Source organism: Lynx rufus, unplaced genomic scaffold (assembly GCF_022079265.1).
Source record: "Lynx rufus isolate CCGP_SWC_20201006 ecotype Redwood Valley unplaced genomic scaffold, mLynRuf1.p SCAF_17, whole genome shotgun sequence".
In the NCBI taxonomy this organism is placed as follows: domain Eukaryota; kingdom Metazoa; phylum Chordata; class Mammalia; order Carnivora; family Felidae; genus Lynx; species Lynx rufus.
The window spans coordinates 4,868,861-4,940,949 of record NW_025814831.1 but is presented as its reverse complement, the minus strand read 5'-3'; the positions used below and the strand labels follow the sequence as shown (position 1 = coordinate 4,940,949).

General features: G+C 49.4%; 1 non-coding gene across 1 annotated transcript; it reads right to left on the bottom strand.

The window, feature by feature from the left end:
• Window positions 1–39,111: 39,111 nt before the first annotated feature.
• TRNAP-UGG (transfer RNA proline (anticodon UGG)) lies at window positions 39,112–39,196 on the bottom strand. Its single transcript has one exon. It is a non-coding gene; the product is annotated as a tRNA-Pro (tRNA).
• Window positions 39,197–72,089: the final 32,893 nt, after the last annotated feature.

Below are 72,089 nucleotides of genomic sequence, written 5' to 3'. Positions count from 1 at the left end.
GCGATGTCATTTTTAAATGGGTAAGCAATTTGAAACTCTGCCATAAAGTGTGGCTTCTTAGGTATTTATGGTTACTCTTAATAAGTAATTCATGTACACTGAATAGAGAGCTGCACGATATCAAGAAGAGGCATGCCGTCCGTGACATTAGCACCTCCGCCTTCCCGGGGCAAAGAGCCAACAAGTGCACCCTCGGTACCAGTTCATAAACGCAGAAGCCAGTCCCCATCCCCGTAGTATGGGACACAAAACAGAGTTGTTGTCAAGAACATCACCCGGTAGCCTTTAAGGATCTGATTGTGTGGCGCTTGTTGAAAACTAAGTTGTTGACTTACCTTGAATTTTTGCCTAAGGACACGGCCGAAAACAAGTCAGAGCCAAGTATAACCCTTTTAAGGGAGGCTAGCTTGAGACAGAAAGGCTGGGATTTTTCTCCAAGTGGAAATGGAGATTTATTGTTTAAGAAATTGCCTTGGGGGCGTCTGGGTGGCTCATGCGGCTAAGCATCTGACTTCGGCTCAGGTCATGATCTCGCGGTTTGTGAGTTTGAGCCCCGCCGTCGGGCTCTGTGCTGACAGCTGGGAGCCTCGAGCCTGCTTCGGATCCTGTGTCTCCCTCTTTCTCTAACCCTCCCCTGCTCATGCTCTGTGTCTCTCTGTCTCAAAAATAAATTAAAAAAAAAATTGGCTTAATGTTGCCATTGAGGCTTTATAAAGTCTCACGGGGTGGGGGGGGAGGGGGAAAGAAAGCTGGTCCACGGACTCTGCACCAATTATTATGTTTATCCTGGGTAAATTACCAATCTATGAGTCATATCTGTCTACACCGCCCTGCCCAGGGTCAAGAGAAACATCACAAATTAAGCAGGATCTGGAAAAAGCTTTTAGTGTGCTCATGATGGGGGGGGGGGGGCGGGTAGGGGGATTTCAGCCATCACCTCAGAGGGAAATTCGCCTCTTCCTACAACCAAATCCCTTCTGTTACTTCTAAAATGAAAACTCTGATTTTGTCAAAATGTCACAGAGCCCGGCTAACAAGATCAACCCAAGACAGAAATAATTGGGTAGCTGGTCTTCTCGACGGAAAGCAAGAATGTAAACAAACAATGGTGTTATTGGTAGCAGGTATGTATTTCCAAGCTCGGGGCAGTGGGGGTGGGGGGGATTAATATACAATTTTGACCTATAAATGTCCTTTAAGAATGTGATTGTCAGTTTTCAATGACGGTACTTCCTAATTGTTATCAAGTTTTCGTGATGGAAAAAGAAAGGAAATATTTGAATAAAATAATGGTCTCAGGACAAAACTCCAAAGTCTCGTTGCTTTGGTCCATAACATGTCATGAACATTTGAAACGGCGGTGGCTAGCTCTTTGGTACCTTACAGAGTGCTGTAAATTTCTTCTGTCAGCTTACAGTAGAAGGAAGATCCTGCTGGGAACAACCTTTTCTAGAAATTTTTGTGCATATTCACCCACAACTGGACAAACAGCTGTAGACTTCTGACGTCCCTATATTCCTAAACATGCTATGTGGACCCAGGAGCAGAAAGGGTGTCAGCCTATACAGATCTTTCTATAATTCAGTGACACACCTACTGGGTGCTTTTTGGAGGGGGGGTGGGGGAAGGGGAGGTATTTAAGACATTTAAAAATGTTTTTAAAAAATTAAATTTCAGACAGTAAAAAATATCCTTAAAAAAACTTCGATCCAAAAGCCACAGAATTTCATTTGCCATCCTAGAGACACATTTTCTTACGAATGTGATGCTGGTTCATTTTCTGTGGGCACTGGGTTGAATCGTGTCCCGTCCCACCAAATTCATGTCCATCTGGGGCCTCAGGACGTGACCTGACTTGGAAGTAGCGTCTTTGCAGATGCGATTATTTAAGATGAGGTCCTACGGACTCGAGTGGGTCCTAGTAAGTGGAGAAGTGAGTTGGGAAAGCTCACTTTGAGCCCTCAGAGTACTACCACCCTTGTAACACTCCTGACACCGGGCGTGGGTGGTTGTTCCCACACCAGGCAATTCTCTGAGGCACCAGCTAGGTGTCCCAGATTCAGTTCAATCCTGACACTAGCCAGAGAGAGAGCAGACCCCACTTACAGGCACAGTCCCACGCGAGTGTCCCCCACTCCAGATGCCAGTCAAAAGTAACGATTCTCGGGGCGCCTGGGTGGCGCAGTCGGTTAAGCGTCTGACTTCAGCCAGGTCACGATCTCACAGTCCGTGAGTTCGAGCCCCGCGTCGGGCTCTGGGCTGATGGCTCGGAGCCTAGAGCCTGTTTCCGATTCTGTGTCTCCCTCTCTCTCTGCCCCTCCCCCGTTCACGCTCTGTCTCTCTCTGTCCCAAAAATAAATAAACGTTGAAAAAAAAAAAATTTAAAAAAAAAAAAAAAGTAACGATTCTCCAGGTCACCCACAACTTCTAGCTAACTTGGCTACAAATCAGAGGTTCCACGGACCCTCTCCTTGGATTCGATAGTTGGCCAGAACGGCTCTCGGAACTCAGGGAGATGGCTGTTTACCGATCGATTAATAATAAGGTACGTGATGAAGAACGCAGGCGAACGTCCAGATGTGGAGTCACTTAGGGCAAAAGGTCTGGGAGGGGCCTGAGTGCAGGTGCTTCTATTCCCATGGACTTGGGGTGCGTCATCTTCCCAGTACGTGTGTGTGTGTTCGTGCCTACGTGAGAGAGCCTCCATAAAGATCCCAACAGTATGGGCTTTGGAGAACTTCCAGGTTGGTGAACCAGGGCCCATACAGACCCGCCTCACTAGAACAAAACACATGCCTTCCTATCACTCAGGAAATTCCAAGGGTTTTAGGAGCCCTAGGTCAGGGATGGGTCAAAGACCAAATACTAGAACAAAAGATGCTCCTAGGGCCCTTATCACTTAGGAAATTCCAAGGGTTTTAGAAGCTCTGTGCCGGGAACCAGGAGCAGAGACCAACGTACGTATTTTCTATTATTTCACAAGAAGACAGATGCAGAAACACAGATACACAGAGGGGAGAAGCCATGTGACCGCGGAGGGAAGGAGGCCGAGGTCGGAGAGACGTGTCTCCAAACCAAGGAGGCAAGGAATGGCAGGGGTCACTGCTACCAGCAGAAGCTGGAAGAGGCAGGGAAGGCTGCTTCCCCGGAGCCCTCAGAGCGAGAACAGCCCTGCTGACCCTTTAACTTCAGACTTCTGGCCTCCAGAACCATAAGAGAATAAGTTCTTCTCGTTGTAAGTCACCCGCTTTGTGGTCATTTGTCACGGCAGCCCCAGGAAACTAACGCGCTGTTGAAACATGTCTTTTAGTGATGTGATTTATCCCTACTCCCATATTTGGACACAGAAATGAAATCGTGTGGTATGACCAGGACCATCTGAATCTTCTGCGGTGTGTGGCCTACCTCGGTTGCATATTAGAATCCCTCGCCATCTCCTACAAATCCCCCTACCCAAGCTGTCCCCCAACCCAATTAAATCAGAAATTCTGGATGTGGGACCAACACATCAGGGTTTTCTGATGCTCCCTGGGTAATTCCAAGGTGCAGCTAAGGTCACAGGAATCACTGACCTATATGGTACTTAAGCCGCATGGTTGTCTAACAAAACCACGGGCTACAGGGGCAGTGAAGTCTTGGTTTGATTTCCGGCTTTGCTACCTACTAGCTGTGTCCTTAGGCATGTCATGTAATGTACCCGCTATTTACTTTTTCAAACTGAAAACGGAATGGTAGAAGATTGGTCTTTTTAAGTATGTAAGATATCTAAATATGCCCGGCTGGGGGCAGACATCTGGTGAACCCCACTTTCCTCCCATTCTCTTGACCTGTAGAGAGGCAATTTAGCAAGATGCACAGAAGCCCAGGCCCCGGAACAAGACTATAGGCAATCGAATTCGGACTCCGCCAGTTACGAGCTGTCAAACCCCGGGCCCTGCTCTGTGCTCAGTTTCCTTATCTATAAAATGGGGCCTCGGAGAGTCACTGCGAAGTTACATGGGATAATAAGATGGTTTGATCCCACTGAAGCACTTGAGCCAGCATCTGGCACTGTGAGCATTCAGTAAAGGTTAGCTCGTATTGCTGACATAATCTGGTGACACTCCGCACGCCTCGCCCTTGACAATGTGGAATTCTGCATGGCAGAGTTCTACACCAGTTCCCTCCCCAGTCAGAAGCCAAGTGATGCGTGTTGAGAGAGCCGATTAGACCTGGAGTCCAGAGACCGGAGCTCCGAACTCAGCGAAGACAGCACTGAGCTTCAGTCACTTTCTCTGTTGCCTGTTCCAGGGCCCAATTTGTCAAAGGAAGGGTTTAATAAGCCGATCCTTGTGAACCTTCTAGTATCAGAAAGAAGGAAATTGTGATTGTCTGAACATTCTAAAGCGATAGATGGAATTTTGGGTGTGTTTGGCACACGATCCCAATGCTTTTATGGCATTTTGAGGTTAGGAGTCACAAAAATCTGGTATTAATAAGGAATCACAGTCTGTTTTCTTATAGGAAAGGACAATCATGGGACATTTTTTGAGGCGTTTCAGGCCACAGGCACTCAAGTCCACCATGTGACTGCTGACCATTGCTGGAGAAAAGACATCAGCTTCACTGTACTGAAGTCTCAACCCTAGGACACTGCCCTGTATGGGAACACATACCCCTACAATCTCTCTAAAGGACAATTAGGTAATATGTACAGATGAACTAAAAAATACCCAGTAATTACAGTTCTAAAAATCTATCCTGAGGAAATACAACTAAAGTCTGCTTTTCTCAGCAGTTAGGCAATCTGGTCAGTTCATTAAAAAATCAGTTAAACAGGGGACTCATAAACAATGGCAAAAATACACAAAGAGATCTTATAGTAAGTTATATTACTATATTACTATATTACTATATTATTACTATATTATAATAAGTTATAATACTATGTGGATTCATTCATCAATCTTATAATGAAGGACCAAGGCCATTCTCAGAGTTCGGATCCCTGATGAGAATCCTGTGATATTGTTCTTGCACAAACCCATACAATTCATGTTCTTAATTGTGAGGTGGGGCATCGATTGAAAGATATTTGGGTATTGGCGTGAAAACAGACTCCTTCAATAGTTCACTTTTTTTTTTTTTTTGATTGATTACAGGGCCTTGCCCATAACCTTATTTGGTAGCAATCTCCTTATTTCACCTCGTTGAGTCTCCCCAAAGCACCCAAGTTCATTTGGAGAGTTTTTGTAGAAGCAACCACTCTCTTTCTTTTCTTGCACTCGTGTTTCTTAGGTTAGTCTTCCAATCAGCTAAATCACAATAATGGGCATTGAATGGGCATGGGAACAAATGCTATTAGCTGGTGGTACGCACAGACCCCCAACAGTAGGAGCGGGAGAAAAAAGTTCCTGCGCAGTCAGCATCATAGACACGTGGAAAACGCCAATTAATCCAGCCAATCAATTAAGTGGAGAGGTGGTTAAGAGATTTCTTCTATAGTCAGATATGTCAGCAAGCATTTATTTAGGTACAAAGAGGTTTACCAGAATAGTAACTCAGGCAAAACCACAGAAACACAAAATATATCCACATGATGAGTGTCTGTGCATAGGTGTACAGATACATGCTACATATACATGTTTACATACCATATATATGATCTAACGGTATGTAGATATTAAAAGTGATAGTTTAAAAATGACTCTGTGGTATATAAAATGCTCATAACATAATCATAACGTTGATTCGTTCAATATTTACTCAACAATAGAGCATTTTATAAGCTTTGAAATAAAATTTGTACTCAGGACCTTTTTTATAAATTTGAAAGCGGGTCAGGGATTAGACAAATGGGACCAATGTCATCTTGAGCTCATCTTCCATTCTGACTTTGATTTCTTTGAAGCTTAGGCATTGTCCTGAAGAAAAGCACGTACGTCAGGTAGGTTGTCTAAAAATAAAATGTATTTGGGCGCCTGGGTGGCTCAGTCAGTTAAGGGTCCGACTTCAGATCAGGTCACGATCTCATGGCTCGTGAGTTCAAGCCCAGCATTGGGCTCTGTGCTGACACCTCAGAGCCTGGAACCTGCTTTGGATTCTGTGTCTCCCTCTCTCTCTGCCCCTCCCCCACTCTCTCTCTGTCTCTCAAAAAATGAATAAATATTTTTAAAAAATTTTTTAGTAAAATGTATTTAACTTCAATAAAAGGAGGGGGGCATTTTTTCCTCTTAGCATGGCCAAGTAAGCTTCTCCTAGACCCCACTGTCCTGCAGATAACAACTATCAGTTCTGAATAAGAATCTAAAACAAGACTTTTATTTACTGGAGGATGAACAAAAGGTAGGCAGACTCTAGGGAGAGTCAACATTTGGAAGGAGAAAAATGGCATCAGATGACGTTTTTAAAAATAGCTTTCAGTCTATTTCAGTTGCCTGGTTGAGGGCAACTCAAACGAGTCATCACAGAAGTGGCTAAATGCCTGAAGGAAAACCAACTGCTTCTCTGGCCTCAAGAACAAAAGGACAGAGTTCAGGACAACTAGGGTCACTGGAGAGTAAGGGGGTAATTCTGAGAGAAGGGGGACCCAGCGAACAGGGGCTCCAGATTCTCTAAGTGACACCTGAACCATCTATGTGACAGGTGGATTCAAAGCAGCTAAGCTAAGGATAAAGAACTGAACTAAGATTTTAGCTCTTCCAAGAGAAAGACTTTGCAGGTTGAGTCCAATCAAGTTAATAGTCTGCTTTAAAAAAATAAAATCAACATTCTTCAGAGAAATATAACAGACTCCAGATGGTATTCACAATGTCCATTATTATCCCAAAATTATGCAACACAGAAGAAACAAAAAAAATGTGGCCCATTCTCAAAACATAATACATGGAGACCAATTCCAAAATGATCTAAATGTCAAAATTATAAGACAATGATTTAAAAACAAAGGCAGATGGGGCGCCTGGGTGGCGCAGTCGGTTAAGCGTCCGACTTCAGCCAGGTCACGATCTCGCGGTCCGTGAGTTCGAGCCCCGCGTCAGGCTCTGGGCTGATGGCTCAGAGCCTGGAGCCTGTTTCCGATTCTGCGTCTCCCTCTCTCTCTGCCCCTCCCCCATTCATGCTCTGTCTCTCTCTGTCCCAAAAATAAATAAACGTTGAAAAAAAAAATTAAAAAAAAAAAATTAAAAAAAAAAATAAAAACAAAGGCAGAAATGAAAATGTGTTCTCTAAGCATGTAAATATAGGAAATGCCAGCAGATAAACAGAAACTGTAAAAAAATAATAGGGGTGCCTGGGTGGCTCAGTTGGTTAAACATCCAATTTCCACTCAGGTCATGATTTCACAGTTCATGAGTTCGAGCCCCGTGTTGAGCTCTGTGCTGACAGCTCAGAGCCTGAAGCCTGCTTCAGATTCTGTGTCTCCTTCTCTCTCTGTCCCTCCCCTGATCATGCTCTGTCTCACTCTCTCTCTCTCTCTCTCTCTCTCAAGAATAAAAAACATTTTTTTTAAAAAGAAACTATAAAATATAATAAAATGGTGGGGTGCCTGGGTGGCTCAGTCGGTTAAGTATCCGACTATAGCTCAGGTTACAATCTCACAGTTCATGAGTTCCAGCCCCATGCTGGGCTCTGTGCTGACAGCTCAGAGCCTGGAGCCTGCTTCAGATTCTGTATCTCACCCTCTTTCTGCCGCTCCCTCACTCATATTCTCTCTCACTCTCTCTCTCTCTCTCTCTCTGTCCCTCTCTCTCAAAAATAAACATTAAACAAATTTTAAAAATAATAATCAAATGGAAATTCTAAAGCACCAAAATACAATATATGAAATAAGATTTTCATTGTATCTGTTCAACAGCACAATGGGCATGAGAGAGGAATGTCAGTGGGCTTGGAGACATGCCAACAGAAATTATCCAACCTGAGAAATTTAAAGAAAAACATTAGAAAATATTAATAGAGTCCAAGAATCTGTGGGACAATGCCAACAAGTCTATCATAATTGGTGGAATGAAGAGTGAGAGAATAGGATGAAAAACATTTGGAAAAAATGGTCAAAAATGTCCCATATTTGATAAAAGATGTACACTTACAGATAAGAAGATCAGAGACCCTCAGGGAGAAAAACTACACAGAATACCACACCTGGGTACCCAGAGACTACAGTTCCAAATCGAAGACAGAAAAATTATGAAAGCAATCAGAGAAAAGTTAGACATGACATACAGAAGAACAACAATTCAAATGACCTCCAGTTTATTGTTACAGGCCAGAATACACTAGAAAAACATCTTTAAAATCCTAAATTAAAAAAAAAAAACAAATTAAAAATCTGTTCACTCAAAATTCTATGTTCAGTGAATATATCTTTTGTATGGAAACAAATTTGACAATAAATTTCATATAAAAAATTAAGAGGGCCAAGCAAATGGGGGAAAAAGAAAGAATCAAGACAAAATAAAAACAATTTCAGATAAAAGATAACTGAGAACTCACTGACAACAGACCTGCACTAAGAAATGCTAAAGGAAGCTCTTTTTTCTGAAGGGAAATGATACCATATAGAAATTCAGATCTTCTGAGGAAAATGACAACAATATGAACTTCTGGATAGCTATAAAAAAAACTATGTTCTCAGTGTGTTTAAAAATACTTATAACTACTTCAGTGAAAAATTATAGCATTGTCTGGATAGATTTATAATGCAAGTGTAATACATATAATAACTATAATATAGAAGAAAAGGAGGTGTAAATGAACTTGTGCAATTGTAAAGTTTATATGTATTACATGATGAGCTACAATTTTAATACTAAGTAGACTGTGATAAGTTAAGGATGCATATTGCAATGTTTAGAGCAACCGCTAAAAAAATGCAAAGATGTGGAAATGCAAGCTGGTGCAGTCACTCTGGAAAACAGTATGGAGGTTCCTCAAAAAACTAAAAACAGAACTACCCTACGACCCAGCAGTTGCACTACTAAGCATTTATCCAAGGGATACAGATGTGCTGTTTCGAGGGGACACATGCACCCCCATGTTTATAGCAGCCCTATCGACAATAGCCAAAGTATGGCAAGAGCCCAAATGTCCATCGATGGATGAATGGATAAAGAAGATGTGGTGTGTGTGTATACATACACACACACACACACACACACACACACACACACACACACACACAATGGAGTATTACTCGGCAATCAAAAAGAATGAAATCTGGCCATTTGCAACTACGTGGATGGAACTGGAGGGTATTAAGTGAAGTGAAATTAGTCAGTCAGAGAAAGACAAATATATGACTTCACTCATACGAGGACTTTAAGAGACAAAACAGATGAACATAAGGGAAGGGAAACAAAAATAATATAAAAACAGGGAGGGGGACAAAACAGAAGAGACTCATAAATATGGAGAACAAACTGAGGGTTATGGGAGGGGTTGTGGGAGGGGTTGTGAGGGGGGGATAGGCTAAACGGGTAAGGGACACTAAGGAATCTAATCCTGAAATCATTGTTGCACTATATGCTAACTAATTTGGATGTAAATTAAAAAAAAATTAAATTAAAGAAAAATTTTTTAAACAAATTAAAAAAATTGATAGCCATTATCATACCTAAAAAAATGCAAAGACGAACAAAAAACGTGGGACAAATAGAAAGCAAATAATAAAATGGTCGAGAGTCCTGCCAGCCTTCTTATGCTCACTCTTTTCATGATACATATTTTTACACTCATTTACTTTCAATATATCTGTATCTTCATATCTTAAAATGTCTCTCTCCTGTAGACAGCAAATAGTTGGGTACACCTATTTGTTTTTGTTTTCATTTTAAACTCATCCTTAGGAATCAGATAAAATAGACTTCAAGAGTGGCATATTAACAGAGGTGAAGGAGGAATAGTTCATAATGATAAAAGTATAATTCATCATAAGAGCATAACAACCCATAAACGTGTATGCATCTAATAGCAGGTCCTCAAGTGTGTAAAACAAATATTGACTGACACAATTAAAAAGAAGTAGACAACTCCAAAATCATAGTTGGAGATTTTAACACCCCTCACTCAACTATTAATAAAGCAACTAAACAAACAAACGAAATCAGTGAAGATACAGATGATTTGAACAATACTATCAACTACCTTGACCTTTTTGATATTTATAAAATGCTACACCCAAAACCTATGGAATATACTTTCTTTTCAAATGCACAGGATACATTCATCAAGACATACAACAAGTCACACTAGAATCATACAAAGTATGATCTCTGACCACAACGGAATTAGAAAAAAAATATCTAGAAAAGCCCAAATATTTGAAAGTTAAATGACACACTGCTAAGTAATGACATGAGCCAAATAATAAGTCACAAAGGAAATTAGAAAATATTTTGGAGGCGCCTGGGTGGCTCAGTCGGTTAACCTTCTGACTTCAGCTCAGGACATGATCTCACAGTTCCTGAGTTTGAGCCTCACGTGGGCTCTCTGCTGTCAGCGCAGAGCCCGCTTTGGATCCTCTGTCTCCCTTTCTCTCTGCACCTCTCTTGTGCTCTCATTCTCTCCCAAAATTAAATTAACATTTGAAAAAATAAAATATTTTAACCAAATGATAATGGAAATATACCAAATTAGTGGAAGTGATCTAGAGCGGTGCTTGGAGGGCAATCAAAGCTTAAAATATTTGTATTTGAAAGTAAGGAAAATCTAAAACCAATAACCCAAGGTTCCAACTTATGACACTAGGAAAAGAGGAGCAAAGAAATCCCAGACTAAGTACACAGAGGGAAATAGTAAACATAAGAGCAGAAATCATCGCAATATAAGACCAAAAAAAGGCAAGGAAAAATCAATGGAACCAAAAGCTTGTTCTTGGAAAAATTAATATGATTGATACACTTCTAGATATTCTGGTCAGGAAAATAAAGAGAGAAGGAACAAATAACAACATAAAGAATGACATAAGGACATCACCACAGATCCTACAGATGTTACAGACTATGTCAGCTTTAACAAATATGACAATTTAGATGAAATGGACAAATTCTTTATAAGAGAGTATCTCAATTGTCATATATCTACAAAAACAATTAGTTTTTCTATCAAACACAGGCGTGCGCGCGCACACACACACACACACAAAACTGCATACATAGATATCTTCTTCACTAGTTCACAGCATTTAAGGAAATAAAAGCACCAACAACATACAAACTCTTTCTAAAAATAGAGGAGGAAACACTTCCCAACTTATTTTGTGAGGCTACTGAAACCTTAAAATCAAAGCCTGACAGACATTACAAAATAAAAATATGAACAATATCTCTCATGAACATAAATGCAAAAGTCCTTAACAAAATATTAGTAAGTAGAATACAGCAAAATAGGAAAAGAATAATACATCATGACCAAGTAGAAGTTATCCCGGAAATTTAGTTTTCTTAACATTTAAAAATAATTTAATTCATAGTATTAACAGACTAAAGGAGATAAACCATATGACCATTTCAACAAATGCAAAAAAAAAAAAAAAAGAAAGCATTTGGCAAGACTCAAAACTCACTAATGATAAAAACTAGAAATAACATCGTATATACAACTAATATCATATTTAAAGATGAAAGAGTGAAACTTTTCCCACTAAGTTGGGAACAAGGCAAGAATGTCTATTCTCACCATTCTTATTCAGCATTGTGGAGGCTCTAGCCAATACAATAAGCCAATAAAAATAAATAAAGAATTAAACAAATAAATGTCATCCAGATTGGAAAGAAAGAACTGTCTCTATTTTAGATAACCTGATTGTTTACCCAGAAAATCCAAAAGAATCAACAAAACTGCTACTAGAATGCATTAGTGAATTTAGCAATGTCAAAGGATAGAAGGTAAATATACAAAAGTTAATGGCAGCAAACAATTGAAAAAAAAGTTTTAAAAACAGTTCTACTTAGAATACCACCAAAAAAACATAAAATACTTCATTTGTTTAATTTAACAAGTTAATTTAATTTAATGTTTTACAAAATATCTGCTAGACCAGTACACTGAAAACTACAAAACATATTGAGAGAACTTAAAGAAGGCTAAGGATAAATGGAAAAATATACCATGATAATAGATAAAAAGACTAACCATTGCTAAGATGTCAGTTCTACCCAAATTGATCTCTAAAGTCAATGTGATCCCAATTATAATGCTAATGCCTTTTGGGGGCAGTAGAAATGGACAGGTTTATTCTAAAGTGTATATGGAGGGGCACCTGGGTGGCTCAGTCAGTTGGGCATCCGACTTCGGCTCAGGTCATGATCTCACAGTTGGTGGGTTCAAGCCCCACGTCGGGCTCTGTGCTGACACCTCAGTGCCTGGAGCCTGTTTCAAATTCTGTGTCTCCTCCTCTCTCTGCCCCTCCCATGCTCATGCTCTGTCTCGCTCTGTCTCTCAATAATAAATAAACATTAAAAAATTTGTTTAATAAATATAAAAATTAAAAATAAATAAAATAATAAGGTGTATATGGAAATTCAAAAAGCCAATAATGTCACTGGATATTATAGTAATCACTAGCCACATGTGGCTACTTAAATTCATTTTAAATTAATTAAAATTAAATTAAAATTAAATACAATTAGAAATTCTGTTCCTTAATTGCACTAATCACATTTCAAATGCAAAATATTCACATGTAGCTGTTCCTTTTTTTTTTTTTTTAATTTTTTTTTTTCAACGTTTATTTATTTTTGGGACAGAGAGAGACAGAGCATGAACGGGGGAGGGGCAGAGAGAGAGGGAGACACAGAATCAGAAACAGGCTCCAGGCTCTGAGCCATCAGCCCAGAGCCCGACGCGGGGCTCGAACTCACGGGCCGCGAGATCGTGACCTGGCTGAAGTCGGACGCTCAACCGACTGCGCCACCCAGGCGCCCCACATGTAGCTGTTCCTTAACCCGTGCAGGTATATAATATTTTTATCACTGCAGAAAGTTCTTTTGGACAGCAATGGTCTTAATATATGAAGCAACCTTGAAAAAAATAACAAAACTAGAGGACTTACACTACCTGACTTCAAAACTAACTGTATAGTTATAGTAATTTGGAAATTGTGGTATTTGCGTTAAAAAAAACATAGGATGGGGTGCCTGGGTGGCTCAGTCAGTTGGGCGTCTGACTTCAGCTCAGGTCATGATCTCACAGTCCATGAGTTGGAGCCCCGCACCAGGCTCTGTGCTGACAGCTCAGAGCCTGGAGCCTGCTTGGGATTCTATGTCTCCCTCTTTCTCTGCCCCTCCCCTGCTCATGCTCTGTCTCTGTCTAAAAAATAAATAAAAACATTTTTAAATTTTTTTTAAAAAAATAAAAGAAGAAAACATAGGAGAATATATTCATGGCTTAAGGACAGGCAAAGTTTTCTTTAACAAGTCACATAAAGCAATACCATAAAAGAAAGCACTGAAAAATCAGAATTAATGAAAAATGAATGTTTCTGTCAATCAAAAGACATCATCAGGAAAATTAATAGGCAAGCCACCATAGGAGAGAAATGATTTTCAAAACATGTGACCCAGGACTGGTATCCGGGATACATAAAGAGCCCCTATAACTCAACAATAATAGTAAAGCAAAAACAACACCTCTCCTCAAAAAGGGAGCAGGAGGTAAAGGTTTTAAAAAAAGATTTTCCAGGGGCACCTGGGTGGCTCAGTCAGCTAAGCGTCTGTCTCTTGGTTTTGGTTCAGGTCATGATTTCATGGTTCGTGAGATTGAGCCCCTTGTTGGGGTGTCAGCACAGAGCCTGCTTGGGATTCTGTGTCTATCTCTCCACCCGTATCCCACTCATGCACTCATTCTCTCTCTCTCTCTCTCAAATAAATAAACATTTTAAAAATCACAATGATACAGTACTACACATCTATTAGAACAGCTACAATTTTAAAAGATGGAAACACCAAAGCTGGTGAGAAGGCAATGCAGCTGGAACGTTCACACGTTGTTGGGAAGAATGTATAATGATGTAGCCACTCTGGAAAAGTTCCTGTAAGTTTCCTATAAATTAATCATATACCTATCCTATGGCTTAGCAATTCCACAAGTGGATGTTTACCTAAGGAAATAAAAATACATATTCATTCACAAAAAGACTTCTGCAAAACAAACCAAAAAAATGCTTACAGCAGGTTTATTCATAATGGCCTAAAACCAGAAACTGCCCCTATGCTCATCAACAACAACAACAACAACAAAAAGGACAACTTGTGATATATTCACATCACAGGATAATATTCCACGGCAACAACAAACCACTGATACACACAACATAGATAAGCTGCAAACGTTACTATGCGAAGTGTGATTAGAGAAACAACATAAGCATACACGCATCGTGGTTCTATTTATATGAAACTGTAGAACAGGTGAAATTAATCCGTAGGGTAGAAACACGTCAGAAGGGTTTCCGCCTCTCGGGGTTTGAGGGTGGGGAGTAACCCAAAAGTGGCAGCAGGAAACTTTCTAGGGTGATGGTAATATTCTCTATCTGGGCAGAAATTTGGGTTGCAGGGTACAGATTTGTCAAAACCCAGTGTATTCGGTTTGTAATGCTGCATAACAAATTACCACAAACCACACAGAGGCTTAAAACCACACACATGTATGACCTCGTAGCTTTGGCTGGCCGGAAGTCCACCCACAACTTCACTGGGTTTTCTTCTCGGGGTCTCACAAAGCTGCAGTGGATGCGACGGCCGGGCTGTGTTCTCATGCGAAGGTTGCCTGGGGAAGCATCTGCTTCTACCATCCGCCGAGTTGAGAGAATTTCGTGTCCTGGCAGCTCTCAGACTGAGGTTAGCTTTAGCTGGCTACCGTCTGGAGACTGCCTGAGGTCCTACAGCCCCTGCGCAGTTCTTGGGCCGCCCTGGGTTGCCCTGGGTCCCTTGTCATGTGGAACTCTGCAGCATGGCCCCTTATTTCAACAAGCCCACACAAAGAGGCTCTGGTCCCATCTGCTATCAAGAGGGAGATGTCAGGGGTCCATGCGCTCACACCTTCCAGAGGTTTTCCGGTCTGACTGAGTGGATCTGTGGGGCATGCCCTCTCAAAGTCTCTTTGACTGAACATTCTGGCCTTTTGATCTTTTGGGTTTTAGCAAGTAGTGGTACAGTCACACCCTCGGATTTCTCTACATCCCATGCTGTCTGAATCTCAGCCCCTGCTGTCATCCGGAGAGGCTCAGAATTTTCAAAAATCATCCAGTCCTGCTTCCTGTCTGTTTGACGGTTTGCCCATCAATTCTCTTTCCGCCCACATTTTCCTGTAAGCAGCCAGAAGAAACCAGGGGAGGCCTTCAGAACTTTGCTTGGTATTCCTTAGCTGTACAACCGAGTTCCTGATCTACAAGTCCTGTTTTCCATACTCAGGAAGCAGTGTCACTTAACTTCCCGCCACTGCCTGTCAAGGGTTCCCTTCCTCCAGTTTCCAAGTGGACTTTTCTCACTTCCTTATGAGCTTCACCAGCAGCACGCTTAACATCCAGGTTTCTATTCTTAAACAGTCTTTTCAGGAAGATGTAGGCTTTTTCTATCATGATTCTCTGGCCACTAGTGAGCTCCAAAACCACTCCGCATTTTCAGGTATGTGTTACAACAGCACCCTGTTTCTCGGTACCAATACCTAGTTTTATATTGCTGCATAACAGATCCCCATCAACTTAGCAATTTAAATTTTTTGTAGGCTTTTATTTATTTATGAGAGATAGAGACAGCAAGCGTGGGGGAGGGGCAGAGAGGGAGGGAGACACAGAATCCAAAGCAGGCACCAGGCACTGAGCTATCAGCACAGAGCCCGAGGTGGGGCTCGAACTCACCAACTATGAGATCATGATCTGAGCCGAAGTCGGACACTCAACCGACTGAGCCACCCAGGTGCCCCTAAACTTAGCAATTTAAAACAACACACAGAGCTGGGTGGCTCAGCTGGTTAAGCGTCCAACTCTTGGTCTCAGTTCAGGTCATGGTCTCACAGTTCATGGGTTCAAATCCACATCAGACTCCACACTGACAGTGTACAGGGTGCTTGGGATTCTCTCTCCCTCTCTCTCTGCCACTCCCTGGCTCATGCTCTCGCTCTCTCTCTCTCTCTCAAAATAAGGAAATAAATAAACTTAAAAAAAATAACACACATTCATTATTCATAGCTTCTGTAGGTCAGAAGCTTGGGCATGACTTATGACTTCTCTAGGTCCTCTGTTCAGGGTCCTGCAAGGCCATGTTCTCATCTGGAGGCCCAGCTGGAGAAGAATCCACTTCTAAGCTTGCTCTCCTCTTATGGCTGAGGGCCAAGCCGTCTGTTTGCTCTTGATAGAGACGACCCTCGGACCCCAGATGCCTCCCACAGCCCCTGGTGATGTGAGCTCCTCCAATATGGGTTCCTACTTCAGCCAGCCCACAAGAAGTCTAGCACCAGTCTACCAGCATGATGGACTCTTAAACAATACAACATAATTACAGGAGTGACATCTTAACATCTTTGCCATAAGCTGTTGCTTACAAGCAAGTTTTCAGGGGATTATGCAGGGTGTGAATGCCAGGTATCATTCGGGGTCACCTTAGAGGATACCCAACACACTCAGGAAGTGAACACTTAAGATCTGGGCATTTGACATCAAAAGGAGAAATAGAATGAGCTCTAGATATGCATGCTGAATTGTTGAAAAACATCAATAAAACAAGACGTATTGATAGAGGGATGGGAGGAAAGGATAGAGGGATAAATGGATAGATGATAAAGAAAGTATAGCAAAATGTCAATGGCAAAATCTAGTGTGGGTATATGAGTGTTCACCAAAAATTTCTGCTATACATTTGGAATTTTTCTTAATAAAATAGTGGAAAAATAAATGTGCACCTGTTAAAAAGAGCAGAGACATGGCAATCATCGAGTAACGAGAATGAATCTTTTCTATTTCTTTATACTTGTTGGCACTTTCTCACTTGACTGAAATAAGCATGAATTTTGTACAATGGGGAGTTGAGAAATCCTGTTTCGTTGATAGAGGGGCTAATATATCAAGCTAAAGAGCTCTCCAGCCCAGCACTGGTCTCCAAGATCATCGCTGCCTTCCCAGGCATCATTCTCTGAGAGATCAGGACATGATCTCGAACATTCTTGCACTTCCCTACTACCCGGCTATGGATGGATCATTCATAAACTCACCTAAGCTCTCTGAAATCTCCCATTTTTAGAATGTATCATCTCTTGGGCATAACAGTTGCAGAAGAGCACCACAGGCAAGGCAGAGCCGTTCTTTTCACATATCCTAAAACGATCTCAGTTCTTCTCTCTGATTCTAATAGTTCTGAATTTGGTAAACAAATCAAAATCCAGCTAATCTTAGCGATTCAGATTCTATCATAAAAACAACTGTGTAAATCTGGAGTGCTTAGGACCCATAAGCCACATACCTAGGAGCGCCTATTAGTGTGATGCTGTTGTAGGTAAATTAATTAGCCTGCATTTATTTAAAACATGTCATATCACAGCCAATAAAAACAACAGATGTTTGGGGAATGAAGTCATTGGTGTATACAGGCCTAGTAGACGTTACCTTTTTCATTTTCTTTTTTTTTACAAGAGGAAATGATTCTGTCCAGCCAAGCACATTATTAAGGCATTCACATTTAATAAGTGGGTTCTGACATATGGAAGAAAGTTCTAAGGCTACTTGCTGGCTGTTAGTGGATTATCTATGCTCCCCGCAAAATCATTTGATCTGTAAGCATTAGTCATTTCCTCTGTGTTAAGTCTGTGCTAGAGGCAAGAATAGAGAAAAAGAGAGTGAATACACAAAGTCATTAGCAAACAACGCAGTACCTATATAACATACTAGAATAACTAACAATTTAATTCAGCATTTGTTAAGCTAGACATGGGAAGCACAAAAGTAAGTTATTATTCCTGCCTTAAAGAGCTCATGGTGCTAAGCAGCACGGAGCTGAGACAGAGGTCCTTGATAACTATCTGCCACACTAAAACAGACTAGAAAAGTCAACGAATTTACAGAGATGGTAAAAACTCACGGGCAACAAAGCTAAGCCCCTTTAATGATGGGTTGGTTTTGCAATGGCATGAGGAAAACAAAGGCGTAGCCTTAAATGTCATCTTTCATTTAAGCATAAACCAAGAGTAATGACAACAATATTATTTGATAACAATAATCTGACTGCTCCCGAGATAGAGAACAAACTCAACCAATAGCATGGCGTTTTAGGGAGAAAATGTCTCTTAGGACACAGAAAATATACTAAGGATAAAGGACAAATAGAAATCCCTATTAAAGTAACACCAGCATTCTTCACAGAGCTACAACAAACAATCCTAAGATTTGTATGGAATCAGAAAAAACCCCGAATAGCCAAAGCAATCCTGAAAAAGAAAACCAAAGCTGTAGGCATCACAGTTCCTTACCTCAGGCTGTATTATAAAGCTGTAATCAAGACAGTATGGTACTGGCACAAAAACAGACACTCAGATCAATGGAACGGAGTAGAGAACCCAGAAATGGACCCGCAAACATACGGCCAACTAATCTTTGACAAAGCAGGAAAGAATATCCAATGGAATAAAGACAGTCTCCTTAGCAAATGGTGTTGGGAAAACTGGACAGCGACATGCAGAAGAATGAACCTGGACCGCTTTCTTACACCAGACACAAAAATAAACTCAAAATGGATGCAAGACCTAAACACAAGACAGGAAGCCATCAAAATCCTCGAGGAGAAAGCAGGCAAAAACCTCTTCGATCTTGGCCGCAGCAACTTCTTACTCAACACGTCTCCAGAGGCAAGGGAAACAAAAGCAAAAATGAACTATTGGGACCTCATCAAGATAAAAAACTTCTTCACGGTGAAGGAAACAATCAGCAAAACTAAAAGGCAACCAACGGAATGAGAGAAGATATTTGCAAATGACACATCAGATAAAGGGTTAGTATCCAAAATCTATAAAGAACTCACCAAACTTCACACCCGAAAAACAAATAATCCAGTGAAGAAATGGGCAGAAGACATGAATAGACACTTCTCCAAAGAAGACATCCAGAGGGCTAACAGACACATGAAAAAAGGCACTATATCACTCATCATCAGGGAAATACAAATCGAAACCACAATAAGATACCACCTCACACCTGTCAGAATGACTAAAATTAACAAGTCGGGCAACAACAGATGTTGGTGAGGATGTGGAGAGAGAGGAACACTTTTGCACTGCTGGTGGGAATGCAAACTGGTGCAGCCGCTCTGGAAAATAGTATGGAGGTTCCTCAAAAAATTAAAAATAGAACTACCCTATGACCTAGCAATTACACTACTAGGTACTTATCCCAAGGATACAAAAATGCTGTTTCGAAGGGACACATGCACCCCCATGTTTCAGCAGCACTATCAACAACAGCCAAAGTATGGAAAGAGCCCAAATGTCCATCGATGGATGAATGGACAAAGAAGATGTGGTCTATATATACAAGGGAGTATTACTCGGCAGTCAAAAAAAAAATGAAATCTTGCCATTGCAACTACGTGGATGGAACTGGAGGGTATTACGTTAAGTGAAATGAGTCAGTCAGAGAAAGACAAAAATCATATGACTTCACTCATATGAAGACTTTAAGAGACAAAAACAGATGAACATAGGGAAGGGAAACAAAAATAATATAAAAACAGGGAAGGGGACAAACGATAAGAGACTCTCAAATACAGAGAACGAACTGACAGTTGCTGGCAGGGTGCTGGGTGGGGGGGAAGGCCTAAAGGAGTGATGGGTCATTAAGGAGGGCACTTGTTGGGATGAGCACTGGGTGCTATATGGAAGTATGAATCACTAAATTCTATCTTGAAATTATTATTACACTGTATGTTAACTTGGATTTAAATTAAATAAATAAATTTTTAAAAAGGACAAACAAATAAGTCAACCATCAGCAATGATTTCTATACTATTCTCAATGAGTGTTCTCGGGGAAAGTTTTAGGGGCACTGTGAAAAATCAGGGGGAACAATTTTGCTGGCAAACTCTGCAAACAATTTTGTTTGGGAGATGCTATCTGAATTTTAGCAACCCTACTGAAATAAAAAGGAAATACAAAAACCTGCATAAAGTGTACAAGTTGATAAGTTTATAGGTATACAAACCATTGAAGGCATCACCAAGATCAAGATAATACAGTGATTCCTCACCCCCACCCATCCCTGAAAGTCTCCTGTGTTCCTTTGTTCTCCGCCCAGCCCCCATCCTCCTTAAGCAATTACCAATCTGCTGCTGTCACTACAGATTAGTTTCTATTTTCTAGAGCTTCATGAAAATGAGCTCATGCTATATGTACTCTACCTGTCTGGCTTCTTTCACTCAGTATAATGAATCTGAAACTTATCCATATTGTAGCACATGTTAATAATTTTTTTAATGTTTTTATTTATTTTTGAGACAGAGACAGAGCATGAGCAGGGGAGGGTCAGAGAGAGAGGGAGACACAGAATCCGAAACAGGCTCCAGGCTCCGAGCTGTCAGCACAGAGCCCGACGTGGGGCTTGAACCCACGAACTGTGAGATCGTGACCTGAGCCGAAGTCGGATGCTTAACCGACTGAGCCACCCGGGCGCCCCAATAATTTCTTTTTATTTATGACTTACTTATTTATTCCATTGAATGGATATATGACAGTTTACCCATTCGCCTATGGATGACATTCTGTTGTTTCTTTTCAGGATCAATATATAGAAATACAATGACTATTTCTTCATTGTTTTTTTCTTTTACAACTTTGTTAAGCTAACTTATCAGTTCTGGCAACATTTTTGTAGATTCCGTCAGATTTTTATTATAGACAATCCCATCATTTGCGAATAAGGTGAGTTTTACTTCTTCTTTTCCAGACTAGTTGCCTTTTATCTCTATTTCTTTCCTGATGGCCCTGGCTAGAACTCCCAGTACAAGAACAAAAGTGGTGAGGGACGTCCTTGTCCTGGTCTTAGAGGAATAGCAGCCTTTGATGTTAGCTGAGGGTGTTTTGCAGATGCCCTGTAGGACATTGTGAAAATCCTTTCAATTCCTGGTTTGCCAATACTATTTGTTAGGAATGGATATTGGATTTTGTTCAATGCTTCTTGAAGGTAGAGGAAGAGGCCCTCTATTGGAATGACCTCGTGGTTCCCCTTTCTGTTTAATATAATGCATTGCATTGATTCATTTTCTAATATTAAATCAACTACGCACTCCCGAGATAAACCACGCATGGTCATGATGTATAGTCCTTTTTATACATTGTTTGAACAATTTGCTAAACTCTTGTTTAGAATTTTTGTACCTATGGTCATGAAGGACGTTGGTCTAGAACGCTTTTTTGTAATGTCTTTGTCTTGTTTTTAAACAAATTTTAAATTGTTTAAAAAAATTTTTTTAATGTTTGTACAGAATTGGTATTATTTCCTCTTTAAATGTCTGCTAGGATTGACCAGCAAAGTCATTTAAGCTAACATTTTCTTTGGGAAAAGATATTTCACCAGAAACTTAATTTTTATAATGGATAAAGTGTTATTTAGGCTATTTAATTTTTTTTAATTTTTTAATGTTTATTTATTCATTTTGAGAGACAGACGGAGAAAACATGCATGTGTCAGGGAGGGGCAGGGAGAGAGGGAGAAAGAGAAGACCAAGTAGGCTCCATGCTGTCAGCATAGAGCCTGACATGGGGCTCGAATGCACCAACCGTGAGATCATGACCTGAGCTGAAACCAAGAGTCAGCCGCTTAACTGACTGAGCCACCCAGGCGTCCCTAGGATATTTAATTTGTAATGAGTGAGCATTGGTGTCTTTCAAAGTATTTGTCACCAAGGTGCAAACTTATTGGTATAAAGTTTCCATATTATCTCCTCATTATATTTTAAACAACTGTGTGATCTATAGTGATGTCACCTCGCTCGTTTCTGATACCCGTTATTTGTTGCTCCCCTCTTTCTGCCTCAGTGTATAGAGGTTTATCAGTATTACTGACCTATTTTAAAGCTTTTGGTTTCAGGGATTTTTCTCTATTGTCTTTTTTTTTAATGGATTTCTACTCTGCTCTTTTCTTTTTCCTTTCTTCTACTTAATTTGGGTTTACTCTGCCCTTCTTTTCATGCTTCTTACAGTAGAGACTGAGGTCATTGATTTGAGATCGATCTTCTCCTCTAACATAGGAGTTGCATGCAGCTCGGTCCCTGGAGTTCTCCATCAAGGCGCTCCCACAAATTCTGATGTGTAGTATTTTGGTTTTAGTTCTATTCACAACACTTTCAAATCTCTCTTCTGATTTCTTCTTTGACCCGTGGGTTATTTACAGGTGTATTGTTTAGTTCCCAAACGCTTGGGGATTGTCCAGATATCCTCCGGTTGTTGATTTCTAATTTGATTCCACTGTGGTCAGAGAATACTCTTCACATAACCTGAAACCTCTTTACTTTACTGAGACTCGTTTTATGGCTCAGGACCTGATCTGCTTTGGTAGAATTGAACGTGCATTATGTTGCTGGATGGAATGTTCCCCAAATGTCAATCAGATCAAGTCATTCAAGTCTTGTCGATTACAAAGAGAGGATATTGAAACCCCCGCGCATAATGGTGGATTTTTCCATTTCTCCTTGTGGAGTCTATCCTATTTTGCTTTATTTGTCTTAAAGTTCTTTTATTAGGTGCATAAATTGTTAACATATCCTCTTGCTGAATTGACTTCAACATTATTACAAAGTGACCTTCTTTCTCCCTGGTAGTAAACTTTACTCTGGTATCTTCTTTGTCTGATATTAACACAACCACTCCAATTTTCTTTGGATTATTATTATCACAGTAAATCTTTTCCCATCTCTCTGTGTCTTCATAGTTAAGGTGCATTTTGTTTTGCTTTATTTTTTGTAGGCAGCATAGAGTTGAGTATTGCTTTTTTTATCTCTTAACAATCTCTAACTTTTAATTGGGGTATTTTATATTTACATTTGATGTGATTATCGGTATGGGTAGGTTTAAATCTATAAACTCATTCTTTGTTTCCTATTCATTCCATCTGTTCTTTTTTCTTCTTTTTTCTCTTCTTTTGAATTGATTGTATACTTTTTTTCATAATTCTATTTTTTTTTGTTAGCTTATGAGCAATATGTCTTTGTTTTGCTATTTCAGTGGTGGCTTTCGGATTTATAGCACACATTTCTAACTTCACACTGTCTGCCTTCAATAGATATTATATCACTTTGCATTCAGGATAGGAGCCTTAAAATGGTATACTGCCACTGACCGTTATGCTCTTGTGGTCATGCGTTCTACATTTACATTTGTTATAAACCTCACGCTACATTCTTATTTTTTAAAATAGCCAACTATCTTTCAAAGAGATCCAAATAACTTAAAAAATATATCTTATATCTTAAATATCTGCCCATGTGGTTCTCATATCCAGTACCACTCATTCCTGTACGTAATCCGTATTTCTAGATGGTGTCAATGACCTTCTGCCTGAAGGACTTCCTATGACCTTTCTTATGGTGCAAGTCTATTGGCGATGAATTCTTTCAGCTTTTGATTGTGTTTATACTTATCTGAGTCTAGAACGTAACTTCATTTTGTGTATAAACACAAAGGGGATTTGGGGATACAGCTTTGATATAAAATTAATTCTCTAGGAATCTGATGGCTGTTGTCAACAGAGGTGAAATGTTATTTTTGTGTGTTCCTGGACTCAGCCAAGAACTGACCATTTCCAAAAGTCCCATCACTGATGGCAACCCACTCGCGGTATCTGACTCCTACCTGCGCAGCGGTGCACCTGGAGCAGACGGGTTTGTGCGACCCCTGGTACCTCTGCTCCTTCCTTATGACTTCTGTGCCCTTGTGTTCTGGCACTTGCATGCGATTCATCATAAATTACTTCCCTATGTTTTCCTTTTGTGTCGCTATTAAGGTATTACATTTTTCTCTTTCATTATACGTGTGGTCGCTTATGTAACCTATGACTTTCAAAGAAAATGAAGGGTCAGTATCAATCTTCTGTCGGTGGGTAACAAACTACCCGAAACTTAGTGGCTTAAAGCAATCATCATTTCTTAGTTCCCGGCTCCGTGAACTGGCAACGTGGGCAAGGCTCAGCCACCGCGTGCCGGCTGAGTGCACTTTGCCCTTGGGGTGAGTCGGCTGGTTATCCCTGGACTGGCTAGTTCCGGAGAGCCACGTGCCTGGTGGGTGGCTAGGACCCCCAGCCACAGTGGCTCGGTTCTCCTTCATGTGGCCTCTCCAGGTGGTGGGTTCAGGCTTCCTCACGTGGTGATTTGTTTCCAAGAGGGAGACGGTAGAAGCCGCAAAGCCCTTTGAGACCTCGGCTCTGAAACTCCACATCACCTCTATTCCATTTTATTGGTTCCCGTTAATCAGAGAGCTAGCCCGGATTCAAGGAGGTAGAGACACAGACACCACTTCTTGATGAGAGGAGCAGCGAAGGGAGTCCCACAGAACCCATATTTTGTGATTAATCACAGAGCATCACAAATACACATTACCAAAAGGGACATCAGGTCAGACAGGATTGAGAACCGCTGCTGTAAACACGATTCTCTCCCTTTCACCTGTCACCTCTCTCAAGGAGTGTCCTTCCTTTCTCCATTTCTCATGCAAACTCATCAGGAAAAATCCTCTGTTTACTCAAAAGAGTTTCCCCTGCACAGACAGATGGCGAAGGTCTATTCTCCAGCCTGCTAAGCGACAGGACCGTGGTTGCCTGCAGTGGTTAGCAGTCTTTCCTACGCACTCCTTATACCATCCAGCAGAAGTAAAGTAAAATGAGGATTTTGTAATTACCCTTTCCTTGCTCTTTGTTTTTCTAGAAAGAGAGGAACCAGAACACTGATAACCTGTGGTGAATTTTCTTTTTCTTTTTCTTTTTGAGGTTTCCTTTTTCAAAAGTTTGATTATTTTGAGAGAGAGAGAGAGCATGAATAAGTGGGGAGGGGACAGAGACGGAGGGAGAGAGAATCCCAAGCAGGCTCAGCACTGTCAGTGCAGAGCCCAATGCGGGGCTGGAACTCACAAGCCGTGAGATCGTGAACTGAGCCAAAGTCAGATGCTTAACTGACTGAGCCACCAGGAGCCCCTGTAGTGAATGTTCACGTAAGGGGTCTTCGTTATTGGATGGCTGAAAAATTAATTAGATTAATCAGACAGAGGACACACTTGCGCTGCCCTGGGTACTACACAGACTTGACCCTGACATTCAACTGACAGTGTCCCCACATTAGAGACGGCAAGACCCTGGCACCCCAGGCACCAAAGAGTCTCGTCAATGAACACGGAACATGACCCAAGGGATGGGACCGACCAGGCTGGCCCGAGAACGTTTGGGACGGCGTGTGCTGGGCTCCGCACCACGGAACTCCCAAATCCTCCGAAGGGACAGACTGTCTGGACCCAGAGTTTCCTAGGCTGGCCTTGCTTTTTCTGATACACTTGCCGTATAATCACGGGTTACGGTACGCACAGCAAGACTGGGTACAAATCCTAGTAAAAATTAGTGGACGTGTATGCTCAGAGGGCACAGGGTCTCGGGGAAAGAGGCCGGGCGCGCAGAGAATCCGGGTGTTTTCATTCAGGAGAGCCCCTCTGCAACCACTCCAAACGTCAAAAGCCATTTCTGTCCACATTCCCTTTCTAGCAGAAATCTTCCCTGGAATGCCGCCACCTCCCCGTAGGTCCTGGGGAGGCAAGACGGCTTCAAACGCACGGAGCCCGCAAATATTTAACAAAGGCAAGTTCATGAGCCACAGTGACCTCAATGTTCTGACAACACCTGCTGGCCAAGAATGTGTGCCAACCAACCAGAGGCCCGGGACGGCCCTCCTCAACGCCACCGGGAGGCACCAAGTGACAGCCCCGTTTGGCTTAACGAGGACACAACCTATTCCAAGAAAGAAGCCTGGAATCCTATCAGACAACGGACAACAAACATGCCTCCGTGTCAGATGACACATAAGAGGTGCCGTGTGTGTGGTGTGCTATGTCACATATGGCCTATGGAAAGCTGAAATGCCGGCAGCATGTAACTATGTAAGCAGAAGTAGGGAGCACCCCCCGCCCGGATAACATACTCCAAATCCTTGGATCTTCCATTGGAATTCATTTAGGGATCGATGAGGCCTCATCCAACCTCCGAGGGAGCTCGGACCTCCATTACGAAGTCTGAGCTCCACGCAGCAGACCCTGCTGGTGACCCGCCCAGATTCACCTACCGCCTCGGTGTGTCCACCCCCCCAGCTGTGAGTGTGGGGTACTCCTGGATGCCCCCTTCCCTCCAGGGTCTCCTCTGTCCACCACGCAGGAGCCACACCCCCGAGAGGTGATGCCTCTCCCCAGAGGCCGTCCGAAGGTAGGCCAACTCCCGAATTCAAGAGACTCCTCCCCTTGCCTCCAGGGAAGACCACCTCCGAGGTTGGGCTCATGCTCACCTAGGGCAGGTGCTCCCCCAGGCGTTCTGTAGAATCACACGGCTGCCCTGTGCTCTCGGCTTTTCATGTAGCCATGAAAAACATGTTATTGCACTGAGCCACAACTTCAACGACTGGAGAACTCTAATCTTTAAGGTCTGCTGAATATCCCTAGCTAGGACTTCCCAGTTTTTTGGCAATGACCCAAAATATGAAATTAATATGCTATACGTTGTAATCTGGTATACCCACGCATGCGTGTGGATGTGTGTAGATCTCAGGCGTACGTTTCACGATACAATATTTACCCTGACTACTACGGAGCCTATTGTTTTCTATTTCATTTTTTAAATGTTGGTCACGACTCCCTAAGTTAATTTTACTAATCCACTAATGTGTGTGACACACAGTTTGAAGAACACTGCCTGCAACTCTTAGCAAAGTGACTCACACATAAGAAGTACTCCATAAATATTTTATGAATGATTAAGCGATTGGCTGGTTATGAGAATATCCAACTAACAGTCTGGAAAGGCCTTGACCTTTGGCTCTGGGTCTCTGGATCTTTCCAATTTGTTAAGCTTGCTGGCAAGTTACATGATTTACCTCCCCAGATGGTGAGGCCCCGTCAAGGGGGCCCTAGGAGGGAGGGGTATCAATCCAAAGGGGCCCTTGTTGGTGTGTTGACCCAAGTCCCTAAGCTCCTAAACAAACTCTATAATTTTAGAAATAGTTAAATAAGAAATTCAAGAAAGCCAGCAATGACCAGAAATTAGCTCAAAGTATTACCTCCATAAAACAACTGCCCCCAAAAAGCTACCAAGAATAAAATGGGAATCAAGAATGAAAGCAGAAAAATTAAAAATCATAAAAATGTAAAGCAGCAAAGAGCATTTGGTATGGTTACTACAGGATGTCAGGCCACCCAAGCCGTAACCTGCAGAGCACTCTTTCTCTCTGTGGGTTCCTGAAGAAGATGGACACACATTAAAAAAAGGAAAGAAAGAAAGAAAGAAAGAAAGAAAGAAAGAAAGAAAGAAAGACAAAAGAGAGAGAGAGGGAGGGAGGGAGGCAGAGAGAAAGAAAGAAAGAAAGAAAGAAAGAAAGAAAGACAGACAAAAGAGAGAGAGAGGGAGGGAGGGAGAAAGAAAGAAAGAAAGAAAGAAAGAAAGAAAGAAAGAAAGAAAGAGAAAGAGAGAAAAAGAAAACAATGGGGAAAGGAACTCCTTGGTCATTAGCTGGGCCAGTGCGTAATCCCTCCCAAGTCCAGGCTCCTGGATCAGGGCGGAAATAGGAGACTGGGGTCCTATCAAACATGAAACAATAAGGCCGGTGTGCTTTTTTTCCAGCTGTGCTGCTTTTCAAAGCTTCTTTCAAAAAGAAGGAAGAAGAAAGAAAAACAGCACAGAAGGGCAGCATGAGAGCTGTGTGCCGGGCCCCACGGACGCACCACGCCAGGAGGGTGCACACGGTGGCCGCTGTCCTTTGTCCTGCTCAGCCCGGCCGGCTACCCCACTGGCACCCCGCTGCACCCCCATCTGGGTCCTGCCCTGTCGACATACCTGAGTGCCTCTGGGCTTGCCTTTCCGTGACCCCATTACCCACAAAGACGTCATGTCCCGTGTTCTCAAGTCATGTTCCCAAAATGATGCAGTCTGGACTCTGACTTATTTGTAACTACAGTTCACTGCAAAGGAGTCTGTGAACTTGCATGGGAAAATAATTAGATCTTTATGTTCTCTACTCTCTTTCAGACATTAGTACGCTCCCTTCCGCTACGAACGGAGGCAGCAAATCTTCATAGTATTAACAGTTCCTAGGACCCTGTCATCCACAGAAATCACAAATGTGCTCTTAACCACATTCACATCATTGCGGGGATCTTAAAACACCACTTACGCTCATCACTGCTTTGAAATGATGCTAGTTGCTACATTCACCACTATATCTTACTTAAAATAAGAAGCACACATATTACAGGGCGCCTGGGTGACTCAGTCGGTTGAGCGTCCGACTTCGGCTCAGGTCACGATCTCGCAGTGTGTGGGTTAGAGCCCCGCATCCGGCTCTGTGCTGACGGTTCAGAGCCTGGAACCTGCTTCGGATTCTGCGTCTCCCTCTCTCTCTCCACCCCTCCCCCATTCATGCTCTCTCTCTTTCTCTCCCTCTTTCAAAAATGAATAAACATTTAAAAAATTAATTAAAAAGAAGCACATATATTACTATATCACAAGTTTGCCTTTTAATATATTGTAACTATTTCCATAGAACAGGTTTCCTTTGCAAGCCTGTGTATGTTAGTTCATTAGTGTGACCTAGGTCTGTAGGCTTCACGAGATCACCGACGTTGACCAGCAGACAGGCCCACGGCACAGACGAGGACCTTTCATGAGTGCCTCTCTACGCCAAGCAGGTTTCCTTATTTCTTACTGCTTTTCATTTTCAATCACTCTCTTCTTTTAAATTTTTTATTTCTTTTAAGATGTTTATTTGTTTTTGAGAGAGAGCACGAGCAGGGAGGGGCAGAGAGAGAGGGAGAGAGAGAGAATCCCAAGCAGGCTCTGCATTGTCAGCACAGAGCCCAAGATGGGGCTCGATCCCATGAACCCTGAGATCATGACCTGAGCCAAAATCAAGAGTCGGACTCTCATTTGGGGAAGGGGAGGAATGTCTAAGCCATCCAAGTGCCCCCTTTTAATTTTTCTTTTAATTTACATATACTAAATTACAAAAATAATGTAAGCTTATGCTAACAAGTGAAACAAGGCAAAAAGATCCCACAAAAGCAGATGTGGTCACCTCCTCCATGCCCCTCACCTTCTACGCCCTGAAGAAACCCACCACCCCCTTCCCCTTACTTCTACAAACACACGAGGGTGGATTTCTTGCTTGCTTTATACCAAAATAGAATCATTCTACACACATTATTCCATAATTTATATTTGTCACTTGGCAATTGACTCTGTAACACAGACATTCCTACAAGTCTGTGACTACATATTTTTCTAGTTCGTTTATATGCACTTATGTAAAAGTGTATGTGAATGAACTCACATCACGCACGTCACGGCGCTTTGGCACAGCCTTCCCCTCTCGTCTGCCTCACCTCCCTGACTTGTCTCAGTCACCTGTCGCTACGTTACAGGATAACTCAGACCCCAGCAGCCGAAAACAACCATGCACATTCACCGTCTTGGAGCTTCGGGAGGTCAGAAGTTGGGGAGCCCTCAGCTGGGTGGTTCTCAGTGGAGGGTCTCTCATCAGGTCGCAGTTGGGTGGGGCGGCCATCATCAGAAGGCTCGACTGGGGCTGGGAGCTCTAAGAGCCCACATGGTTGGCAGGAGGGTGCCAGCCGGTCCTGTGTCCCTCACCGCACGGGCCTTTCTAGAAAGCTGCTTTAGTGTCCTTACAACATGGCGGCTGGCTTTTCTCTCAGCAAAAGCAGACAGCATGGTGGAAGCTGCAATGTCTTGTATGAACTCGCCTTGAAAGTGCTATTCTCCCGGTTACCCGGGTCAGGTCTGCTCACTGTGAGCAGGGGCTGCACCAAGGCATGAACGTCGCAGGCGAGGCTGGCCACAGGCCTTCCCCAACATTGACCCTCAACCAGGAGGCCACCCCCCCCAGATCACCTGTGTTAACAACCTCGTATATTTTGTTCAAATAGATACATAAAGTATCTATGCAAGCTACTTAGGGCGCGGGTGTTATCAACGTTAAAAATTTATATTGCATATGTCTTTCATTTATAGGCAGTTAATAAAATTGAAGGTAAGTATTTTTAAATATTTAAAAATAAAGACTCGGGGCCTCTGGTTCAAGATCACGTGAGTAGGAAACGAAGCTGCAGGTACTTGGACCCAGGACCGCTGGCTCACAAAGCCCACGCTCTTCCCGAGATGCCGAGCCACGCTCACCGCGCCGTCTCGCTGCGTCCCCCTTGGTGACGGCCCTGCATCTCCTCACAGGGTGACAGCAATCTCCTGTCACCCATTCCGATTGCGCCTAGAAGACCCAAGTTCCCAAGGCTTCTTTTCTAAGCCCTGCGCTCTGCCCGTGCCCTTTAGGAAAACCTGACGTTACGCACCCAGCCTCGCCAGTTAACTTGGGCCTCAGTCCGCCAGATTATTTCTCTTCCTAACTGCACAACAAAATGTCTTCTGTATGTTCTCATTCTTGCGAGCGCCAAGTGTAGTGTAGACAAAGTGTAGTGTAGACTTGCGAGTGTAGACAAAGACTCCAGCGAAGGTATCTGCCGTGTCCGCTGAAGCGGGATGCAAGCAGCGGGAGAACTCGAGGTGGGAGGCTCCGCGTCTCTCACTTCCACTGCCCCCGCTCCCCGCTCCACAAGCTCTTACTTCTAACCTTCCTCACCATCGGCAGGTCCGAAGCGAGCCCAGGTCCCTCAGGGGCCCACCGCGGGTCGAGGTCTCAACAGCGAGTGGATCCCGCTCCTTGCACCGGGCGCTTTGCAAACGCACAGGTGAGACTGGAGGAGCGTGGAGTCCGTCTCTAGACCTGGCCACACACAGCACAGCAGGCCGGGGGTGACAGCGACACAGAGGGAGTGCCGTGGGGCGAGCTCGGAGGACAGGGAAGGTGGTCGGCAGAGCAGGCGCTAGCCGGGTCGCTGGTCACCCGGGACCACAGGTCGCTGGGTCATGCAAAGAAACGCAGCATTCTGTTAACTCGCTGAGGTGCGCTGGGACCCCGGAGGAGGGGAAATGCCGTGCGGGGTTCCCCAAACTGAGTGCACCGTGGAATCTTCCTCCCCTTCCCCAAGAAGTATCCTCTATCCCTGGAGCACGGCGTGGGGCCTGCTGAGGCTGGGTAATCTAAGTTTTGTTCTGACCTCGGCAATTTAAAACACGCAGCCAACAATGGTTGCATCCTTTGTTTTCTTCTCCTTAGGTCAGTAACGGGATCCGAGAGGTTTTTGGTCTCACCAGAATTCCTTATTTATTTACATTTAGAAAGAAAAAAGGGAGTGTACAACCACCAACAAAGGTTTCACTCTTTTCTTTCTTTCTTTCTTTCTTTCTTTCTTTCTTTCTTTCTTTCTTTCTCTTTCTTTCTTTCTTTCTTTCTTTCTTTCTTTTTTTGTACTAATATACTTCAGCCTCGGCTCTTACCTTGCTGGAGGGAGCGCTTAATTACTTACGGGTTTTTCGCGAACAGCCCCCAGTTCAACTGTACCACTGTTTACACCGCAGCCCACATTACAGAATCCCACTGGCATGTGGCTCCTCCGTGTCCTTCTTTGCAGGGGGAGGCTGTGCTTTCCGCCATATACACAGAAAAGTTTAGGAGACACCGGCTGGCAGCCACGCAGATCCGGGGACCGGCCCCTCTGCACTTCATCCTCTCCCCACCCCTGAGACATGTCACTTAAGATTTCTCATTAGCCACTCAAACAAATTATCCCGCTGATAGACCCGGCGGCTCCCCGGCCCGAGCCCCATCAAAGCCAGACCATTGGCTCGAGATGGATGATGACCGTCCTTCTCCTGCCTGGATGGGCCTCGAAAATCAGCGTTTCTAAAGAACACCAGAAATGATGGAGCCTCCCCCGCGGTAAAAACACTTTTATGGATGAATAATCAGCAACAGTGCTGCAAATGACCTGTCTGCAAAATCCTCAGTGCCTGGAGATCTAAATTACTCTAATTTTTCTCCCCCCCAAAATTAGGTATAATATTATAATTTCAAGTAATGTAAGAGCAATTTCTCCCTTCATTGGATACCAAGCTCAAGATGTTACAGGAAAAAGAAATAGCTTTTACCGCTGATATGAGAAATTCGAAAGAGACAAGCGCAAGCAAACAAAAGCTGTCACATCAAATACTGCGGGGAAAAAAAAAAATCCAGAAAAACTGCCAGAAATGCTCAAGTCTAAATAAAGTCATTTATTTGTTATTTTAACCCCTTAGCTGTCAGTTCCGGGCGGGCGAGGCTAGCGAACTCTGCATGGGGGGTGGGGGGGAGGGGGTGCGCTACCGGAGACGGCTCTCCTGGGCTCCTGGCAGTGGGGGTCCCGCCACAGGGTTTCCAAACAGAGGACCACTGAGGCTGCTCGGCCCCCAACCCTTCTGTGGGTCTCACTTCTTCCGAGAAGTCAATCACGTCCCATTTCCACCACCTTAAGCCAAGAAACTAGACCATGAGTTCCCAAAGGGCAACAGCCACACACCGTCCATGTGCTTTGGTAGATGGTAGGTACGCAGTAGAACGCGGCATTAATCATTCCTTGAATTTAGCGTCTAGGCGGCTAACGTGCGGTTCAAAGACACTACTCTTTGGGGGGTGGGGGGGTGGGGGGGTGACTCGGCAAAGAACAGCTAGGAAAATGGAGAAGACCCAAACCGGACAGACCTGGGGCACATCCTGTGTCATGTTCCTAAGCCTGTTTCCTCTGTCAAGATGATGCGCTTTTATAAAAATTGAGTAAGAGAAGTTCGCGGAAAGAGCATTGCCTATCATGGTCTCTAGAAACAGGGGCAAGTATTTCCAGTTAAAATATATTGACTGGGCACCGACTGTGTGCACTACAGTGGACCCCGAGATGCGTAAGTCACAGCTCTGCCCTGGAGAACCTACCCCCTGCACCCCGACTCACTCTGCCCAAGGCAGTAAGTTCGTGTTTCCAACCAACGGCTTCGGCAGTGGCTCCCAGGTCCTCCCGATGGAGAGAATTCCACAGACTCTGCTCCCGCCCGCACTTGCTCCCAAGTGCCCATCCCTCCCTCCCCAGTAGGCGGGACCCACCCTGAGCTGCCAGGCACCTGTGGCTCCCAGAGGGGAGCCTAGGAGGCATCCTGGGTCCTCGCCCCTCCCCGCGGCCAGCGCCAGCTCGACGCGGCACACAAAGCCCCCCAGTCGTGAGGTGCCCCCCAACCTCCGCAGCCTTGCACCCTCGATCACCCCCCTGCCGAATGCACCCATCCCTTCTCAGGATGCTTCCTCAAGCCCTGGGCTCACGCCCACTCCTGCTCTGGGGCTCACCACCTCCTGCTCCAGGGCGCCCACCCCACCTGCATTTCCTCTCCTCCTTGGCACTGTGCACCGTACCGACCAGGTTCCCGCACTCAGCTGCCCTACTCGTGATGAATACCCTGTGGGCAGGAAGCCACCCGCTCTGCTTGAGAACCCCCAGGGCCTTGTGCGGGGTGGGGAGCAGGTTAGGCCCTTAAAACGGGACTGAGAGATGCTTACTGTCTAGACCAAAACAACTCCCTTGGATTTTTAACAGGTAACACTCACTTGCTTTCAAAATAAGTCTGGTTGAATGAAATGCTGTGATTTTCCAAAGATATTCACAAACGGGAGGAACGTGCAGGGTCTCCGGCCCGGAATCCCACACTGCCTGGGCCCATTGGACCGTTTCTCCATATTTCCCATGTTCCTCCCATCTGGCTGCCCCTTTGTTCCAGAACCTTCTCCGTCATTCCTCACCTCGCGCAGCTTTGCTGTGAGGGGGAGAGAAGGTGCGTCTGTGGTCCCCGGCACCTCGTGGGGGCCACCTGCTTCTTCGCAGCATCGCGGCTGACCCGACTCCTCCAAGTCGGGGCTGGAAGGAGCCCCTCCCAGAGACCTCCTCCTGCGCGAGGTTCCAAGGGACATAAGGGACACGCAGTCATGTGTTCTCAGCCCAGACATTTTGCTGTGGGTTTCTGTGTGGGAGAGTTAAAGATGCACACAGTCCGCAAGTCTAGAATTTGTGGTTTGTGTTATCTTACAACTTCATATTTGGAAGAGGTATTTTAATTTCTTATGAGTTGTGAATAATTATGTAATTCTGCCACCTTCTTAAAACTAAGATGTTTCCAACGGACTCCTGTAGTCTGGGGCTGATATCCTTAAGGGGACTTTGCTTTTTTTTTTTTTTTTTTTTTTTTGCCTTTGAGTTTTCAGCCAAGCGCCAGATTCTTTCGTTGCTACAACAGTCCATGATGGAGAGCCGTCTTGTGTAAAAAAGTGAAGGAAAATCCTCCTTCCCTCTCAAAATTAACTCTCGACAATTACTCCTGAAATACGGATGCTGCTTGTGCTCGCCAGCGAGCCCACTTTCCAATTTGTTTTCAGGCTCCCCACCCCCCGCGGTCTCCACCGCTACTGGATTTCTCCACCATTCTGTCTCCCTCTTGTTTATTCCTCCCCTGGGCTCCCTTATTCTTCTTCAGTTGTTTGAGAACCAGGCAAAGGTTCGAGAAGATTGCACCATCAAACGCCACCGTGAAGTGCTCAATGGTGTATTTTAAATTATTGCCCCAAAGGCACTTCATCGGATGCCTTCCACTTTACGTTTGCCCCTGGCAACCGTGAGGACACTGGGTCATCAGTATTTCCGAGCATCTACAACCCCCCAGAACTTCTTCGGGGCATAGCAATGCTGAGCCAGCCGGCAGATGAAATCATAGACCCACGAGTGACCGCAGGAGGTTTATACTTTAGTATCACCCACAGTTGACTTCACCACGTTCACAGCGGAAGGTGACCATCTCATTAAATACAGGCCAGAGATTGTCAGGAGTTAGGATGCGCTTATCGTGTTTTCCAGGGCATAAGTTTGGGTGTTGTTTTTTTTTTTTTTTTTTTTTCCTCGTACGTATTTCATATTCCTAGCTGGAGGAATATCAAAAGAATCTGAATATCACCATCTGGAAGTTATGCCATGGGCTCCAGTGGGCAGGATTACAGCTGGGTTTCTCTCCTTCCTCTAAAAGTGTGTTTCTTCTGCTTCGAAACAAGCACAGACACATTTGGTCCCCTAATGAGACCGACCCAGACTCTAAACATCACTGAGCCTTCGCCCTCCACCCTCACAAGCTCCTGGGATCCTCCAGTGCAGAGGAATGGGGGGTGGGGTCCCTTCAAGGACATTTGATCATCCGTGACTCACTTACCCAATAAATCAAACGTGCTGAGATACACAGATGTCGGAAATGCAGTACCCTGCTAGTCACTGAACGGTCTGTTGGTCTGCCTGGGTCCCGGGTTGTGCAATGAAGCCCTCGGGAGCCATTCCGGTTTCGAAAGAATGCAGTCGCCAATCAACGTTTCATGAAGCGCCACTCCCCTGCACTAGTATTCCCCTAGTTGATGTTTAACAGTTACTTTTGAAACTACTGGTATTCTTGAGGATCGGAGACTGTACTTGGAAAACATTTGCTTTTTATACCTCCGTGATGTCCCTTGTACATTGGCAAGCCTCTTCGTGTCCATCCAGGATGCTTTTGTCCTCTCCGCCTGTGGGTCTCTCTCCTACCAGACCAGCCCCAGAGCTCCTGAGAGAAGGCACCGGCTCGGGAGAGACGCTCGATACACAGGATGATTTTTTTAATTAAAATCATGTTTTTAGGAGACATATCTAGAAAAGTGTTGCTATGGTCCATGTCAGATTACTGCCTGGGCTCTCTTCTATACATTTTTACAGTTTCAGGCCTCACATTTAGGTCTTTAATCCACTTAGAGTGAATTTTGTGTACGGTGTAAGAAAGTGGTCTGGTTTCCTTCTTTCGCATGTGGCTGTTCAGTTTTCCCAGGATAATTTATCGAAGAGACTGTCTTTTTCCCACTGGACATTCCTGCCTCCTTGGTCAAAGATCACAGCCACTGCAGAAAACAGTACGGAGCTTTCTCAAAAAATTAAAAACAGAAATACCATATGATCCAGGGGCACCTGGGTGGCTCTGTCGGTGAAGCGTCTGACTCTTGATTTCAGCTCAGGTCATGATCCCACGGTTTGTGAGATCGAGCCCCATATCAGTGCTTAGGATTCTCTCTCTCTCTCTCTATCTCTCTCTCTCTCCCTCTCCCTCTCCCTCTCCCCCCCCATGCACATTCACTCTCAAAATAAATAAATAAACTTTAAATTTAAAAATATTTGGGGGCACTTGGGTGGCTCAGTCGGTTAAGCATCCGATTTTGGCTCAGATCATGATCTTGCGGTCTGTGGGTTCAAGCCCCGCATCGGGCTCTGTGCTGACAGCTCAGCCTGCTTCGGATTCTGTGTCTCCCTCTCTCTCTCTGCCTCTCTCTCTTTCTCTCTCTCTCTCTCAAAAATGAATAAACATTTAAAATTTTAATTTCATAAAGTAAAATAAAACTGTATTTTTAGCTCTCCCCTCGTCACTATCAAGCTAACAGTTTGCATTGTACGTAGAGTCCGTACTATAATTATAACATTAGCTCTTTCTTAAATTTCCACAGGACGAATTCAATTCGGAAACGCCCTCTGATCATCACGCAGGGACGGTGTCCAAACTGGGCAAGTGTTCCTAAATCCCACCGCAGGAACAGGCCGCCTGCTACGGACAAGTACTTCAAGCAGAAGTTCAAAACACCTGCCATTGTGAAATCAGCCCAATAGTCCTAATCTACCCCCATTCGTGTTTATTACTGCACAGTCTGCAACACTACAGGCTGTCCCTGGAAATAAAGGACTCCCGGACTCTTCAGTCCTGAGAAGCAGTGCCATACCATCACTGAGCACACACATTCCTGAACTCTGATGGGGTCCCCCCTGGACCTCGGATGAGGTATCTGGCCTCACGGGGCGGAGGTCCCCTCACCGATAAGATGTACATGAGAAGGGCACCCAACTCTCCAGACTGATAGTGGGAACCAGGGAGTCGGCAGGGGAAGCCTTCCGAGCGGCGTCGGGGAGAGTCAGCAGGTAACGAAGATATTATCGCTTCAGTCCCTTCGGCTTCGAGACGAAGGAATCGAGGACGCTCACAGCCCCGTGCAAGATGCCAGCACGAGGTTCTCTCCAGGAGAAAAAAAAAAAAATCTATAAGCCGTTTTAAAAATGCATTCTGTAACGATGTATTATTCCACAATCCCTACTCGGAGCCCCAACCGAAAATGCTGTCTTTTCATAAACAAGACTTACATGTGTACCCACCACAAACCAGTTTTAAAGGTTGAATGAAATCAGACAGCGAACCAGCGTTCAAGGATACCAGGACAAGATCAAACAACTGATCATTAACAGTATTTTACGCAAGCCGGTTTACCTCTGTGGACTGAATCGTCACTATTTTTCACCAGGTTACCTTAAGTAGGTCATCAGAAAGGTTTTTAGTGGACAGATTTGAACCTAATTTTACAGTCTGAAAGTAAATCAATGGCATACTATAGGAGTATATTGTGTGCACTTTCTAAAATAGTAGGGATAAGAGATTTTATTTTTTTATTCTTTTTTTATTCTTCTAATGTATTTACTTATTTTTGAGACAGAGACAGAGCATGAGCAGGGGAGGGGCAGAGAGAGAGGGAGACACAGAATCCGGAGCAGCCTCCAGGCTCTGAGCCATCGGCACAGAGCCTGACGCGGGGCTCGAACTCACGGACCGCGAGATCGTGACCTGAGCCGAAGTCGGACGCCTAACCGAATGAGCCACCCAGGAGCCCCAAGATATTTTAATACTGAGCCTATTCAAAGCTCAACAAATAAAGACGCACCACATTCACTATATGATCTAGCTCAGTTTTCCAGACTGAATTGGGTAGGGAATCCTCTGTCTTTTTTTTCTCTCTTGCCGTTATTTAATATAAGTTGGAAGGGCCTTTATGTGGGGCAACGATTCAGGGTGTAACCTGGCCTTCCCTTTCTCTGAACAGAGCTGCACGGTGGGAGAAGCTGTTTGTGAAAAACCACACACCCAGAAACACAGATCTGTGAAAGGCAGGACTGGACAAAACACGCCCGCTCACATGATCACCGACTGACATCGGAGGTCCTACTGCATTTTGTAAAAGCTGGAGGCATTTATAAAAGAAAACCGCTCCAGAAAGCAACTGCCTCTTTCTCAGCTGGGACGTGCTCTTATGACACCAAGTGACGTCTGTCACCCGCCCTGCCTGTGAAGAGGGAGGGCAGGTCCCTGCAGCTCATCTTGGTGACATTAGCTAGCCTTCACACAACGGAAGGAACGGGAGCCTTTAGAAGCTTCTGAGGCGTGCCCGAGGCCCCTGGACGAGGTCGTCCTTTCCCTCACACCTTGCTCGTGCCTTCCGGTGCAAGGGACCAGCCTGACCCCGGCACTCCGCCTGCCAGGTGCACCAGCGGCACTGGCCAGCTCGGGGGCCCTGGATGCCCCTTTCTGCCAGGAAGAAGAGGAAGGAAGCCTTCCTCCCACATCCCCAATGGCGCCAGAGGAGAACAAGCCTCTGAGGTCCCCATTTTCCGCTGCGGAGTACACAGTGGCCGCAGCAGGGACCCAACGGAGAGGCCCATTTGCGCACACAGCCTTCCGACTTCACCGGCGGTGTATGTGGTCGTGTCGCGGCTCATGTTAGCTGTAGGGACACGAGGCTGATACCAGCCCTACTGTTGCCACCCAACAGCCTGCAGAACGTCTGAGGCGTATGCACTCCGAGCACACACGTACTAGTGATCCCACGGCGTTCACGGGCAACAGATATTTAAACGTCATCAGGACTCACATATTGAGGTTGTACATAATCACATGAATGACAGATAACAGGCTAATATTCTTAAAATATTTTTTCTAATTTTTTTAAAATTTTATTCACTTTAAAGAGAGAGAGAGAGAGAGAGACAGAGCATGTGCAGGGGAGGGGTAGAGAGAGAGGGAGACACAGAATCTGAAACAGGCTCCAGGCTCCGAGCTGTCAGCACAAAGCCCGACGTGGGGCTCGAACCCACGCACCGCGAGATCACGACCTGAGCCCAAGTCAGACACTCAACCGACTGAGCCCCCCAGGCGCCCCCAGGCTAATATTCTTAATATGCCAGTAGAGCAAAGTACACATCACTTTCAAGACAAATATCCAGAGTCCTCAGCGTTTCTAATTTTGTTTTTGTAAAATCCCGTCTTCTCCGTAACGATTGATCACAACGTCACACCCTCTACGACGTGTCAGGCGCCGCGCGAAGGACCTTACCTGGGTCCGCGGGTTTGTCCCTACAGCAGCTCGGATGAGGACGCTGATGCCCACGGCCACTGCAGATGAGGGAACGCAGGTGCGGGCGCCCAGTGACCTGCGCATCCCAGCTCCAAGCTGAATCCCGGGGCCGGACCCGAGGCGGTCAGCCTCCACGCCCGTGCTCTTCGTAGGTTCTCGGCGAGCACCCTGCTCCTTAGGGAAGCGGTCCGTTGCTCAACAAACCTTCACCACGATGGCAGAGGGCAGAAACGAGTCCACACTTTTCACATAAGGTGGGCGCTCTTCCTCACCCATGCTGATCTATAGGGACCTACATAAAAAATACGGATGAATTCTGTATTAATGATTGATGGACGCAATGCAGTCCACTTAAAAATGATTCCAAATGACAGAGAGACAACATCCTATCCTTTATAGATTCAACGGTTGCTTGACTGAGGTGGGCAGCTCAGTCCGTTGAGCGTCCAATGCTTGATCTGGGTTTAGGTCACGATCCCAGGGTCGTGGGATCGAGCCCCTCATCGAGCTCTGTGCTGAGCGTGGAGCCTGCTTGGGATTCTCTCTCTCCCTCTGCCCCTCCCCCACCTGCTCTTGTTCTCTCTCTCTGAAACAAAATTAATCAAAACATAATCATTTGGTTGAGATTTATTATTGGTCAGTGTGAGTGCTGAGGAAGGAAGGAAGGAAGGAAGGAAGGAAGGAAGGAAGGAAGGAAGGAAGGAAAAATATAAACTATGTCCTCTCTTGTCCCCAGAGACCAAAGTCTGGTCTCACCTTATCTTTTATCTGATCGAAGTGAGGTGAATTTGTATCTTCCAGAAAGTTCTGCCTTTCACAAGATTAAATCCGTTCAGCACTAGACGCTCACTCATCGGAAGTGGAGGAAGGAAGACCTAATATAACACTGAATGTTCACAACACTGGAATTAAAATAAAATTTAAAATCAATCAATCAATCAAATCTTAAAACGCCATGTTTAAAAAAAATGGAGGAAAGAAGGAAGTGTTTCGGGGGAGGGAGAGGACATGTGAGCTTTGCAGACCCTGAGGGTGGTCCCTTATCTCAAGGTCAAAGAAAAGGCTCATATGTGATGTGCAGCGATTCCGTTTGCTCCCCAGGAATCAGCTGGAGCCCACTGAGCCAAGAGCAGATCCAACTTTACGTGAAGCTGGTAATACTGTTTCTGCTCTCCTATTTTGAATAAGCCACCTGACTGCTCTTTTTGGGGGGGGGTGGGAAATTACAGATTAACTCACACCGCTTTAATTTAAAAACCAGTGGGGTAGACATCTCTCCTTCTTCTTTTTTTTTTTTAATTTTTTTTTCAACGTTTTTATTTATTTTTGGGACAGAGAGAGACAGAGCATGAACGGGGGAGGGGCAGAGAGAGAGGGAGACACAGAATCGGAAACAGGCTCCAGGCTCCGAGCCATCAGCCCAGAGCCCGACGCGGGGCTCGAACTCACGGACTGCGAGACCGTGACCTGGCTGAAGTCGGACGCTTAACCGACCGCGCCACCCAGGCGCCCCTCTCCTTCTTCTTCCAGGAGGGGAATTCTGGATTCCCTTAAAAATCCCAGCCTGGTTCCTCCAACATCATGGCTGCTAACCTGGGCCTGCCTTTCAGCGCGACAAGCTGGGTGCTGAATACTGATTTGAGGTGTGGTTCACCGTGCAGACTTTAAATCGTCCTTCCCACAACTTTTCTCTCAGAAGCCTGGCGGTGGTGACAATCACAGGACTGGTTTCCTCGGGTAAAACTATGCTAGCTGCAATTTGCTCTGACAGGCTCCGTAATTTTAAGTGCAATTAAATCCTAAGAATTTGCCCAGAAGAAAAAAAAAATTTTTTCTATCACATTTTAAAAAAATAATAATTTAAGAGAAGGCAAAAAAAAAAAAAAAAACAGTTGAATCGAACAGCTCGTTTCTAACTCATTGCTCTATTAAAAAAAAAAAAAAAAAAAGGACAGACAGACAGAAAGAGAAAAATGTATTTGGCTGAGCCCAGAAATCCACGTCACCATATAGGCAGGCATCTCCTGGGGCCCAAGCGCCAGGCCCGCCAGAGGTCGCGGCCTCCTGACCAGCTGCTCGGCCACCAAGGGCACCCACAGCTCCAGCGAGAGGCGGGGGGGTGGGGGGGGGGGTAAGGAAACTTTCTGAAAACCGGCTTCAGGGGCTGCAGTCACTTGATCCCCCTCGGGGACAGCTGGCCCGCTGACTCCAGGGAGCAGCCTTGTCCACACGCTCGCCCCTCCCTCCGAATCACAGAAATGGAATCCAACGTGAGAGCACCAGCAGGCCAGGCCAGCCCTCCGGCCCCGACCAGACGCGGGAACAGCGGGAGGGGAGGTCTGCCCTTGCAACCGGCCAGGGAAGGGGCTCCCAAGCTTAGCTGTCTGACTGCTCGCCTTTGGGGAGATTCAAACTGCACTGCGAATCCGCGGCTCGGGTCACTGGTGTCCTGGAAAAGGGACCCGTGTCCCTACCGCTTCTTGGCACGCCACGCTCGAAATCTTTATTCAACAGGAAGCTAACGTGACACCGAAGCAGCCACCCAGGCTACATTTGGGAAATCAGACTGTTCTTTAAGAGATGTCAAATTATACCTCATGTTGCGGAACATTGCATATAAAATAGGAATTAAATTTAGTAGAACATCTTCGACGGGACACCTTCAACCTTCCGAATCCTCGTCATGCGGGAGCAGGTAACTCAGCAAGGACAGGCCAACGGAGGGGAGGGGTGGAGAACCGGCCCGGCCGCACGCCCCCCCCCCACCTCCCCACTGCCCCTCTCCACTGCTATCACACCCACTCCCCAACCCCAGTGAGGGTTTACTGTCCCCCCGGAGAGACCAGCTGTTGGCGAGCCTTCCCTCCTCCTGGCGTTCCCCCCGTGCCCAGCACTGACCGCCCCCGGCAGGCGTCTCCCCCTACAAGACTCCTACCAGTGACAACACTCATACGGCCTTGCCATCTTTCCCTACCAGGCCCTGAATTCGCTGGAGATGGGGACCCCCTCCCTCACTCCCCAGCACCTCACAGGGTGCCTGGCACATGGCACAGTTCCGGAAGACGTTTGCCGAAGGCTCCTTTCCTTTCCGAGCAGCAAACACAGCAGCAGGCATTAAAAAGACGCCTGGGTTGCACGCTGCTGTTGTTAAAAGTCTTCCCCGGGCCCCGACAGTAAACCCCTGGGCGGGGGGCAGAAGCCCCGCCCGTCAGCCCCTCATTTACCGCAGTGCCTGGGTCAGCTCTTCGGGCCTATTGGATGCTCAGTAGACGTTCACTGAGTGCAGGAGCTAAAGACAGTACTCACACAGAGATCCTGAAGGTGTGAAGCAAAACCTTCCAACACCCCCGCATGGGAAACGTTGGAAAGTTGTCCCTCGGCCTTTCTCTTTCGTGGAGGCCCACCCAAGTGCGCAGAACTTGAACTCATCTGCGGCAATCCGGCGAGGTATTAGGGACAGAGATCACCCCATCGGCGTGTCCTGGAGAAGCAGGGTTCCTCCACACGTGAAAAGCTGTGCAAACATCCTGAGGTCTCCAGGGGAAGAGGAGCAAGTACGAGAAATGCTCAGATGGGACGCTGCCACGGGCCTCTGTCCCCTGCTGCGGGTGAAGTTCACCTGCAGGGGGTTTAAACCTCCCTGTGGCCGGGCCTCTCCCTTGGGTGTGGGCTTCAGAACATACCTGCTTCTTCCCTCGGGCACCCCCCCAGCCCTTTAGATGCAGGGGATGCTGGCCTTCAAAGTCTCTCCCCTCTTACTAGCATAAGCTGCCAGCTTCCTGAAGCCTGTACCTCTGGAATCCACACATACTGAACCCCAAAAGTGTGCATTACTAAAACAGGAGCACTTTGCTCTGAGCACCAGATGGAACCCTGAAGAGCCAGTGCAAACAGAACGCTGGCACTGGGGTCCTCGGTCGGTCCCATGACTGCCACTCGACTTCCTATAGGTCGTACCCTCGTGTCCAGCAGTGTGACATCCGACGGAGGACCGTGACACTTCCCGAGGGCACACGGCCCGTGTGCGTTGAATTTGCCCATAGAGGCCCCAAATGCGAATTCACAAACAACTCGAATTCACAAACAGCTCGGGACCTTTCTTATAAAATAAACGAGGACTAGTTAAAACATACATCACATTCCCACCTAAATGGGAATGCTCACTATTTCTGCGCAAAACGTCTCTTCAAACAGCAGACTTTTATAATTAGCCCTGATCTAGGTCACACAGACTCACTGAGTCAAAGCCGGATGCGATGGTAGAGGCTGTGTAACCCAACCCTCTACCCCGTGCAGGAGTCCCGTCCGCATGCTGAGGGCTAACTGCCATCATTTTAAGGACCTCTTAGGACCCTAGGTTCTATTAGTTATGAGCAGTTTATTTTTGTTCGAAGGGTCAGAGGCAAATGAAGGCGTGTGCAGTGTTTTTAAGCAAGGGAGGCTTTTCTGGCGGGGAGGGGTGAGACGCGGACATCAGTGGGTCAGCACTGTCCCTGGCGCTGTGGACAGTCCTTACGTAGGGTAGGACATGAAAATTAGCCTTGGCTGTTAGTGCAGGGAGCTTTTAATCCACTAAATCAAGGGCCTTAGTCCATTGTGTGTGTGTGTGTGTGTGTGTGTGTGTGTGTGTGAACTATTTAAAAATATGTAAGCATTCTTAAAACAACACTGAGGCACCAGCTACGATGAAAACTGACCGATGGGAGAGGGGTTTGAAGGACCCTGGAACCGGTGCCTTTTCTGTTTAAAGGAAAAGAGTGGGGGGCAGGGGCGTCCTGCCATAATCCAAATCCATGATCCTTCACACAAACGTCCAAAACTCCAAAGAGCTCCGAAAACGAAAGCTGATTTCATACACTTAGCACACGACCCTGACGTGAAGCTGCTTAGAGTCTCTGTTCCCGCTTAGGGTGAATATTCATATGTTTGCTGTGAAAACATCCACGTCTCTGATAAGGGAGTGGTCCCGGGCTGCGGAACACTGCATTATATACATTATACATAACACACTCATTCTCTTCCTAACATCTGGGGGGGGGGGGGGGAGTCCAAATTCTGGAAAATATCCAGTCCCAAACGTTTTGTGGAGCAGTGTTGCCAAAGTCTGATGTAAGAAGGGACCCGGCATAGAATTAAGATAGAGAAACACCTAAACTGGTAAAAAAAAAAAAAAAAAAAAAAAAAAAATTTTTTAATTTTAAAAAGGAGGTCAGCACTTGGGGTTAAAACTGGAAACCTGGCCTTGACCCAAAGCTATCTCTCACAAACACCCAAACACACAGCACTGGTCCCCAGGTCACTGGCCCAAAGCCCAGCATTAATTCTGTATTGAACCATAAGTCTCAAGTAGGTAGTTTTGTTCCGTTTCTCTCTCTTTTTTCCCCCAGAAAGACACCAAGGGAACCAGTTTAAACCAAACCTGCATCTACATGTTTTCTTAAACTATTGAATGGGAGTAATGTCAGAACATCAAAACGCTCTCCGAAAATAACGCAAACAGGATCAGTGTCTCATCCAGTCTAAGTCCCTGGTCGAAGAGACACAGCGAGAAGAAGGTCAGATGATTTCACGGCTGGGAAGGGCTCAGACCACCCCATCCACTTGTTAAAACTTTTCCTGGGGGAGAAAGGGAGGAAGGTCTTCAAGTTTTAAAACAGCTCGCAAATAATCTCACGTGTAGGTTTCACCCCGGCAGTGCTCCAAATGCACCTCTGTGTTCAGAACACCTGCTTCTTCCTTGGATTGTTTTATTGGCACTTGCACGTATGAGCTGAGAAGCTGATCCTCCGGAATGAAGTTTCCAGTTCGTCAGCTGAAGGTGAAGGCTCTCGGGATGGCCCCCTTTAGAACCACAGCACTCCCCTAAATGCTCATGCTTCTGATTCGGTTAACTTGATTAAGCGGCGGGACGTGACACCTTGCTCATACAAGAACGGTGAACACGTTTTCACTGAACTCGAAATGCTAAATGCTCCCCCTTCAAAACCCTGAGAGAGTTATTTTCATCATTTCCATTTCTTCCTGTACCACCGCAAATGCTAATCTCTTTGTTCCCTGAAGAGTTTCACAAGTGCGTTTGTTCGTGTGTCATTTTTATCTTGTTAATTTCATCATGCACTATTGACCAGGGTGGGATTTTTCAACTTCTTCAGGGCCAGCCCCATCGCTGGTGTTCCAGCACGATGGGCTTAGTTAAGCCCCGATGCCGCCGAAGAAGGTACGCGTCTTGAGCCCCTCCGGGGACACAGGGACAGCACCGGAGAGGCACTTTGTTTCCTTTCCAGAAGTACGCAGGACCTGCGGCGGGGTGGGGGCCGCCTCCGAGAGGGGGTTCCTGTACAGCCCAGCCTGCAGGTAACCTGCCAGAGGCGTCGTGTTCTCGTGTGCCTTCGCCGAGACATGACAGGCACTTTTCGAATTTCTCGCCTGTTTCTCAGGAATCTGCTCCTTTTCTTGGGAAAATCAAAGAATACCCAAAGCAGACTGAACTGTTTGGATTTCTGGATTTGCTTTTGTTTGTTTTTCCCCCGCTTTCTACTGCAGTCCGACTGAGTCATATTCATTTTTCAAACAACTCAAGATTCCATCTAATTTAAATAGTTTGATGTTGGTTGAAAAAGTCCAGTGACGGGTCCTGTGAGTTCGACGAAGAAGCCCGTTTTCTCCGGCGCCTTCGGCGAACTGCACGGGCGCATTTGTAATTGTGCTCCTCCTCCCTGCCGGCTGAAATGTGATTCTGATTTCTACATCGACACCCCATTGACGGATGGGTGGCCTACTTTCTGGGCGCTGGCTCCTGACGGAGCCCCAAGACATGTGTAAAGTGATACCTGCTCTCAAGGGGCCTTCATTGTTTTCTCCTCAACCAGAAACATTTCCAAAGCCACGCCACAATGTGAGGAAGCAGCACAGGACAATGAAAGACAGATGGTGTCACCAGGCCCTCCGTGAGAACCCGGTGGTGGAGACGGCTCCCGCCGGAGCCCAAGGCAGGCCAGGTCAACGAGGGTCTGAGATGGAAACCAGGTCTGACAGGTGCCGTCTGGACAGGTGGAGAGGGTTTCAGGGAAGCAGAGGGCGCGAGGGAAACCGAGAGGCAAGCACGAGAGAAAGAGTCGGTGAAGAAACCAACGTGGCCGACGCAGAAGGTTTTCAAGGCAAGGCTGGAAGTGACTGAGGCTGGGACCCGCAGGTCCTGAAGCCCGCTGTCTGTTCCTTCCCGCCCAGGCCACGAGAGTCCCGGATGCGGTCACACAATGGAAATGTGGACAGACAGCCGGCCTGCCCACCGTGCGGTGTGCGCCCAGAACGAGAGGGCAGAGGTTGCGTCGCTGATGCTGGCAGCCACGGGGCCAGGAGGGGCAACGAATTAAGAGAAAAGAGGGGCAACTTCGAGAAAATTTTCAAAACAATTGATGACTAACACAAACCACTCAAAAATCAAATATTCGATCTTGCACACTCATTTTTAAGGTTCCCCTTATGGACCCACTGGACGGCCCATTTTCCCTGTGACGGAGGCCCATTTCATTACCATCTGAATTATAATGCCTTAATTGTGAGCCTGTCACCTAGTCTCCCTTCCCAAAATGAATCCAGAAACCACCAGGTACGAACTTCTATTTAATAGAATAAACATCTGTGATGATACACCAGGAGCAAACTCCTAATTGTTCTAAAACTGGCACTTTGCTTTGACAACCAACTACCTATTTTTTTTTAAGAAGAAAATGCTTTATTCCCTTAAAACACCTGTTTTCTTTCCTTTTTGACTTCTAAAGGAAGAGATTAATTTTCACTGGCAAGAAGAGAAATCACCCTCTACTATCACAAAGGAAAAGCCATGCTCCACGTTAAGAGCTAGCTGCCTGCTTCGGGAAATGACACACAAGAACATCAACGCAAAACCACAACTCAAGCTGGGGTCAACCCCGCTTTCCCACATGAAAGCCGGCAGCCTGATAACCTCACCCCTTTGGAATTAGGCTGCCTTTGGAGGCTGCAATTCTTACTACGCGAGGGTGGCCTCAGAACCACATTTCTGGACGGCAGGATTTCCATTAGAATCGCCTTGCCTTCATTCACTGCCTTTTCCCCCACCCCCTTCACCCCAGGGCGGTCATTCAGGGAGTTATAATTTGGCACTAAAATTCAATTAAGCCCCAACGTTGCTCATACGTGGTCTTTTTCTCGGCAACGCGTTCATGTCTCCGGCCGGTTTTCCAAACGTTAGCGGATCCATTTGGGAGCGGAGGGAAGTAAAAGTTTCCGCGTCTAGAAGCCGGCCGGGGAGCTCGACACATTCAAACACTCGCACTGCGGGGTCAGGGCACCAAAGCGCCTCGGGTCTCCACCGCGCTCGGTGCAGCTGGGGGAGCGGAGGCCTCGGGGCGCCGGGGACACTGCGTGGCGCTGGGCGGCCCTGCACCACCGGGTCCCCCGCGGGCCCCGGGGAGAGGGCCGCTCGCAGGCCGCTCGCAGCCGAGCCCCCGCGGCTCACCCCGGCGAGCCGGCCAAAGTCTGCCCAAGTACGGAGACCCCGTTGAGGACTGTGGGAGTTTGGGCGGCTTAATGGGATTGTGTTCGGTGCTTCAGGCGCTCCTTTTAAAAGATCCCATGGCACCAACGAAACTCCAATAAAAGGGCCTAATTGCTCTCTGACTTTCTATGAAACTTTCTAAGCTGTGCTGACATCCCCGAATACAACTATGGAATTCGACAGTGGGGACCGGAGGGGGGGCGGTGCGGAGAGAAAGCGGTTCTCAGCGAGGCTTGGGTGAGGTGGGGGGCGGCTCGGGGGGGAGGGGAGGTGGGGCGGGTGTGAAGTCTGCGCCCGGGAAAGAAAAATATGAGTGTTCTCCTTTGTGTGCGGACAAACAGCCGAGCGCCGGAGGTCGGGGCCGGGGTCACGCTGCTCCGGGCTGCAGCTGCCGCCGTGGGGCGGGGGTCCCGGGCGGCGTCCCGGGCGGCCCCCCGGGCGTCTCGGCCCGGCGGCGGCATCGGCATTCCCGCGGCGCGGGCGGCCGCTGTCCTCGCACGACCCCGGCCCGTCCAGAGCGCGCCCCGCTACGACCCTCGGGTAAGCTCCGCGCGCCAGGGCCCCTCACCCCTCGACAGGGCGCACGGGAGGCCCAGGCTCGGGCCCCGCCTCCCCGAGCTCCGCGGTCCCCGCGCTCCTGGGACCGGACGCCCAGCCTGGACCCCCAGGAGCCCGGCCACCGCGGCGCCCGGCCCGCGCCCGGGGCCTGGGCCTGGGCCTGGCCTGCTGAGCCCGTTGCGCCTCGCTCCGGGCCCAGGAGGCCGGAGCCGCCTCGGGGCCGGCTCGGCCCTCGCGGGAGGGGGCCCACGAGAGCACAGGTGACCTGCCCAGGGCGCCCGTGGCGGGGTCACCCTCCCTCCGCACTACTCCGTGGGCGGTGGCCTTACCAGGGTCCCGGCCCGGGCGCTGGCGTCCCCGGGGCCCTCTGCGAGCCCCCGCCGCCCCCTGGGAGCGCTCCGGTGCGCAGGCGCTGGGCGCAGCGGACCAGACTTCCGCCGCGTGGGCGCGTGGGCGCGCGGGCGTGGGCCGGGGCCTCGGACGCTGCCCTGCGTCCCCACGCGGTCACCCGAGGGCGAGGGCACACTGGGGGCTGGGGAGGGGGGGGGCGGGTAAAGAGATGGCGGCGTCGGCGAGGCCCAGGCGCCGGCAATCAAAGGCTGGGGATGGCGCCCGCCGCGTTGCCCACGGCCAGGCCCAGGGCATGAAAGGATCTTTATCCTCGAGTGACACGGCGGCGGTTTCCTCCTGCCTCCCCCTCCCGCGGTCCTAATTGGGGCCGGCTGCTAATGTGATTAAAGGCCAGTTAAATGTTTCTCGGGGCAGATGGTGGGAAGAGGCCGGGACCCCTGCCCCCTCCCGGGGTCACGCCGGGCCCGTGGTCAGGGGGCCGGTGGTGGTGCCAGTCCCAGGGCAGCCTGGCCGGGCGCCCGCCGATTGTTCACCCCGAGGCGGGGAGGCCGCGGGCGGGCTCCTGGGGCTTTATGTAAGCTGGTGGGCTTGGGGCCCGGCCGGATTTGGGGATTCTTTTCGCACAGTTTCCATTTTCTGGCCTTTGGAACAGCGCCCCGGGCCCTCGGGGCCCTCCCCCTCCGGTGCCCGGCGCCTGCGGGGCCCAGCCGCGGAGGCAGGCCTGGGGGCGCGGGGCGCTGAGGGTCTGGCAGGCTCGGAGCTGTTCTCCGTGGGATCTCCCCACCGAGGACAGTGTGGCAGATGGTGGTGCTGCGGGGGCCAGGCGGAGCCCCCAACCCGCAGCGCCCCCAGACCTAGGCGACAACCGGGTCCCCACGTCGGCGGCGGCGGCGGCGTGGGTGGTCTCGCCCTCCCGGGAGGGCTGGGCGTCGTGGCTGCTGGGGGCGCAGGGCCTCGGAGCCAGGGTGCGCGCAGCGCTGCCCGCCGCGCCGGCTCCCGATGGCGGCCGGAGGCCCTGAAGACCCCTCCCCGAGCCTGCCCGACCCGGTGGAGGCTGTGCGGCCCCCGGACGGCTCCGCTGCGCCCCGCGCCGGGAAGGCCAGGCCGGTGCCCGGGGCCGCGGAGTCAGCGCTCGGAGCCCCGGCCGCACGGCCCGCTCCCCGCCGGTCCCCCAGCGGGCCCGGCCTTGCGCTCGCGCGGGTTCATCGCTCTGGAGTCCCCGAGAGGCCAAGAGCGAGGCTCGGCTGAGTCCCCGCGCCTCTCAAGTGGCAAATCTGGAACCAGTTAGGATGGGGGAGGCAGATGGAAGCCAAACGGAAGCCCGGCGGCAGAGTGAGCTCAGGACGGTCCGCCAGGTGGCCCTGGCCGTGCGCTCGGGCGGCGGCGGCGGCGGCTGCGGGCGCGCGGAGCCCCGGCGGAGCAGGTGGGACGCGGCCGGACCCACGCCGCAGGCCGCGCGCCCCCGTCCGGCCCCCGCGGGGGTCTCCCCACGGCCCCCCGTGCGCCGCAGAGAGGGAGACGGCCCGCCAGCTGGAAGGCCGCGCGGGGCCGGGGCGGCGGGGACGGCGGGAGGGCGCCCGGCGCTTCGGGCGGAGCCGGCCTCGGACGGGCCAGGAGAGGCCATGGGCGCCCCCGCCGCGCGGCCGGTCCCCCGGGAGCCCGTCACCTAAGCAAGCGTGCTTCCGTGGAAATTTTACAGATCGGTTGTTTACTCTTTTCAAATATTTTCTGGAATAGTCTGCAGAACTTTCTCACATCTAACAAATGGCAGACTGAACTGATGAGAAGATATGAAATAAACAGAATGACATTTCAATTTAAGTGGGGCGAAAGCAAACGGTATTTTTTTTTAATAATATTTTTGTCAAAATGTGCCGTGGATCTAAAATTTTGTCGTGTTCAAAATATATAATTTGGGGGGGGGTACTTCAAGTACACATTTTATACATTTTTCAACCAGAAGAAGTAAAACCTTTAAAAGGCAAAAGCACAAACCAAGAAGAGGCTGGGAAGGAAGTGGTCTCTCTCCAGCTCTCCTGTTTTTTTTTTTTCTTCTCCTCCCTAATAGCCTGAAGGAAGATATAGTCAAAATAAAACAATTTCATATTAAACTAACACATAGATGGAATTAATTCCTTCCCAGATGGTCTGAGGGACCTGGCTGTTGCAGTGTGCCCAGAAAATGCTAGATTCAAGGTGATTTTCTCTCCCTCAGCCGCTCAGAGAATTGTAAATAGCTTCAGCCTCATGATTTGTTTTAATCTGCTTATTGAATGCAGATAAAATTAGAACCGTCTTCCACTTGACATAAACGTCGCTCAGGAAGAGTCACCAGGTTTTTTCGCCGAAGGAATATCTGGGGTTTTTTTGTTTTGTTTTGTTCAAAATGGTAATATTTAACTAGTAGGTAACCAACTACAAGTTCTGAGGTCAGGAACCCCATGGCCGTAAAAAAAAAAAAAAAAAAAAAAATCAGTGTTTAAACTAATCTTGCCCTTGTTCTTTTCCAGCGATCTTGTGTCGATAAGCAAGTACCAGAGAGTGAAACAAATGATTTGTGTGTTCCTGGCAAATAATTTTTTGAGCTTCAAAAAATCAAAAACACGTTGCCTGTTGCTTTTTAGGAATACCTTGTAAACTGGACGGGAGGGGGTGGTGCAGGAAATACAGTTTCATTGACCCTTGGAAAACTGGAGGATAGTCGAGGTGCAGTCAGCTTTGCTCTGTTAGGGCAGGTGCCGCTCGACAGGAGGGTGAATCTCAAGGTGAGGCTTCAGGTGCTTGGTCACCTGTGAAGACACAGGGGCCCCCTGACAGTTGTGACAGGTGCGGTGAGGTAATGAAGCAGACAGGTCAGTTGTGCAGACAGGACCTAGCCCCCCTCCACCACCACCCCCTTGCCCCCTGCAGCCTGGCCAGCTCCCGTCCTGCCGCCCCCATGACCACGTTTCAGTCCCATCTGGAGGACCCTCTCCCTTTTTAGGATGTTTTCTCTCCTTTAAACACACCCTGCTGGCCCACTCAGCAGCATTACCGGGGACCCATTTGTCATTTTCGCTCACAAAGCAAAAAGTTAACCAAAGTCTGGACCAGAGAAGCCTCCCCCCTGCCCCCGCCAGGCTCCTTTGTCACCTCAACAGCCCAGAGAACAGGCCAACCATGGGACATCTTTATTCACACCCCACAAAGGCCAGGCGACCGCGCGTGCGACCTCACGCCCGATTCCAGACGCAGCTGCATTTAGGTGTGTGAGAGTGTTGGAGATTTTTTTTTTTTTTTTATTGTTTCCATCCTCGTTTTGTTCTGTTTTCGCAGGGAAACTACGGTCCCTTTTGCAGCACTGGGGCCAGCCAGCCAGGGTTTATGCCCCGTGTCCGAGTCTCTGTGGTGGGAATAGACCCATTCAGACAAGGCCTAACAGATACGTGGGGCCAGCCCACCCCCCAGCCAGGGTGAGTTACCTGATTGAAAAAGAAATCTGACAACCCCAAAGCTTTCCTCCACGTGCCCACCGCCAGCAGGAGGGAACACAGACTCCTTCCTTCCCCAGCAGGCGTCCCAACCAGCCTGGCCTTTCTTGGCCCCTGCCAACATCATTACCCTGACATTCCTTCGCCACCACCCCCCCCCAAGACAGTCTCCCCTGCCACCAACATGGCTCAGCGACAGGAGAGGCTCTCACTCTGCCTGTTCCCCGTGACCACATGGGGTACAGCGCCTCTCAGAGCCGGCCAGCCTGGTGAGGGCCCTCGAAGGCCTAGCTTTGGGGAGCTCAGCACCATCCCTAGCCTGCAAGTGAGGAACCCCGTGGGATCGCAGTCAAATACCAACACCCCAACCTGTCAGACCCCACACGGTGGTGCCGCCACCCTGCCGAGCCAGCCACATTGGTGTGCGGGCAGAGGCACATTGCGGAAGTCCTCTAGCACATCCTGGCTCCTGTCCTGCGCCCAGCACTGGCGTTCTTGTTCGGAGAACAAAGGCCCGGAGGCCCCTGCAGAACAGAGAGAGGCTGAAAGCAGTGGCTTTCAAAGTTTGCTGACCGTGGCCGGGGTAAGAAATGCATCGTGCGTCTCAACTCGGTGCACGCACAATGGCTACGTATGAAATAAGTGATGAACTTTTCATGCACGCGTAACCAAACGTTTTCGCAAAAGAATACTTCTCTTTCCGTGCATCGTGAGCCCTGACGTTTGTTATCCTGTTTTGTTTCTTCCCGGTGGCGGCAGCCACCTGCTAAAATGGTCCCTTGCTCCCAGAGGGCAGCAGCTCGGAGTTTGCAAGCCACTGTCTTCAGAGCTGAGGGTCTGCGGGGTGCGGGAGCGTGGGACTCGATCTGGGGCACCCACAGCCCCCGCCTGCTACTTTTGCTTCCCCTATTCCAGCCCTGGAGTCAGACTCTCTTGCTGGGATTCCCAGAGCCATGACACTGGGGAATTCCCCTCCCCCCCACCCCGCTGAGTTTCCTTCTCTTAGAATGGGGGTGACAGTGCCCACCTCCAAGGCTCCTGGGGACAATCAAATGAGATCGTGCACAAAATGAGGGCCTGACTCCAAGTGCCCAAGCATCCGTCTCTTCCGTCTGTCTGCCAGGATGCCGGCCCCAGTCTGCCTCCCAGTGGGACTCTCCCCCTGCCGGCTTCCCTTTGGGCCACCTCTGTGGTCCCCACCTGATTTTTTTAAAAAAAAATTTTAATGTTTATTTATTTTTGAGAGAGAGAGAGAGAGAGAGACGGACATTGATGAGCAGGGGAGGGGCAGAGAGAGGGAGACACAGAATCCAAAGCAGGCTCCGGGCTCTGAGCCGTCAGCACAGAGCCCAACGTGGGGCTCGAATTCACACACCATGAGATCGTGACTTGAGCCGAAGTCGGACACTCAGCCGACTGAGCCCCCCAGGTGCCCCTGACCGAGCCCTGATTAAGTCATAGGTCACACCCCCGTGGACCTTCCGCCGGCTGCTGGTTGCTTTGGCACTGACCCCAACAAGAGTGCGTTGTGTGTGTTGCTGATCTAGTATCTGGGGCCCAGAGGGGCGTCACACAATTCCTGAGGGTAGAGCTGGGGTTAGGCCAGCTCTCCTGGCCTTGGAACACTGTCACACTCCCCCTGATGCGCAGCCCCTGGGTCCATGCCCAGCGTCCTCCCTGCAGCCAGGCAGAGATGACCCTGGCCTCAGGCTCTCTCCCCAACCACCCTCGAGGGATGGCTCCTCTCCTGGGGTGTGGGGCTTGCTCCCTGGGGGAGGGACACGGAGCTCCTGTCTTCCACGGCCCCCAGGCAGCAGGGAGGACGATCATTCCCCGTCCGCCTTCACCTCCTCAGTCCTGGGAGGGCTGACTTCATTTTCCCTTGAACAGCCACCTTCTTGGGGGCAGAACCACAGTCTTCCTGCACCCCCCATCGGGCCACTCGCCACTTCAGTGATGAAGTCAGACGTGAGACCAGGAGTAGCTGCCCTTACATCCTCTGCACATACACACGCATGTACACACACACACACACACACACACACCCTCATGCGTGCACACACTTACACACACTCATGCATACACACACACACTTGCAACTTACTTTCACACACGTTAACCGCTGCAGCCTTCCTGTAATCAGTATACGGACATCAGGAAACAGATGGCTCACTTACACTTGAGCCAGGTAATAGAATTTTCTGGAAACACAGAGACTGGAAACCGATGGAAGTTGTCTGTGAAAGGCTCTTCCCCTCAAGTTTTTTTCAGGCTTTCTGAATCTTCCATGGCCTTAAGGTGGGAGGATGCCGTGCAGGGAAGCTCCCTGTCCCCTGAAACAGACAGAGACCTCCTGTGGGACCGAGCCCTGCTCCAGACACCCAGGTCCCTGCCCACAGCCAGTGATCTAGCGGGAGGCAGACAGGCAGTGTGGGGGCTGTGGCAGGGACGGGCCGTCTGGGAGCAGTCAGCTGTGGACCAGGTGGCCAGGGAAGGTGGCGTCAAAAACGAAGGTGGCGGGGCGCCTGGGTGGCGCAGTCGGTTAAGCGTCCGACTTCGGCCAGGTCACGATCTCGCGGTCCGTGAGTTCGAGCCCCGCGTCGGGCTCTGGGCTGATGGCTCGGAGCCTGGAGCCTGTTTCCGATTCTGTGTCTCCCTCTCTCTCTGCCCCTCCCCCGTTCATGCTCTGTCTCTCTGTCTCAAAAATAAATAAGCATTAAAAAATATTTTTAGGGGCGCCTGGGTGGCGCAGTCGGTTAAGCGTCCAACTTCGGCCAGGTCACGATCTCGCGGTCCGTGAGTTCGAGCCCCGCGTCAGGCTCTGGGCTGATGGCTCGGAGCCTGGAGCCTGTTTCCGATTCTGTGTCTCCCTCTCTCTCTGCCCCTCCCCCGTTCATGCTCTGTCTCTCTCTGTCCCAAAAATAAATAAACGTTGAAAAAAAAAATTAAAAAAAAAAAAAAAAAAAAAAGAAGGTGGCAGCAAAGCTCTGGAGGAATGTTCTGGCACCTGTGCATGCAGAGGCCTGATCCAGGACCCGGTGCAGTACAGGGGAGCAGGAAGGAGCTGGTCTGGCTACAGCAAGGGGCAAGTGGCAGACGAACTGAAAATGCTGGGGTGTCTCTGGCCCTGCAGCCTTGTCTACCCAGGAGTCCACGGGCGCTGCGGGGCCCCTCTCCCATCCCGGCCCCCTCCGCCCCGCCTCTCAGGGCTGCAGCAGGTCGCGGCAGTTCAGAGTGTCCGAGGGACCCGCACGTCCACGGCTGCTCTGCGGGGCCAGCCCCGTCTCCGGCTTTTGCAATCTGTCCTTCGGAGTCAACTTTCCCTTGTAAGGATTTTCCCTTTTACTTGTTTGGTTCATCTGACAGCTTTTTATCGCTTTGAAGCTGCTCTTGTATGGTCCAGCTGTTCTGGCCTGCTGTTTTCCTCCCTCTCGGGCCTCACGGGGGAGACTGAGAGCGGTGGACACCCCACCACTGCTTCCTTGTGGCCTCCACTGCGCATCTGCCTGCGCGGCAGAGCCCCGGGGCCCTGGAGCTGAAACCTAAAGCGCTGACGGGGCTCAGAGTCGTTCTCCAAGCTTGCTGCAGCCAGAGGCTTCGAACCGCACAGCGGGGAGGCGCCTGCACCCCCACTCCCTATGCATGCAGGTGCACACACACACATACACCTGTTGTCCCGTGAAGAAAACTGTCCACATACAGGAGTGAGCTTCCCGGCACCGGCTGACCCAGCGTCGCCCTCCAAGCCACCCTTAGGGCCAGTGCAAGATGCCTTCTGAGGCTCGTTCTGACCCCAGGGACCTGGGCGCTGGAAAGCAGGTGCCACAGACCCGGGCTTCTGGTCCCCCGTGATGGTCGGCTTAGGTGTGTGCTTCCCCTTCAGCATCCATGAGTGAGCGCTCCCATCTGTCCACCTGCCTCATCCAGGCATTGCTTCTGCTGGACAGCTCTTCACTAGGTGTGCAAGCATTCTAGAAAGTTCTTTGAGCTCCATTGGCCGTCGGGCCCTGGATAATCAGAGATGACGAGGCTGGTCTTGCAAGGCAGACAGACAGGTTGCACAGAGGTGAGCAGGTTCCTCGGAGGGGTGGGGACCCCGCCCTCCCATCCTCCTGCTGGCCCGCTTTGCTGTCACACACGCCCCGCTCACCTCGTGCTCCCTTCCCTCTTGCTTTCTGCCCCCCTGCTCACTGGACTTTGGATGCATTTTATTTTTTTTTCCCTTCTTGCCAACCTGTCACCCTGGTCACTGCCCTCTACCCAGCACTTCCCCCAATATATTTTCATCTGAAGTTTTCTGCCAGTGTAAACCTCCAATGTTCTACTTTAGTGTGTATTAATATTCGTATTCTTAGGGACACAAAAACCCCAAAGCAAAAGAACGCCCAACAGCGGCAGGTGCCGGGGGAAATTGGGACCCTGTGGCCAGGTCTGCCTGTCCACCCTGCCCAGAGCTTGCTGAATTACAACTCCGAGCAAGACGCTCGAAGCGTGCCCCCGAACTTTAGTTCAAAGCACACCTAGTTTGGAGTCTGCTACAGTCATGGACCTATGGAAGTAGGAAATCCCTCGGATAGCATCTGGCCTGAGCCCCTTGTTTTAAGAGGAGACCATAGTGGTTCAGAGAGGGACAGGACTGGCCCAAGGTCACACAGCCAGTTGATAAGCCTGGTAAGACCTGGCGGAAGGGTTCTTGGCTTCTGCTCTGGCTGGTTAAGCATGGCAAGCGTTCAACGCAAGCCCGTGTCTCTGGCTGCAAACCGGAGAATGTAACCCAGATAGTCATGAAGGGTGTGATTTACAGGCCATTCTGAACACCCAGTGGAGCACAGCAATCTGAGCTAAGCATTTGCTGTGTGTTAGTACCGTCATGCCTCACCTTGTCTGAAGAAGCCCCCTTCCTCAGCCCAGTTGGCTCAGTGGGTACCCAGCAAGGATGCCTTCCAGGCCACGCTCCGTGCACAGAGCTCCACGCTCCAGCCCAGCCCCAGCCGTCGGAGTCTTTCGAGAAGTTGAACTAAGCACAGCAACTGAATCAGACGGACCTGAGCCTGGGGCCCCGAGATCCCACAGAGGCAGATGAGGGGATGTCTCCATGCATTAAACCGCGGGTTTTCGGTCACGTCCCCGGCCCCACAGCAATCCTCTGTGCCCCCAGGGGCCTCTCATTGTCCCTTCATCAGCCCGCACTGAAGGGAGGCCCTGGGGTTTCAGGGGCTGGACGAGACCAGGGCTGGGGAAGAGGTGGGTACGTGGGAGGCAGGCTAGGCTCCAGACGATGGGATGCAGGGTCCCACGTCCTTAAAAGGGTGACAGGGGCCCCAGCAGCACCGGGAAGGGACTGACACTGAATGTCAAGATGGCATAGGGTGAGGACCCCGGCCCTGGTACCGCCCTCCAGCCCAGACACACTGGCCTGTCGCCCCACCCAGATCCCCCCAGACACCTGTATTCACTTCCTAGCGCTCCCATAACGAGTGGCCGCAAGCTGGCGGACTTAATACAGTAGATACTCTGTCACATTTCTGGAGGCCACGAGTCTGAAACCAAGGCGTCTGCAGGGACACGCTTCCTCTGAAAGCTTTAGGGGAGGATCCTTCCCGGCCTCTTCCAGCTTCTGGTGGCCCTGGGTGTCGTTGGCTTGTAGCTGCACTGCTCCAAACTCTGCCTCCATTGTCTCTCACACACACACACACACACACACGCACACACGCACACACACACACACGCCCAGAGCCTCTGTGTCTCTTCTCTGCTCCTCACGAGGACACCACCATTGGGTTTAGGGCTTACATGACCTCATTCCTTCTGCAAAGGCCCTACTTCCAAATAAGTGCACATTCTGAGGTTCTGGGTGGATGTAAATTTGGGAGGGGACACGACTCGACCCACTACAACCCCCACACGCTCTGAAGAAAGAAGGGCCCTGTGCAACTTGAGCGGCCCTGGTGTGTGAAGACAAAGTTTGCTTCATGACTGAGATGGCCTCAACAGAGCGGCCGGGGACTTCCTGACGAACCAGGCCAGGGGTGTCCACACTGCCTTCTGTTGTCTCAAGTCGGGGCAGCGATGCTACGGGGCAAGCCAGCGTCTGCAGGGAAACAGGGGGGGGGGGTGGGGAAAGGCAATGGGCAGGAGCACGGAGCGGGGGTGGGGCCTTGGAGAGAGCGGCTGCCAGCCTGTCTTCCTGTCCCCGTGATGTGTGGCCTCCCCACAGACTGGCTATCCCTCCAGAGCCCTCTCTTCACTGGTGCTGGTTTGCGTGCTGTATAGACATCTGTGCTTCTGTTGGCCCCAAACCCCAGGTTTCCCTTCCCCACTGTGGTCCTTCTGGTTGAGCGGGGCTGGCCCAATGTCACCTGCCACTTCTCTGCACACTGGTTGTCCACTCAGGAGTGGACCCAAGGGCAGGGTCGGGCCAAATCAGAGTCAGATCGGGCGCTGCGTGGGCACTGAGATTGCTGAATGGCAGAATGACCTGTGGAGTGACCTTGCCACCTTGTGGGGGAAGCCCCGCCGCACAGTGAAAGGGTCTGGAGGAAAGCTGAGTGCAGAAAGACAGACGCATGCGGTGGCATCATTTGAGCCATTGGGTCCAGATGAACTTTGGACACCTTAGTCTCAGGAACCAGCGCATTCACCTATAAGCCAGCCTGAGTGGCATTCTTACGCTGACCGGCCACGCCTGTGCCCCCCGCCAGCCCTGGCCACGGGCAGGACAAAGTTTCCCGGGAGGTGTGTCCGACTCAGTACCGGGTCTACACCCAAAGCCCTGTCCACACTCAGTCCCCAGGGGTCATGGCTGTGCGCGGGGCGGAGGCCAGAGACGAGGTCCCAAATGAGACCAGGAGGAGCTAGGCGCCAGGTGCCCCGTACAGATGGCCAAGACCACGTCTGTGTTCTAGACCCTGGGCCACCGGGTCCGTCCCACCATCGCTGTGGAAGAACCGGGCTATGCACACACTTCCCAAGGAGTCTAGGCTCCTTGGTCACCCCAGGCCCTGCACCTGCGCCCTCCCTTGTTAGGCAGCGGCTAGAAGGACTGGTTCGGGGAAATGAGGGATCGAGCTTGGGGGCCCACATAGAAGAGAAGACCCCCTTTGCAAGGGGACGGGCATCAAAAATGAAGGAAGTTTCCAGTGGGGACGGGGCAATATTGCTGCCCTAAGTCCAGCCCCCGGGGGTGAGGGGTCTGCCTTGTGAGGGAAGCACATGGGATGCAAACCAGGTCTTGCAGGGGGGCTGCTGGACAGACTCTGCTGCCTTCACGGCCCTTCACAGTCTGATTTCCTCTCTGCAAAATGAAGACCTTTGTCTTTATGAGTACCCTCCATGACTGAGTTTCTCCAAGGGTCTAAAAGCCAAGGTCACCAACCAGTAGGAGGCCTGGGGCCGGAGCCCCCCGTTTCCCAGGTGACCGTCAGGAGACTGGCCAGAGATCGGGTGAGCTGCTCTTCACAGAGATAGGACCAGGGTCCCCGAGACGCACTGGTCTGTCCTCCCCCTAACCTGAAGCGGGAGCGAGCCCAGGAACAAGACCATTGTCAAGGCCTGACGTCGTCCACACCACCCCCGTTGTTCTACAGATGGGGAAACCGAGGGGGAGGAGGAGTCCCCTGGCAAGGGCGCGGAGCTCGCCGAGGGCAGAGCCGGTCGCCTCCCATCCCACCGCCGCCCACGGCAACTTGGCCCTCGTGAGAGCCTGAAGTGGCCCTTCCGCTCCAGGCTGCGGGGATACCTGTGTCACCGGTGGCAACGTCACCCTCTCAACGGCCACGCGAGGTGCAGGGAAGCGACTGCCGGCTCACGCATATGCTGGATCGGAGCCGGGGTTGTACAAGGGAGGCAGCCGGTGAGGGACCAGGCCTACAGGAGACCCGGTACTCTTCACATTCCGTCTGGGACTCAACATAGCTCCCTGGGACCTTTGACTCGGCTACCGAGCAGCTACGGCACAGAAGTAATTGGTGTCCACCTCCCCAGCTTCTGCTTCAGAGCATCAGGGCAGGCCCCGGGTAGAAGAGAAGGCCCCCCCTCTGCAAGTGGACAGACACCAGGATGAAGGAAGCCGCCCAGTGGGCCTGGAACTGGCGTGGGGGCCACACGGGCCCAGGGGACACCTAGAACAAGGCAGGCCCTCTCTTGGCCTCACTTTGCTCACCCATAAAATGAGGCCTTGGAATAGAGCTCGCTCAAGGGCCTTCCACCTCCCGTGTTCTGGAAACCACGGGAGATAGAACTGGCCTGCAAGCAGGCACCAGTGGGCCCCCCGGAGACCCGGCTTCCCCTTCTGGAACCCCATTGCTGTCTTCAGTTCTCTTCCTAGAGACTCGGTGTTCTCTTTGTGGGGGCGGGGGGGTTGGGCTTTTTAAACGACACGACCGTGTTTCTCTCTTTAACACAGGAAGACGCAGTAAAGGAATTCAAAGCGATGATTACCCTTCCAGAATGCCCCTGTTGACATTTTCCAAAATGAAGTCACGCCCGCAGCCGGAAAGAACCTGCAGAGGGAGAGGTAAGCGGTGAAAGCCGACAGCCCCCGGCCCCCTCCCCGCCCGAGTCCTCACCGCCAGCCACAGAACACGCGGGGGCTCGGGCTCGCGGCCCGCACCCCACACCTCCGAACAGGCCCTTCACCCCCCCCCCCCCCGCCAGGCCTTGGTGTCTTCATCCGCAAAGGGGGCCAAAAGGTAATACCCACCTCCTGGGCCTTCGAAGGACCCGGCGAGTTATGGGCACACGCGCACCCGGAGGAGGGCTCCCGACAGGTACCAGCAGTTCTGGCGAATTCGCCCACGGAGCGCATCACCGTCTATTTCTAACCCTTTTTTAAACGCAAGACGTATCAGACTTTGGCGTCTCGCTTTCTTTGCCTTGTTTATTTTAGAGCTCCGTCCATCCCAGCGCATGTGGGCAGACACACCTCCCTCTTGATCAGGGGCCTTCGGATCCACGGGCCCACCCTTCCCCGGTCACCGATACCGCGGGACAGGGGAGTTAGAGGCCTAGAAGTGTCGATTCCGGCCCAAGCTGTGTATGCATTTTCGGTTTGGCCGGATTTACACTTCCATCGACGAGGATGAACGTCCCATCTCCGAAAACCCGCTAGCCCTGGGACCGCTGTGGTCTGGGCAGTTTCCAGTCTGGCCCGAGGTCGCCACCTCGGGGACAGCCTGGCAAGGCATCGCGGGACCATAGAGCCACAGTGATGCGGCAGAGACACAGAGACGGGGAGTGGGCTCCAGGGCTGAGAGACGTCTCAGGGACCCCGGGGGGAGGGGCAGGAGCCACAGCGGCAGCCAGTTCCTCGGTGACCCTCAGGCCCTGCCTGGTATTCGTCTCCCAGGACATTTGATAGAACGAATGCCGGCCTTTTGGCCGGGACATTATCAGCCAGCTTTTCCCTCTGCAGCCCCAGGGCTGGCTGGGACGCCCGCCTAGGCCCCTTTCGGGGGAGGGGGTGCCTGCGGAGACAGCCCGTCGTGTGGCCTCCTCAGCAGGTCCGGCTCTGACCTCAGAGAGCCGGCAACTCGGGGAAACAGCCAGATGCCATTGTGAGCCAAGCCCAGCGGGGCTGCTGCCGGGCCAACCCAGGTCATCCATCCGAGTGACCACAAAACAACGAAGCCCGTCTTCCCCTGCACCGTTACTGGCCTAGAGAAGGTTCCAGAAGAGAGGCTGCAAACCTGTTTCCAGTGAAAGTGGCACCGCCGGGGTGCCTCCAGGGGGACAAGGAAACTCGCTGGGAAAGATGGGCATTCAGCACACTGCTGAGGACATTCACGTGCCTGGTCTCATCATCTGCCTGAAAGGGTTCGGGCCACAACCACCAAGCTCAGCCATGTCCGTGGCTTTGCAGACGCTGTTCCCTGTGCTCTTCCTGCTGTCTCCATCCCACCTGGCCCTCTGGGGCCCTTCGCTCCCTCCTATGGTCACCGAGCCACGGGCCCCCTCGTGCCCCACCTTTTGTCGCCTCGTCCCCACCCCAGCACCCAGATTGCGAGCCTCTAGGGGTCACTGGTCATGTCTGTCCATTTCTGTGTCTCTGTAGCCCCAAGTAGTCGTGCAAGCTGGCAGGGATTCAGGAGGACGAAGAGGGATGTTTGCAACAGCGCCCCCCCCCTTGCCTCTGAGTCCTGGGCCGGCCGCAGGGCTGGGGTTTTGCACCTCAGTTTCCTGATCTATAAAAAGAGGCGTGGGGATGGCAGGTACCAAAGGCCCCTCCAATTCTGTTGTTTGTGGGTTTTCTCATGGAGGAAGCTGGAGGGTGGGAGAGGCCGGGGGAGGCCCGGAGAGCCCCCCACTCTGTTCCCCTCATGCAGTGAAGGGGCAGCTTCGTCCACAGCGGCCAGGGCCGTTCCCGGGCTCCACGGCGTCCCAGGGAAGGCAGCAGAGGTGGGCGGGAGGGCATGGGAGGACAGGCTTCCACTGACCATCCAGCCCAGCAAAGCTAGAAACCGTCAAAAAGTAAAAATTCCATTTGTAAACAAGATCGAATTATTTGATTGTGAAACCAGTGTCCGTGGAATTTAAAATAATTTAATATGAAACAATATCATTTGAAATGCTGGCCAGCCAAGGACCTGGGGGCAGTCGGGGTGGGGGGGGGGCTGGCCTCCTGTGGCCAGACACGTGGAACCCAGCCTCCGGGGATAACAACGAGCCACCGGTCAACAGGCAAGGTTGAGAGTCCAGTGCGTGGCAAGCCCCGAGCGGGCCCGAGGCCACCAGCCTGGGCCTCCCGTCCTCCCGGAGTTCACAGTGACGGGCAAGCAAGACGCCAGCGATTTCCAAAGCAGTGCCGGAGAGCAGGGTGGGTGTGGCTAGGTGGCACACGGTCCGAGCCAAAAGGGAGGCCCAGGTGGCCCTCCCTGGGCCCCAGCCGGCGTCGTCAGGCAGGCTCCAGGCCGTCCCCGTATTGTGGTGAGGAACTGAGGACAACATCCTCCAAGCACGGACAGCAGGAGAGGGGCGTTCAGACTAGAAATGATGACCACTTGTGACCCCAGCTCCGCGTGACCTGGGGCCAGCAAGCCGCTCCCAAGCCTCTGTTTTGTCATCTGTGGAATGGGAACAATCCCGGCCCCCACTCCCCGGTGGCAGTGACGACCAGATATCATTCCTGTGCGTTCCCCTGAAAGCTGGCGTGCCCGACGGACGGGGGCACTCCACGGAGAAGGTGTGATGCGGCTGGCACCGTCGATGGACGCCCGCAGAGGTGAGGCGGGTGGGAGCCAGGTGCCCCGGACGCCTCTGTGGGCTGTGCACCCGGCTGACTCTGGACCCCAGGTGCGGCGGCCGCTGGCACTTTGCGGGAGGCTGGGGCGGGCAGGGCCCCGCAGATCCCGGAACAGCAGCGCCCCGCTTCCCCGCATCCCGCCTCGACGTAAACACGGTTGGGAACATTTCAGGACCGCGACAGCAAGAAAAACAAACCCGGGGAACCCAGACAACGAGCGCAAATGCTAACTTTCATGTCGCATCCAGAAACCACGTGTTCATCGGGCCACCTGCGGGCTTGCGGCTCAGCGGGGAGGTGCAGGGTTGTTGTGTTTAGAAACCAAGCTAGGGGCACAGCTGCGGGCGCCACCTCCCTCCGTCCTCCCAGACACGGCCCTTGAGGCCACCTGGACGTCGGCGTGGGGATGGGCACCCATGCCTCTGGCTTTTAAGTCGCCTGGGAGTCAGTGGAGCGGAGGAGGAGGGTCCTGTCACTGCGGGCACCACCTTGGGCACTTCTCCGTGCTCAGCGGGGTCTGGCAAAGGCCTGAGGTCACCTGGCCAGTGAGTGGCAGACTTAGAACTCACGCCAGGACCCCCGACTCCCCAGACACACTCTCTTCCCGCTACCCCCGGCTGACCGGCCACCGTCCTGCTCAGGCAAACCGACTACCTATGGGCTTGGGGAGGGCTCCAGATCCCTCCTACCCTTTGAGACAGCGATGCTGAGAAGTGTTATTTTTATTCGTCCCCAAGCCTTGCCAGATTACATTGTCAAGGCCAGCACTTTGGAGATATTCCCTTGGTTTCGCAATTCACGCAGTGACTAACACATGTTACATTTTGAAAACCTCTCTTGGTAAAAATTTAAGCTGACTTGTAAATACATAAAAGTCTCGATGTTAATGGGGTGCATGATTTCTCGGTGGCTGTTTTGTAATCCCAAGATTCCAAAGGGATGTGGAATTCTATAAAAATGGAGAACGAGAACCCTCCCAGAGCCGCCCTTTGGAACCATCACTACGGGCAGCGGAACAGCCCTTACATCTGTCCGTCGTTACAGAAGTTACAAAATCACTTCCCGTTTCCTGCCCCTGGCAGGGCAGGACACTTCCGGGGGGTGGTCCGAGCAGGGAGAGCAGAGAAGCCCGGAGCGGAGGATCGGGGTCCCTCCACGGGGCAGGAGCGCACGCAGGTAAGTAGGGTGCGGGGCACCGCTTAGCCGAGCTGCCGAGATGTCAAGTCTCGCCGAGCAGGACTCCATCCCGGCCTCACGCCCCTCTGCAGCCTGGGCCACCCACACCCACGCTGTGCCCGTCACACCCACAGCCCCTGCTCCCACGTCCCGGCTCCCTCACTCTGCACCCAGCTCAGCTGATTGCACCAGACCGGTCCCCACCCGGGACAGTCCGCGCCTAGGCTGGACGGGCGGCTCTCTGTCCGAGCGTCCGAACTAGGACGTGAAACGGCGGTGGGACAGTTGGCACTGGGACAACGTGATCTTCCTGCCTGTGCCGGGACCATGGGGCACGCTGGCTTTGGCGTGGGAAGGTGATGGGGAGAGGAGGAAGAGAGGAGAAAAGTCGAGAATGGTGAGGGAGAGGCCGCCCGCCGTGACAGGCTCCGTAAGGAGTGGGCCCAGGGCTGCCCCGGTGATGACGGGCTCAGCTCGGTGCCCAGAGCGTGGGCAGTGCCTCCCAGCCCCACCAGCACCTCCGTCGCACCCCCGATTTATTGCCCTAGAGGATAACGCTTATCAGCGTACAGTTACCCCGCTTCTCGTTTCGTTCCCCGGTTCCGTGTCGGTCTCCGCGCTGGACTGTAGACTCCGTGCCTTAAGTGGCCTGTCTGGCTGGCTCCCCGCCATATCAGCAGAGCCCAGCCCAGTGTCTGGGCATAGCGGGCACTTCATGATCACTTGTTGAATTCACGCGCCTCTGAGAGAACCGGGGAGCCGGCCTCCTCCACCGCACCCCCATGGGTCGGTTTCACCCCTTCGAGAAGTCCAAGCAGACACGGGAGCGGCTTCGCTCCTTCCGTGACCTCAGACAGGCAATACGGGGGCGGGGGAGGCGACTCCCTAATCAGCAGAACGCTCACCTGGGCCGTGCAAGGGCCAGGAAGCGGCCGCGAAAGTCGAGACACGTTTATGATGCAATAAAGTCCAGGATGAACACTGGTCTTCTTCCAAGTTCGGGGCCATTCTGTCTGGATTCCTCCGGGGCCCTCCCCACGTCCCACCCCACCCCCCCCCCAAGCTGCCTGCCAAGCCCAGGGATTCGGGCCATCAAGACACCGTGTCCTTGATGCTGTGGACCGCCCCCCCAGCCCAGGCCCTCGCGGCCAGCATTCCGGTGACCTGGGCGTTTGCAACCCCATAAGCTAAAAAGCGTGTCCAGCCAAAGATAAAACGTCGAGAGGGTGCTTTCTGAAGAAACGTTCGAAGCCGTGGAAGAACTCGGTTCGGGAGGTGCCAAACAGGCTTCTTTTTTGCGCTACCTAAGTGGGCTGGATGCAGTCCCAGCTCTCGAGACACACACGTGGGCGGGAAAAGGGGTAGGGGACAGACCCTGAGACGGTCACCGTGCGGTGCGATTGGGACACGTCACAAAAATGGCAGTGTGCCCCAGGCCCAGGACGGGAAGACCGGCTGTAAATGGGGGGTCATCAAGGGGTCCCCAAAGGAAGGAAATTTCCATTGTCTCTTGTCATTTTAACTCGGCATCTCTAGAATACCTGTTATATTAGAGCCGGCTGGGTCCTTAATGGAATTACTCAGCCTTCGGTAATAACGAGCCTGTCTAGGTCATGTGGGGAAGCGCTTTTAAGTTATTCTTTTTTATTATGGCAACGACTCACAACGCTTGAAAAGACATTTTCCTTAATTCAATTACCAAGTGAGCTAAATGCATTTGCTGGAGATAATTAAGAATCTTTATAAATATAAAACAATTATCCCATCAAAATACAGTGCTCGGTGTTATTATTCGAGCTGGCTTTTCCATCAAGCGCCCTCCTTTCAAAGCCCAAAGCGCTGCAGGCCTGCCTTTGCTAATCTTCCCAGGGGAAGCTGCCGGTGTCCAGGCCGCGTCGTCCTTCGAGCCTTTCACCACGACGCGGGCGTTGGCCCCCCGTCTACGTCACCCTCTGGACCACGAACTGGACCGCGGCCGAAGCTCCGCCCGGCAGAGCAGGTTATCGAAAAACGATATGGACCAGACAAGACAACCGTGCAGAGTTCGTTGCCCAGCTCGGATGCTGGAACGGAGAGAGAACATCGGTGGGAAAACCAGGGAAATCCAAATCCAGTCTGGAGTCAAGTTAACAATGGACCGATGTCGGCTGGTTGGTAATGGCATCGTGCTGCAGTAACACACAGTGTTAGCCACAGGGAAACTGGCCGGGGGGTGCGCGGGAACTCCGTACTGTCTCTGCAACTTCTCCATAAATCTGAAATTGTTCTACGATGGACAGTTTATTCAAAAAAACCAAGACCGCGGTGCGACCGACTGCGTAAGCGGAAGGGCGGATCACTACTGCTCGGTACTTCCCATCTTTAGAAGCCTGTCTTGGGCGCCCCCCCACCCCCAGCTACAGGCAGGAACAGCAATGTTACGTCATGCGTGGCGGCTGGGAAAAGGGGAGCGCCCTTCAACGGAGTTGTGTTTGATGTCAGGTGCCCCAGACGCACCAGTCACACGCCCTTCCTAGACCTCCCGAGGACCTGGGCGGGCTCTGGGGGAGCCAGGCCGAGTTAAAATCCCTCCGAGCTGCGTTGTGACTTTCGTGGCCACACCATAATAATATCCATATTTAAAATTTTCTTTGGGGCGCCTGGGCGACTCAGCGTCCGACTTCAGCTCAGGTCACGATCTCATGGTCCGTGAGTTCGGGCCCCACGTCGGGCTCTGTGCTGACAGCTCGGAGCCCGGAGCCTGCTTCTTTGGATTCTGTGTCTCCCTTTTTCTCTGCCCCTCCCCCACTCACGTTCTGCCTCTCTGTCTCTGTCTCTCTCAAAAATAAACATTTAAAAAAATAATAAATAAAAATAATATAAAATTTTTTTCTTTTATAAACCTTCAAATACTTCGCCATGTTTCAGCTTTAAGCAAAATGCAATAGATGTGCACGAGCCCCTAAGAGAATGGTGTTGGGACAGACATTCTCGCGCCGTGCCCGCCGCACCTAATGGAGAAGCAGGGTCCCCAGGCCACACTTCCCAGCTAAGTGACCTGAAACAACTCACTTAACCAGAGCACCTTCGATCCCTCATGTGGGCACCGGGGGTAATGAGGGCTGCTGTGCGGGCTTTGATGAGGACGGCCTGAGTTCATCGGTGTGACAGCGCTAACGCGAGCCCGGCCCCCAGCAGGAGATCGATAAGGAAAAGCCGGCTTCTGTGAAACATCCTAGCCGTCTGAGCAAGACAACAGTATTTCCATCTTCTAAACGTTCCCAAGAGAGCCTCGGCGGAATCTGCCAACATGACCTCTTGATTACCCTCCGCAAGTGCTCTCGTTACCTGAAACTGGAAGTACTTGAAAGGCATCCGGCCCCCACCACCTCGCCCTGAGCGCTCTGCACCCCCTGGCCCCCCACTTACCACCCGAGGCGTGCTCGCTGGGTGTCCCCGGACGGCCGCCTCCCGGCCCTTTCTGGATCTCATTCTCCTAGCCGGGGGCTCAGGTTCCCTCACTGCACTAAACACAAGGAGGGTGTTTACGAACGGGATCTGACCCAAGTCCAGGCTCAACCCAGAATTTCCCTGTTTGCTTTTGCTTCTCCTGGGTGCACTGGCGGGACGGCCCGGGGACTCGAGCCATCGCGATGACAGTCTCGGTGTGGGCGTCAGGGCTGACCTCCCAGTCCTCCGGGCCGCTTCTGCTGAGGGCTCAGACAGGCTTGTCATGTTAGGTAACTGCCAGGGCTGAGCCTGCAGGAGAGACTCCGTCCCTGGCGCTCCTGCGAGTGTTTTCCCGGTTTGTTTAGCTTGGGAAGTTAGGCAAGAGCAGGTAGAAAAACTCTGGGTCAAACACGAGCCGTTGCAAGAAACTGACTCACGCTTTACCAACAGCATTATTCATCCTCTTTCCTCTAGCGGGCTATTCACGTATTCATTTATTCGGCAAATATTTATGGAGCGGCCAACATGTGTCTCTGGGTCCACTCACACCCCAACCTCACATCCTTACAGACCCGGTCAAAGGTTGCCCCCTCCGGGAAGCCCGCACCGGGACTCTTTGCCAGACACCATCCCTCTCCGTCCCAAGGAAGGTCAGCGGAAGGAGCTGGCCGTGGGGGTCAGACGGGCCGGCTGAGAAGCAAGGCTCCAGGACCCCCCCATGTGTGTCCGGGCAGGTTACTGAAGCTTTCTGCCTCTTTCCTCATCTATAACGTAATATGAATACTTACCTCCTACAATGAATGCCTGGGGATGCTACATAAAAGGCAGTAAACGTCGTTTGCAAAATGCAACTTAGCTTGTGGAAAGAAGAGGGGTCGGGCGCCTGGGTGGCTCAGTCCGTTAAGCCCCCAACTTCAGCTCAGGTCGTGATCTCACCGTTCGTGAGTTCGAGCCCCGTGTCGGGCTCTGCGTTGACAGCTCAGAGCTGGTTCCCCCCCTCCCCGATTCAGTGTTCCTCCCTTCAGACACAGATGAACAGGTTCCCTGCCCCTTCTTAATTAGCCTGTCCTTGTGACTGGTTCTGGCCAAAAGGTGCTGAGAAAGAGAGATGTGAGCTGCTTCTAGACTAAAGCAATCAACAGCCCATGCCAGACTCTCCAGGGCCGTCTCTCCTCCCAGTCCCTCGGTGCCCATGGATGCCATGCACCCAGATAGCAGAGCTGTGTTGAGATTGAGGAAACCTGGATCATTGAGTTACTCTGTGGCAGACAGTTGCCTGGAGAGTTGCTCAGATTCCCCGCAAACTTTGTAAGAGCTTCAAGAACAAGAAATAAGTCTCTGTTAGGTTGAACCAGTAAGAGGGACTATTTGTTACTGAAGCAGAACATAGGCTACCCTGACTGATACACCTGGCAAAAAGAGATAGCAAGCAGGGTAACAAGGTAACTTGTTCATCACTATTGGGGCCTAGGCGGAGAAAACTAATCTCTTCTGAGAATTCATATCCACAGTCCTTACTTCACAAGAGTTGGGGGGGGGTGGATTTACACCATCTTTGTGATCCAGGAAATCCCAAACTGTAAAATCAACTTAAAGGTATTTCTGATAAGGTCCAGTTAGTGGAAACAAACTCAAATCCCCCTCAACCTGACCTCATAGGATTCCCACAAGTACCGACCCATTGAACAGGAAATCACAATCCCAAGTTAGAACCCCCAAATTCAACAAATAAATGCAATTACTGAGTAGGAAACTTAAATAAACTTTTTCTTAGTGTTTCAAGAACTGAAATCAAGAAACCGAACAATGGGCAGTTCGCAAAGTACTTTCAAAAAAGACCAAATAAACTTGAAAAAGAACCAAAACAGCTGGCTATGAAAATCTTATTAATAACATTAAGCCCTCAGGGCGCCTGGGTGGCTTAGTCAGTTAAGTGTCTGATTTCGGCTCAGGTCACGATCTCACGGTTCATGGGTTCGGGCCCCACGTCAGGCTCTGTGCTGACAGCTCGGAGCCTGGAGCCTGCTTTGGATTCTGTGTCTCCTTCTCTTTCTACCCTTCCCCCACTTGTGCTCTGTCTCTGCCTGTCTCTCAAAACTAAATAAATGTTTTTAAAAAAAGTATTAAAGAAAAGAAAAGAGCATGCAGAAAGAAGATCTCAGGTATGTGTGTGGTGGGAGAGGTTGGGGCAGAGTGTAGTAGCTACTAAAATGTGAGGGAAGGTCTCACTGAGAGGGTGAAAGCTGGGCAAAGACTTGAAGTAAGGGAGGGAGTGAGCGGAACAGAGTATGGAGGGAGAGCAAGCCAGGCAGGGGGAACAACCAGCGGATTAGTCATTTGCGTATCTTCTTCCGTGGAGTAGCTGCTCAAAGCTTTTTCGGATGAGGCACTGTTTGTCTTATCCTAGAGTTGCAAAAATGTTCTTATTTATTCTGATAAAGTCCTTCATCATGTGGGCGTATTGCAAACCTGCGCTCGCAGGCTGTGGTTCATCTGTTCATTTTCTTAACAGGTCCCTTGAAATACAGCTGCTGTTCATTTTGATGACCACCACTTGGCCAAGTTTTACTTTTATGTTTTTGGTTGTTTGGGTCTTATTAAGAAACCTTCGCCTACCCCAAGGTCACAAATATTTTTTCTATATTTTCTAGAAGTTTTATATTTTTTGGCCTTTATGTTTAGGACTGTGATCCCTTTCAAGTTAATTTTTGTGTATGATGTGAGGTAGGGGTTGAGGTTTATATTTTTTATATACGGATATCCCACTGTTGCACCAACATTTGTGTTAAAGATTTTGCTTTTCCCAATGATTTACCTTGGTCCTTCTTTTTTTTTTTTTTTATTTTTTTTTTAATGTTTTTTTATTTATTTTGGGGACAGAGAGAGACACAGCATGAACGGCGGAGGGGCAGAGAGAGAGAGGGAGACACAGAATCGGAAGCAGGCTCCAGGCTCCGAGCCATCAGCCCAGAGCCCGACGCGGGGCTCAAACTCACGGACCGCGAGATCGTGACCTGGCTGAAGTCGGACGCTTAACTGACTGCGCCACCCAGGCGCCCCACCTTGGCCCTTCTTTAAAAAATCAATTGGTCATATATACAGGGATCCATTTCTGGGTTCTCTATTCTATTCCATTGATCTAGATATCTATCCTTAGGTCAATATCATACTATTGCTTTAAAATAGGTCTTAAAATTCAATAGTCTAAATCCTCCCACTTTGTTCTTTTTTGAAAATTGCTTTGGCTATTCTAGGTCTTTTGCATTTCCATTTAAATTTTAGGATCACCTTGTCAATTTCTACAAAAAAGACAGGCTGTAATTGTAATTGGGATTATGTTCAATCTATAGCTCATTGAAGACAGGATTGAGGGGCACCTGGGTGGCTCAGTCAGTTGAGTGTCAGACTCTTGATTTCAGCTCAGGTCATGATCCCAGGGTCATGGGATCAAGCCCTGCATTGGGCTCTGTGCTGAGCATGAAGCCTACTTAGGATTCTCTCTCTTTCCCCCACCTCTGCCCCTCTCCCCTGCTCTCTCTCGCTCAAATTAAAAAAAAAAAAAAAAAGACAGAATTGAAATCTAATAATATTGAGTCTTTGGATGCATGAACATGGTATATCTCTTTATTTCTTTGTGCCACGTTTAATCTCCCCCAGGACTGCTTTATAAATTTTGGCATACAGTCTTGTATATATTTTGTGAAGTAAATCCCTAGGCATTTCATACATTTTATGCTATTGTAAATGGTATTATTTTTAAGCTTTTTTATTTTGAGGTAATTTTAAAATATCAGAAGAGTTGCTAAAAGAGTACAGCGAGTTGCCACATAACCTTCACTCACCTTCCCTTAATGTTAATACCTAAATCATGGTACAATTTTGAAAACTGAGACATTAACATTGGTATGATACTCTTTACTAAACTACAGAC